Below are 72,089 nucleotides of genomic sequence, written 5' to 3'. Positions count from 1 at the left end.
TATCCCATCAAAGCAGTTGATGGTGGTGTCTCATGCCAAATTTGGGCAAATTTTGAGAAGTTTTTGTATCTTTGAAATTTTGAAATTCACAACACAGAAAATTTGTCCAGAAGCACTTCCTGAGGCATCCATTGGAGAAAAGGTTCAGATTTTTGGACTCAAAATTATGAGGACATGCACCCTAGAAATTTTCAGAAGTTTTAGAGCAGATCTGGTTCACCAAAAGGTCCAAAAACTCCCCAAAAATGACCTTTCTGCCTCTTTTTGGACACACAGAAGTAGCCTTGGGAGATTCCAGTTTTGAGGGGGAAAATGAGCTCCAAATTCAAAAATTCTAGGTGTTCCAGAAACTAGACTTGAATACCTTTCCAATGAGCTATCATGGGCTCAATTTGGCTAAGGGGAAGGCCTCCAAAATTAGGTGGAAAGTGGCACTGCGCTTAGGGCCATTTTGCTCAAGAAGCCAAAATTCGCCTGTTTTGACTATGAATTTGATTTCTCTCTCCTCATTGATGATTTCACTGATGTAATTTATGACATGGCATGTAAATGTAATGGTAAAATAGTTTTAGAGGGTAGATTCATTAGTTAGAGGTGGTTTTGAGGCAAATGAATCAGTTTCCCCTCTTTTAGAGGCAAGTTGTTTGACTGCCTATATTCCAGTTCTTTGTTGGGAAATGGTTGAAACAACCCCTCTTCTCATGGATTCGACCCCTGAAGGTCAGGATGAGTAGTTTAGATGTCTATATTATGTGTTTTCTTGGTCATTTGGTGAGGTTGGATTCAGCTGGATGCTCATGTACTGAACACTTATCATTTTGTAGCAGTTGTGGCAGGAAACTAATAAAGTTGCAGCTATTTTTATGGGATACTTATGGTATGGCCTTTAGCATGTGTTTCTTCTTCTGTTAATATGTTCTCATGTCATTTATTTATGCTTCTTTCATATAATTTCTTATGATTGGTTTTATTCAAGTCAGATAAGTGGAATACATTAGCTTTTAATGCTTTGCCTTGGGAAAACACCAGTATTTCATGTTTCTCCTCTGTTTAGGAAGGATTCTTGACTTGCTCAGACCCTTCTTAGCTCCTCACCAGTATATCCTTTCACCCCATCAAGCTTAAGGTGTTGAAGATAATACCTACCTTGCCCCATAGAATCCCCTGCAATTTTGATTTAGTTTCCCAAACCCAAATTGCCCAGCTCCTCTTGATCTGGCAAAAAACACCAACCAATTCAATCAAACCCCTGAGCTACTATACCTAGCATAAAATATTATCCCTGATCCAGTCATTTTGACTGAGATCCAAAGGAGAGATCCCTCTCCTGACCTACTAGGTCTAGCTACTAGGTTAATCTTGGTTTGTGGTTATCCTATATTTGCTTCCATTCAGCCTGAGGTCAATCTAGGCGATAACATAGTGGCGACGATACTGGGGATACGTAGTTTTATGTTACTCAACAAAATCAAGTTTAGATCTGATTGTTGATGGTGGATAACGATCAGACACCGTAAGGCTGAAATCATTCACCTGGCGACTCTAGTGTCGAAAAATCATTGCGCTGCTGGAGTTTTTGGTCCGGTGCTATGCTCCTAGGAAGTGGTGCTGCGCTTAGAGCCAAGCTCTGCTCTTAGAGACGTTTTGCATAGTTCAGATTATAACGGGCATTGTGCTTAGAGGATGGCGTTGCGCTCCTGGGTGGTGGCATTACGCTTAGGCCAGCCAAGCCAAAAAATGCTCCCAGCTTCCGATTTATGCCAAATTTCCTCCTATTAAACACTTGGCAAGTAAGTATCATTGTTCCTCTTTCTATCTAGTTTCCATATGTGAAGAATTTCATGGTTTTTCACTCTCAAATATAAAACCCTAATCTCCACTATAAAACCCTAGTTCTTTGATTCTCCCTACCACTCACATCATAAACTAAACCCTTATCCCCACCACTATTATCACCTTCTACCACCCATTTATTACTCCCTAAATCCTCTCCCTCTCATGTTTTTCTCATAGCTTCACTTACATCCATTCCTCCAAGCCATTGAACATACCACCCATCCCATACATTTTCAAAACTGTGCAAACTAAGAGAGTCAGCTAAATCATGGACAAAGGTAGTGATTTTGAGTACGAGGAGGAGACAACCAGTGACAGTTCTGTAGAGAGACACAGGCAGAGAAAGCCTCACAAGGGAGGAAAAATCATAAGAGAAGAGCCCACCAACTTAAGATAATTGCAAGCTTGCCCATTTGCAATCTCTTGTTTCAGACACCCTGGATGTTTTGAATTCTGTGAATTAGTGGAAAGAAATTAGTTTCATCATGAGTTGGCCAGCCTTTTTGTGGCTCATTTTCATAACTATGAGGTGACACTTGCTGGAGTAACCTTCACAATATCACCAGCTGTCATTTCATAGGCCACTAGAATTCCTAATGTTGGTGAGAAATGGTACAAGGGTCAGGAGCTTGATGAGCATTACTATGAGCCTTACATCAAGTCTCAGTACAGAAAACAGGTGAAAAGGCTTTTCCCCTTTAAATTTTTGGAGAACAGGTATGTTCCTCTAATGAGGATTATCATCAAATATTTCACTTGTGAAGGTAGATTCTCCCGGTTGTATGCTTATCATATCAGAATCCTCAAGCACTTCACCAGGGCAAAGATGATGAATCTCCCATATTTCTTGTTTAGAAACATTGAGAAAATAGCTTACCTTGTGCAGAAGAAGCCATACCCTCAGCATTTGAACAGCATATATCATTATTCTTTGATTAAAATCATTGTTCTTCACCATCTTAGTCTTCTCAACATTCCTTGGGAGACTTTCATTGCTCATGAGACGTTCAAAGGTCCACAGATCCCTTCATCAGTGCATCAAGAAAAAGGTGGGCCTTCTAGCCATGGGGAGACAAGGAAAGAGGTCAAGGAAAGCAAAACTGATGAGGTGCCAGTGTACTTGACATATCAGAGAGGCACAAGAAAACTTTTTGTAGCTGCTAGGCAAGTGTTTGCTCCATGGGATGTGGAAGGGACCTTTCCTTCTTCAACAGTCCACAGGAAAATGTTATCTCCACGAGGTGTGGAAGGGGCTTTGACTTCTACATCGACAAAACAGGTACAGGTTGAGTAGTTGAGCAAAGGCAAGAAAAATGCATAGGAGGATGACTTGGATGATGAGCAAGAAAGGGAATTTTAGTTGTAGGAGAACGATGTGAGACGGAGCAGCACTATACCCATCAGGGAGTGGAGATTATTGATTTAGAAAACCAAGATGAAATTCCAGCCCAAAACGTGCTTATGATGGAAAAGTATGCACACATTCAAATGTTGATGGACAAATTGGCAAGGGCTAGATATATCATTACATACTTGGATCAGGAAAACAAACAATTGGGTGATAAGCAAGTCCTCATGGAACTTGAGCTACTGAAAACAAAGAGGGAAAGTGACAAAGAGGCTCATGTCACTTTGACTCCTATCGAGCAAGAAATCGAACAAGATAGGGAAACTTGGCTTGAAAGAGTCAACCTAAATCTTGAAGGGTTCATTGACAAGGCCAACATGCACAAGAAAATGCTCAGACATGGCATACCATTACATGACCCGCAACAAAATTTGTTACATGAGGATTAGAAAATTAAAGGTTAGGCTAAGTAGAGCTTTGGAAAGCAAAAAGAAGTAAGATAGATTGAAGATGTTGGCTGAAGCCTCCCTATCCCATCAAATCAGTTGATGGTGGCGTCTCATGCCAAATTTGGGAAAATTTTGAGAAGTTTTTGTATTTTTGAAATTTTGAAATTCACAACACAGAAAATTTGTCCAGAAGCTTTCTCCAATGGATGCCTCAGGAAAAAGCGCAGCGCCGCCCTTTTTCCTGAGGCATCCATTGGAGAAAAGGTTGACATTTTTGGATTCATAATGATGAGGACATGCACCCTAGAAATTTTCAGAAGTTTTGGAGCAGATCTGGTTCACCAAAAGGTCCAAAAACTCCCCAAAAATGACCTTTCTACCTCTTTTTGGACACACAAAAGCAGCGTTAGGTGATTCCAGTTTTTAGGGGGAAAATGAGCTCCAAATTCAACAATTCCAAGTGTTCCAGAAACTAGACTTGAAGGCCTTTCCAATTAGCTATCATGGGCTCAATTTGGCTAAGGGGGAGGCCTCCAAAATCAGGTGGAAAGCAGCGCTGCGCTTAGGACAATTTTGCTCAGGAAGCCAAAATTCGCCTATTTTGACTATGAATTTGATTTCTCTCTCCTCATTGATGATTTCACTGATGTAATTGATGACATGGCATGTAAATTTAATGGTAAAATAGTTTTAGAGGGTAGATTCATTAGTTAGAGGTGGTTTTGAGGCAAATGAATCAGTTTCCCCTCTTTTAGAGGCAAGTTGTTTGACAGCCTATATTCCAGTTCTTTGTTGGGCAATGGTTGAAACAGCCCCTCTTCTAATGGATTCGACCCCTGAAGGTGAAGATGAGTAGTTTAGATGTCTATCTTATGTGTTTTCTTGGTCGTTTCGTGAGGTTGGATTCAGCTGGATGCTCATGTACTGAACCCTTATCATTTTGTAGCAGTTATGGCAGGAAACTAATAAAGTTGTAGCTATTTTTATGGGATACCTATGGTATGGCCTTTAGCATGTGTTTATTCTTTTGTTAATATGTTCTCATGTCATTTATTTATGCTTTTTTTATCTAATTGCTTCTGATTGGTTTTTTTCAAGTCAGATAGGTGGAATACATTAGGTTTTAATGCTCTACCTTGGGAAAACACCAGTATTTCATGTTTCCTCCTCTGTTTAGGATGGATTCTTGACTTGCTCAGGCCCTTCTTAGCTCCTCACCAGTCTATAATTTCACCCCATCATGCTTAAGGTGTTGAAGATCATACCTACCTTGCCCTATAGAATCCCCTGCAATTTTGATTTAGTTTCCCAGACCCAAATTTCCCAGCTCCTCCTGATCTGGCAAAAAACACCAACCAATTCAATCAAACCCCTGAGCTACTATACCTAGCATAAAATCTTATCCCTGATCTAGTCATTTTGACTGAGATCCATAAGGAGAGAGCCCTCTCCCGACCTGGTAGGGCTAGATACCAGGTTAAGCTTGGTTTGTGGTTACCCTAGATTTGCTTCCATTCATCGTGAGGTCAATCTAGGCGATAACAGACACACCTTGAAGTTGATTTTTCTTCATCTTCTCACATTGTATTTGACAATGGGGGAATTGATGGTCATCTACAAGCTTCAAAGATAAATCAAGCTCCCCTTAGCCACAACATGAGCATGTTGCTTGAGCCTAGATCCAGAATTATCCATACCCAAATTTAGAGTTGTAGTCAGAGACAGAGCAATGCCTCATGAGTATTCTTATGGTTGGTGGCATTCCTTTAAACACCTACATATTTTTCTTTCATCTTCAAACCGATATCATGGAGCACTTCCACTAGCATAAGATTTCATATTCTTGCCAAATTCACAATTGTTCTAGGAACTTCACTAATCATTCCAGGTTGAGATCTCAACGGTCTCCCTTTTCTCAACAAGAGGGAGAACTTCCTCTAGTAGAAGACTTCAACTTCTAGCTAGAATTTGACTTTTTATAATAATTGCACTAAGCGTTTCGGTGTTGGCGGTCATCATTAAATCACCATTGACTGAGACCTCAAGTTATCCCACCTTATAGCATCATTTCAGAGAGCACATTCGGCCAATTACTGTTACACTAAAAAATGTCACCTTGACTACTTACAGTTAGTATGGCTCAAATCAACAGTCATGCTACCCTCTTAGGCAAGTCTATGCCTCTGTTATCCATCTCAAACTCAAAGAAGAGAGAAAGTCTTGTAAAAACTATGTTTATCTCTGGGGTCGCAGGTTCTCTCTAGTCTTACCTGCGGGGACGCTGACCATGTTCACAAAAGCTGTGTCCATGGACACTCTGTATGTAAAGGGACAGGTGCGTCCTTCTGTAAAAGGCAAAATGCGCAAGTTTTATCTTGAAAAAGTTACTTGTGGTTACTTCTAGAACATTCTAGAGGTCGGTTTGATGAAATGGATGCGCCTCCAGTTGGTTCATGTATCTCTATTAAGAGGGAACTTATCCCATCAATAAGGGAGCTATCCCACCCAAAGAGGGGGATGATCCCATTGATGGTGGACCTGAATAACCTCTTTACAGCACTATAAATAAAGACATTGAGCCAGAAGGAGGAGAGGTTGGAGCTATACATTTTCTTTGGGTAAATGCTGCAGGATTTAGGTCTTCCATTAGAACCTTTGTGAGGAGAGATTGTCTTTACATGATTCTACTTGGAAGTGGGTGAGCTTTGTCAAAGTAGAGGAAAACCCTTGATGGACCCTGGGAGGAACTTGCACAACACCAAGGCCAGGTTGTAAGAGTTTCTTTGTTTCGTTATTAATACAAACTGGTTTATTTTTCTCAATAGCTTGTGTTAATGAGTTATTTCATGTGTTCCTTGGTCTGCATGTTGAATATATGTTTTATTATATGAAATACAAGTGCTCGGTAATTGTTTGATTGTTTGTGGTTGCAGGAATTGACATGAAGGAGGAGCTCATCCGGATCGTCAAGAACGGACTTCAACAACAGCGTTTTGGAATAAGGTAAGCCTAAACACTTGTAGTTTTCATGTTGTAAAAGGTGTATTTAGAGAAAGATCACTCCATTTTGTCTTGTTTGTCATTAGAATGTCTTAGACTTCTAGGAAGGTCAGCCGTGTCCGCACCTTTGACCAATTCCGTGTGACAAATTGGCGACTCCGCTGGGGAATCCATTAATGAGAGAGTCTTTTCCTTTATATGAACTTTGCTTTGAGAAAATCATTTTTATTTTCTGGTTTTTGACTGTGAGAATTAGTATTTGGGTGGCTTAGCTTTAGATTTAGTTAGATTTGGTTTTTCTTCCTTTTTCCAGAAGGACGCACCCTCTGAGTACTGCACAGTGCGTCTTTGGACGCGCTGTTGCCGTTTGCACAGAGCGGGCCCGCACCTGTGATAACGGGTGGCCTGCGTCTTCCTGTAAAACTTAAGAAAATTCCATTTTTGCTTTAAATTGCTTTTAGATTTTGTTTTTCCTTAGTGTTTTCTGCCCAGATCCTTTAGTACCCTGTCAAGAATTTTCACCTGAACTTGTTTTGTGAGCTTTGAGTGTTTTAGTGGATTTCGACGAAGTTTATCCCTAGGGTTTGATTTTTTGCATAGGCTTTGTAGTGACTTTGATAGTAGAAAGTTGTCCAGCCTTAGATCTCTCTGGTTAGTCAACCTTCTTAGAAGTCGGGCCTGTCGTAAAGTCTCCTTGTATGAGCAACTTGCCATTTAAGTTGTTTTGGGTCAAATTTCGAATTGCTTGTTTATAAAGTGTTGATTTCCATTTTACAAAAAGAACAAAAAGATTAGAGTTTTGTTTTGGCTAGTTTTTGGTTCTGCAATAAGCTAGTCCTTGATTTGATTGTGATCAAGTAAAACACCTTAGAATAATCATTGTTAGTTTTGGCCTCGTTAAAATTGCTTAGAATAAATTTGCCTTTAGTTTGCTTATGAGTGGATTTTCATAGATTTTAATAGTTGTTAAGATTGATTTTTGGTTATATTAGATTTATTTGCTTTATTAAAAGAAAAATACAAAAACATCTTCTTTAAAAAGTCTTGTTTCAAGTAGCTTTTTGTTTTGAAAGAAGAAAAGAGTTTTTTCGTGCATGTAAAGAGAAGTTATGTTTTTATGCTTGGAAAAGAAAAACGAATTGTTTCTTTGATTGTCTTCAATTAAGAAGTTGCTTTTATAAAGATTGCATTCTCTCAACTTTTTAGTTAAAACAATTCATCGAAAAAGTAAAGTAGTGGATAAATCATCCTAGGTGCATTTTGTAGTGGTTTCGAGTCGAGTCAACACACCACTAGTTTCACTTCCATCACCTTTTGACTTAAGAAACAACCTTAAAAGTAACGCTTAAATTAAAATCAATCTAGTAATTTTTATTTTTTAGGGCTCTGAAGCACCAACATAGCTTAGGCTAGGGTCTTGGAGTAGGTGAGTACTTAACTCTCCAAGACTACAAAACCAAACAGATAGTCTATCTTGAGTAGAACAAATCCAATTGTTTCAGTTACATTCTGGGAAAGCTCCTCTTAAAGGAGAAGCACGAGCTCGTGTCCAAACCAGTGAGGGGATCATTCCTCCCTCGTTGGGAACGACGCCAGACAGTACGTATTACAAACGGTAAACCTCGGATTAACCATTGTCGAGGAGCCAGGGGTCACTTATCGGTAAACCTTGGATTACTGTCAAGGAGCCGGTAAGGGGATTGAGCTTGTTACTCTGCCCTTGCGTGCTGTCGGAGTTTAGACTGTTCCCCCAGGTGTAATTGTTGTGATTGGTAACCTTAGTGGCCATAATATCTAGGATTCTACCCAAGGTGACGGTGGAGGGAAGGTCCCACTGTACCTGGAGCAGACGTCGGCTATACTCACTTGGATTTTCTGGGGGGTTCGCTTCACTTCGAGACGGTTAAAGTGGAGGAACTTGGTCCAGTCTATTCATTAAGCAGGTTGTCGGCGTAACTGTTCCACCCGCCATTTCTGTACTGAATCCTGCGAGGTTGGACCTAATCACCAACTAGCGCTTTTGGTCCGGAAGATACTGTTTGTGTGTGCTTTGACGCTCTAGATTCTTTAGGCGTGTGCTTCAAATTTGTTTGGTTCTTTAGAAGACTTTAGGTGGTTTGATTTGAAATTTTTTACTTTGTTTTCGTGTGTTGTAGTTAAAAATCATTAATTGTGGCGGAATTACCGAGACGGTCCCGTCGAATTGGGGGCCAGTCTCCTGAGATTGTCACCGGACTAGATTTGTTAAGAAAACTCCGTCAATCGCGGGGTGAATCTTCTGAAGATATTCCGGGTAATTTAGAAGGTTTAAAGGTCCTTGTAACTCCTCCTAGTGGCAGTAGAGTAGGTTCACCTGAAGAAGGAGAATCTTCCTTGGTAGTCCATCCAGATTACCAAAGTTTAGAAACAGGTTACAATCCCGAAGCTGTTACAGTTTCCGAGCTTGCTGGTAGTTTTTCATCTGCCAGTGAAACAGGCGAAGAACCTGAAATTTCCGAACCTGTTACTCCAACTCCTAGTGTTCCTGATTCACCAAGAATAGAAAGAATTATCACCGAAAATCTTCCTGTTGGATTAATTGCTATAGAAGAACTTGTTCCAGAGGAAGAAATAGGCGTTTCTGATTCTGAAGATCTAATTACCCTTGATCTAAGGGAGCGTGAATCCATCTTTTACAGTCCTCCTAGAAGTGAACCTTGGTACCTTGCATTAACCAATTTTTTAGACAACTCAGTAGGTTTTTCTACACCTCGTACTCCTTTTCCACCGGAGGAATTCATAATCCTGTAAATATGTCTGGTCAGTCATCTGTGTTTACGCAAAGTCCTGAATCATTTTTACATGGCGGTCCTTCTGTTCCTACTGGGTATCAATCACTTTCTGGTACCTTTGCGGGAGCATCTCCTCAACCCATTGATCATGGGTTATTAGTTGGAAACAGTGGTAATGTACCATTGAGTATAGGTGATGTTTATATGATGTCAGGTTCAACTCCCGTTAACCAACCTCAAGGTGGCCAATTACCGCCTGGGGGGCAACCTTCGTTAATGCCTGGGGGGCAACCTCAAGGTACTTCATTCGTGTCTGGGGGGCAACCTCAAGGGTATCAACCCCAAGGGTATCAACCCCAGCCTCAATATGTACCCCAAAGTCAACCTCAGTATCAATATCAACCTCAAGGATGGCAACCTCAAGGATGGCAACCCCAAGGGTATCAACCCCAAGGGTATCAACCTCAAGGATACCAACCCCAAGGTCAAGGTCAACCCCAGTACTCGTATTTACCTCAAGGTTATCAACCTACGGGTCAATACCCTGGTCAAAGTTATCAACCACCTCAAGGGCAATCATATGGGACTGCACCTTACAGTTATCAACCCTATCCTCAATACGGCTATGGATCTCAGTATCCTCAACCTGTTACGAGTCAATACCCTGGAATGTTAACATGGGATCCGTCACAGGGTCAACAGATGTCGCAACCAAGTATACAGTCGGTACCTCAAGCAGGACAACCTGTAGTTCCTGGTCCACCCCAGCAACCACAACCTGTCCAGTCAAGTGTTCAGACCCCTGTAACTTCGGTAGTTACTCAGCCGCCAATTGCACCTGGTACTCCACCTCACACGGCTGCAGCAACTACCGCTTCATCTACCATGCTTACTTCTGGAGTATCGGCAGCTCCGGTTTCTACTGTCCCTGTAACCACTCCTCAGACATCTGTACCGTTGTCTGGATCTACGGTTCAAACCACAGTCCAGATGCCTGCAGGCCAACCTGGTACAAGTACGGTTGTTACTACTCAACCTCAATTTGTTCAACCTCCGTACCAGGGACAGTATCAACCTGGGCAAGCTGCCCAACAACCGGTTTACCAGTATCAACCGTATCCTGGGTACACTTATCAACAACCTCAGCAACCCCAGTACGGTCCGGTTAATCCTGGTTTTCCAGGAGGATATAATATCCCAAATGCGACTCCTGTTCCTAGTTATCCTGGATATCCTCCTCCTGGGGCTGGTATTGTGACTCAGAGTTTTAGAGATCCTAACCGGCAGTTACCGTTTATTGCGACTTTAGATTTACCCGACTTGACGCGCCTAACGAACGATCCAATTCAATATCTTCAGTTCTGGCCGCCAATGCCAAATAAGTTGCCCAGCGATATACCCAAGTTCGAAGGTAAGTCTGGAGAGGATCCGTCCAATCACGTGATGACTTACCACCTCTGGTGTGCATCAAATTCCATCTCAGATGATTCCATCCGCTTACGTCTTTTCCAGCGTACACTCATTGGTCTCGCGGCTAAGTGGTACATTGAGTTACCACGGGCCTCTTTTTACAACTTTAGCCAGTTAGCTACCTCGTTCTTAACTCATTTTCAGTTACCAGTCAGATACGATAATGGTACAGAATTATTAACTTCGCTAAAACAATCGACGTCCACGTACATTTCTGATCACATCCATGAGTGGAGACGTCGAAGAAGATTAGTGAAAGTTTTTATCCCGGACCAAATCTTAGCTGAATGGTTTGTCAAATCATTATTACCAAGAATTACTGAAGATGTAGCTAAGGCCGGAGTAGTTACTGAGGAGCAAGTCATTGCTCAGGCACAATACCTTGACTTAGTTTACACTCAGTCGGGTACGTTACACGAGAAAATTCCGGATCTTCCAAAGTCAAACCAAATCGCTGCTGCTCCTTCGGGATCTCATGCCGCTGATGGTATGATTGGTATCGTGACTACGAAGAGCAAGAAGAAGTCTTCCAAGGCTTCAACTACTCCAATTATCACTTTGCCTGATTCTCCGACAGGAGAGTCTTCTCCCGAACTCACCGCCGACATTCACGCCGTAGAGTCATCTACGGCCAAACCAAAAAACGGTGGAAAGAAGAAAGGAAAGAAGAAGGCCAAAGCAGACAAGGCTCCAAAGGAGAAAACGGAAAAGTCGGAAACCAATGACGAAAAGCGCAAACCTCGTTATCCTTGTCTCATTTGTGAAGAAGATCATTTTACGAGAGACTGCCCTCATCGGGCCGAGGTAGTGAAAATAGTCAAAGGTTCTCCCACTCCTGCTGTGTTAAAAAATCCATTTCCAGAGCAGGAGAATAAGATGATAGGTTCTTCTTCGAATGCCAGTGAAGAACCCATTTTGATGATGTCTCATGTCAGGATTGCGACTCGATCGCAAGATTATGGTAGTAAGGCTCCTGTTGATGGTAAGGAAGCAGAATCTTCTCACTCTAACCCATCAACCTCAGCTCCTGGTTCCGATCCACTACAGATCGAAAAACCTAACCCAGACTTAGTGATTAAGCCGCCCGCCAAGGGTGTACTTCGAAGGTCTGCTTTCAATCCACATGCGAGAGCAGCCCAGAATTACAACATTGTTGAAGACTTAGCTGTTTCACCTTCAGCAATGTCGGCACTCGAAGTGCTGCAATCATGTCCAGCGCAACGAAAATTGCTTTTGTCGGCTATTGGAGCTGTCGATGTTCAGGACCCGAACCTAATGATCTTTGATCTAGAAAATAGTACACCACGTCTCCCCCATCAAATGGCTTTCCAATTCCAGTGATAGTCAAAAACAGACCTATTCATCGGACTGTGATTGACGAGGGAGCTTCTACGTGTATTATGTCGATTCAATGTTGGAGATCGCTTGGTTCTCCTTTGTTGAACCAATCCCCCACCATCCTTAAGGCCTTTGATGGCCGTGGGTTCCGTCCGTTTGGTATTCTACAAGAATTGCCTATAGGGGTCGAAGGTAAAACCGTTAGTCTGGATGTGGAAGTGGTTGATGCCCCTCTAGACTACAACCTTCTTTTGGGTCGAAGTTGGTCATATGCTATGACAGCGGTCGTTTCATCGGTCTTCAGAGTCATTAAGTTTCCACATAACGGTAAGATCGTGACTATTGATCAGCTGACATACTTTTCATCCGACCCAACCTCTTCAGAAACTATCCAGCATGTTGGTAAAACGACAATCCCTTATAGGGACATTGGTGTAGGTTTAGTTAAGGATTCCGGTTTACTGGGAACTTTTCCTCTCCCTCCACTCAATGTAGATCCTTCGTTTGCAACGATTCATATGATCACGTCAGAAAACATTATTTATGATGATCCTTGGTATGTTCCCTCTGACTCTGAGCTAGATTCGTTCGGTGATGTTATGCCGTTGAGTCCGTATGAAATTGCTTATGAAGCTCTTATGTCTTTTACCGATTTTCATTCAACCGAAGCCGACCAAATGAATGTGGTCAGTGAAGAGTCACTTTTCACCTCACCCTTAGAACGGATAACGTTTCCCGAAGAAGTGTCATCTGACGAACAACTTCGCGAAATCCTAAGTGTAGATGATCTACCATGGGAAGATCTCCATCACAGATCTTCGTTTTTACCTAAGGACGATGCATTTGAAAATGATTTTTCATCTATCTTTACCGCTGAATATGTCAAAGACGCTCAGGATCCAACGAAACATTCTGATTCAGAGTTGAATTTAGGGAATATTTCTCGTACTATTCCCATTGATATTTCAGTGAAGCCCGGAATCGAGGAAAACATTCATATAGGTGCCGCATGTACTGAAGAAGAAATCCAAACTTACAAGGCCCTATTCCAAGAATTCCGCGACGTGTTTGCCTGGTCTTACGAGGAAATGCCAGGAATCGATCCTGCCATTGTTGTTCATGAAATCAAAACCTACCCGGATGCTAAACCCATTCGGCAACGGTTGCGTCAGATTCACCCTCGAAAAGCGGCTGCGATTAAAGCAGAAGTCGAAAAGCTGTTGAAAGCAGGTTTCATTTATCCGATCCCGTTAACGGATTGGGTATCGAATATTGTTCCCGTCAATAAAAAACAAGGAACAATAAGAATCTGTATCGACTATAGGGATATCAATCGAGCTTGTCCAAAAGACAACTATCCTACGCCTTATATCGATCAAATAATTGATGATTGTGCCGGAAGTGAGATGTTTTCCTTCATGGATGGTTTCTCAGGCTATAATCAAATCAATATTCTACCTGCCGATCAACCAAAAACGGCATTCATTTGTCCATGGGGGACATTTGCTTATTGCAAATTACCTTTTGGGCTTAAGAATGCCGGCGCTACTTTTCAACGGGCGATGTCTTATGCATTTCATGACATCAAGCACATTGTGCAACCCTATCTCGATGATTTGCCTGCTCATTCTTTACATCGAGCTGATCACCTTGTCCATTTACGAGCAATCTTTATGAGGTGTAGGCATTATCGAATTCGGTTGAATCCCCACAAGTGTGTTTTCTGTATAGAAACAGGTCGATTGCTGGGATTTGTTGTTTCAAAAGCCGGCATTCGCGTCGATCCCTCGAAAGTCGAGGCTATCATCAAATTGCCTCCTCCTTCGAGTTTGCGCCAACTCCAAAGTTTGCAAGGGAAAGCGAACTTTTTACGCCGATTCATCCCAAACTACGCCGAGGTCACTAAAGGTTTTACACGGTTGTTGAAACAGAACGTACAATTCTTTTGGGACGAGATTGCCCAACAATCTTTTGATGCATTAAAACACGCGTTGACCCATGCACCGTTATTGCATCCTCCCAACTACAACCAGGACTACTTTTTATACCTCGCAGCTTCGCATTCCACCATTGGAATGGTGTTAGTTCAAGAAGATGAATTCAAAGCAGAGCATGTGATATATTATCTTAGTAGAACCTTAAATCCCACTGAGTTAAAATATTCGCATGTGGAGAAATTGGCCCTGGCAGCCGTTCAAGCTGTCCAGCGTTTTCGTCACTACATTCTTCTTCGCAAAACTACGGTTATTTCGGATTGCAACCCTATGATTTATATCTTGACAAAACAACTGCTAGGGGGCAAGTACTCTAAATGGATTGTCATCCTGCAAGAGTTCGACTTGGAGTTCGAGAAGTCCAAGTCTAAGAAATCTTTAGTTTTTGCGGAATTGATGTGTGATTTCCCGAGTGCTGACACAGAGACTGTGGCAGAGGAGTCCATTGCGGACGAATCTTTGTTTCTTATTAGCACTTTAGATCCGTGGTATGGGGATATAATCATCTATCTCCAAACCCAAACCTTTCGGCCTGAAGCTTCCAAGGAAGACCGTCGAAAAATTCGGTTTCGATCCCAGCAATACAGAATTATTGGAGATACACTTTATCGCCGGGGGGCAGACTTAGTTTTTCGACGTTGTTTAACTCACGACGAGGCTGAGAGAGTTTTGAATGATTGTCACTCTGGAGCATGTGGCGGTCATATGTCTGGGTATGCCACAGCTCAGAAGGTGTTGCGCGCTGGCTATTTCTGGCCGTCTATGTTTAAAGATTGTATCCTTGCCGTCAGAAAATGCCACAACTGTCAAGTGTTTGATCGAAAGATGCGCGCTCCACCTGCTCCTCTCCACCCTATAATTGCCGCTGGTCCATTCGCCAAATGGGGTATTGACTTTATTACTTGTAACCCTCACTCGGCCGGGGGGCATGCGTATATCATCCTCGCGGTTGATTATTTTACTAAATGGGCCGAGGCGATGCCTACATTCGACGCAAGCGGCAAGACAGCTGCAGTTTTCGTATTCAATCATATCATAACTAGGTTTGGTGTCCCACAAGCAATCATTACTGACCATGGAAGCCATTTTCGAAACGTCATGATGACTGAACTTACAAGCCAGCTTGGTTTGCGCCACGATAGCTCTACTCCTTATTATCCGCAAGCCAACGGTTTGGTTGAGTCAATCAACAAAGTTCTAGTCATCATGATTCGACGGATCATTGGTATCCATCGAACGAATTGGCATAACATGTTATTTTCGGCGCTATGGGCATATCGAACTTCAGTGAAAAATTCAACAGGTTTCACCCCTTTCCAGCTAGTTTATGGCTTAGAAGCTGTGTTACCTATTGAATGCGAAATCCCATCACTTCAAATGGCTGTCGAATTACTTCCAGCTACTTCCGAAGAGGAGAAACGGTTATTATACTTGGCTAAATTAGATGAGACTCGACGTGACGCTACTTTAGCTATCGAGACTCACGCGAAACGAATGAAAGCTCAGTACGATAAAAATGTAACCCCTCGAAGTTTTTCGGAAGGAGACCTAGTACTATTATATGATCAAGCTAACGATAAGCTAGGTGCCGGAAAATTCGTTCCCATGTGGCATGGGCCCTACATTGTAAAGCGAAAGCTAGCAAAAGGGGCTTATGAGTTAGTTGATTTTGATGGGGACTCTTTGGGTAAACCCAGAAATGGACTTTACCTAAAGAGGTATTATGCTTAAAATGATGGGTATGGAGAAATTTTTAGATAGGTTAGATTTTCTTTCTAGCTAGCAAGTGTGTTAGTTTAGTCAGTGTGCTTAGCTTAGCGAGTGTGGTTTTTCGTCATTATTCTGGCTTATCTTGGTTTTACTCTTGATATTTTAGATGTCGACGCCTCTCCAAACATACATTGGATTTGCCGATGGTGCTTGTCGTAGTACACGGAATATCTCTTCCGCAGCTTGGGTTATCTATTCGCCCTCTGACGAGTTAGTTTCTATGCATGGGGTAAGCCTCGGTCAAACAACGAATAACATTGCAGAATACAGTGCAGTGGTTGAATTATTATCCGAATCTATTTCATTTGGAATTCGACGTTTGATAGTGAGGTTAGATTCTGAACTTGTTGTATTACAGCTTAATAGAGTTTATGCCATTAGAAATCCTGTGTTATTAAGGTTGTTTTTGAGAGTGCGTCTCTTGGAACGTGAATTTGATTACATTGAATATCAACATATTCCAAGGTCCTTGAATACATTAGCAGATGCAATTGCTTCTCGAGTGTTGGACAGACATTTATAATAATCATGCAAGTAAATTTAAGAACATTTCATCATACATGTTAAACAAGATAAGCCGGTAATAGTGATATATATAGATAGAAGTGTGTCAAAAAATATATACATCGTCTTCGATCATAGGTTGAGAACACCTTATGATCGGCAAAATGATAGTACAAAAAGTCAAAAATGTCACATGTGACTACAAAAGTGACTAGTCAATCACTGGTGGTGCTCTCTGTATGACACCACTGCGCGGGCTACTTTACGCAAAAATCTCCTAAACGGTCCAGGGACCGCGACTACAAAACGCTGAAGCCTGATAGGAATGTCGTCCATAGTAGTCTCAGGTATGTCTGCCGTGAGACGATCTAGGTCATGCTCCAACTCAGCTAGTACGTCTGCAGCCGCGTCCTGTGGGGCCGGTACCGGTGCAGCTGGATGTAATCTATCATAAGGCCGGAGGTTGGCTGGACGCTGTGGACCAACATCTGCATTTTGAAAAAGTTTTACTATTAGTTTTGAGACGATATATATAAAAAATACAAAAAATACATAATTAGGAAACTTGTGAAAATAAAAGTACCTCTGTCGTCCCATTGTTCTCCCTGTGGAAGAACCATGTCCGGATCACCTCTGAAATCCATTCCGGCATACGGAAAGTCCTGTATCACAAAAAGCTGGCCCTCTAACCAGTCAAAGTAACTGTCTGAGAATCGAACCACTGCCGCACCCTCGTCAGGATGCCGGGCCATCACCGCAACCCATCGAATCAGCTTTGGCTCCCGAGGACCCAAGTCATCAACAGTGAGTTGCTGAGGGATCAGCATTGGAACTCTCTCCAAGGCAAAGCTCACGACTATAGGCCCATATCCAAATGTCTTTAGTCGTCCGTTCTTTGCCTTGGTCAGTTGGCTCTTCATATGAGCCGACACAGCTTCACACCAGTTGAAGATGGTGCCTTGGTAACAGTCAATTGCCATCCGCATTTGGGATCCGGAAGCAATGTGCAAAGCGGCTGCGCCGCAAATTCTGGTGACCGTGAACGCAATAACTTTGAGTTCAGGCAGAGTGATGTGTTTTATCTCTATGCCTTTTGAATGGTGAGCCCCACGTGTGCACCAATCCTCGCGGAGACTATCAAGGGGTTGGCCACCCGGCCTAGTCCCCGCAAGATTGAGTTGCTCACCTCTGTTGGGCAAGCCAGTGAGAAAGTATACATCCGAGGGCTCTATCTCGAGCTGGTGCCCTCCTATGTAAAAGCATTGTTCCTGCACGTTCCATCGCTCAACCAGCCATTCCAAGAATCTTACCTGGCCCCTCATGCCCGGTATGGTCCAATACTTGTATAACCCGCATGCTCTTAGGGCATCCAGAGAAGGTTGATGATTTATTGCAGCTTCATCTTCCTCTACATGCTCTCTCTCTCTCCAGTCTAACATGATTAATGCCCTGCATAGCAAAAAAGACAATTAGAAATTGATTTGAAGATTTTTGGTGGTTTTTTGAGGGAGTTGGGGTTTTGAAATGCGCATTACTCGGAAGACGCACCCCAGCTTTGTAGCACAGGGCGTCCGGACGCAGCTGGCCTGAAGGCGGGCTGCGTCCCCCGACCGTTTTCCCGTATGAGAAAAAGTCGGGGGACGCAGGTCACCCGAAGGGCACCTGCGTCCGCCGAGAGGCGCATTATAAAACCCAAAACCCCCCAAAAAATGAAACTAAGACCTAAAACTTAATTCTAAACGGATAGAAATGCAGAGTAGGATGTGTAAAATACCTGGATGAAGCGGCGTTCGATTCCGACGGTCAGATTTTCCGCAGCGACCACGGGAAGTTTCTTGTCAAAAGCTCCTTTTTCAACCTCCAAAGTCAAACGGTAAAAATGACATGGTAAAAGGTCTTTTTATAGGTTTTTTGGGTGAATTAGTTCATTTTTTACCATGAAAAGATGTTTTTCGACGTATTTTTGCCTATTTTAAACAGGTATGAGTAATGTGTTGCTTTTGTACAGGACAAAAAGACTTCGAGGGAAATTGTCATTTTTCACAAATAGAAATATCAGAGTCATCTTTTAAGCCCTTTTCTGACTCCTAAAACATGAAAAGATCGCCGAGTGTTTCTTTTTCACTCGTTAAAACGGAATTAAAAGACGGTCCCCTTTTAGCTCTTTTCTGGCCGTAAAATCAAGAAAAGATTGCCGGGTTTTTGTCGTTTCAAACTCGATAAGGAAATAAAACGACGTGTCCTTGATCGCTTTTTACTTTTCAGGTCGACGACACTATTATGAAAGTACTCCTTGGTCGTAAGATCAAGCGGTTCCCCCAGGTATTATTTTATACTTTTTCGGGCTTGAGGGACACAAATTTACGAAAAAGTTCAACGTGGAGTTTCCTTTAGTTTTTTCAGACTCTCTAAAATTGAAAAACGCCGAGTTTCTCCTATACTGGGCTCGTTAAACTTTTACAGTAAGGGACCTGTTCAATTACAAACAGGAACGAACCACTCCTTCCTAGGGTTCGAATTTAAACTAGGTTGGACTCGTCCGAAGGATGAGCTTATAACCAAGCATATGTTATCCTCCTCAAGCTTGTTAAAAATAAAGAGGTACTTGCCAGAAATGGTGGGGGAAAAGAGAGAAGAATGAACCTATTTGTTACCTTTATCTCAAAAGAAACTTTATTACCACTCTTGAACACGACACTTTTGCATTCACCTGGGTTGGGAAATCTTTTACCTCACAGTTGACCAAATCACTTTGAAAGTCTTTAACCGGGTTCCAGGGGTTAACTTTGAGTTATTCGTCACCAAACCATCTGTCGTGTCGTTATGTGTTCAAGAGGTCTGCAAGCAAAACTTTCATCTGCAAAATACTTGTCATCCATTTGACCATCCCTGAGTCAGTCCTTACAGCAACATTTCTTCAACTTGAACAATGATTTCGTGTTGCAGGCTTGCCTGCAACAAGTCGCTTTCTATCGACATCGACACATTATCTAGAAAGATGACTTAGGAATCGACAGTACCTTGAAGTCTGCATGCATCAATGGCAGGTTTCTCGCCTTTGACGACATTTTACATCATTGACTTTCGATCAAAGGATTCCGTGAAGTGTTCGACATCAGAACATCTATTCACATTTCACGGGTTGTGCTTGGTACTTTGAGAACCATTGACATTACTGGTGGTCTCTCTCACGCTTGTTAACAGTTCACATCATCGACTGGTAATCAAGTGGTTTCTAACATGTTCGACATCAAATCATTTAATCACATGCTTAGAATCGTACCAATTCGGGAAGTAGAAGTGAAGACCCTGGATCTAGTTTCTACCATCCAGGCTGCGAGGAGTTTTGTATTCATTATCTATGTAGACTAATCATAAACAGATGGCTGCGTCCATACTGTGTCTACAAAAGTCTATAAAAATGATGTACTGCAAGATCATTCCTGTATCAGAATAGTTAGTCCATTAGTTAAAGTTTTGAATCTGAGTATGGGAATGCCTACCTCAGTGATGATATAATCTTATACATGTATTTTGTGTTGAAAATTGCAGGTTCCAACCAGGTCATCCACAAGACAATCCTTGAAATGATAAAGCACTTCACCCTTCCTAGAATTACAAAACCCTAATCTATTCCAGGCTTCGCACTTTAGGGGGCAATCTGTTACACTAAAAAATGTCACCTTGACTACTTACAGTTAGTATGGCTCAAATCAACAGTCATGCTACCCTCTTAGGCAAGTCTATGCCTCTGTTATCCATCTCAAACTCAAAGAAGAGAGAAAGTCTTGTAAAAACTATGTTTATCTCTGGGGTCGCAGGTTCTCTCTAGTCTTACCTGCGGGGACGCTGACCATGTTCACAAAAGCTGCGTCCATGGACGCTCTGTATGTAAAGGGACAGATGCGTCCTTCTGTAAAAGGCAAAATGCGCAAGTTTTATCTTGAAAAAGTTACTTGTGGTTACTTCTAGAACATTCTAGAGGTCGGTTTGATGAAATGGATGCGCCTCCAGTTGGTTCATGTATCTCTATTAAGAGGGAACTTATCCCATCAATAAGGGAGCTATCCCACCCAAAGAGGGGGATGATCCCATTGATGGTGGACCTGAATAACCTCTTTACAGCACTATAAATAAAGACATTGAGCCAGAAGGAGGAGAGGTTGGAGCTATACATTTTCTTTGGGTAAATGCTGCAGGATTTAGGTCTTCCATTAGAACCTTTGTGAGGAGAGATTGTCTTTACATGATTCTACTTGGAAGTGGGTGAGCTTTGTCAAAGTAGAGGAAAACCCTTGATGGAACCTGGGAGGAACTTGCACAACACCAAGGCCAGGTTGTAAGAGTTTCTTTGTTTCGTTATTAATACAAACTGGTTTATTTTTCTCAATAGCTTGTGTTAATGAGTTATTTCATGTGTTCCTTGGTCTGCATGTTGAATATATGTTTTATTATATGAAATACAAGTGCTCGGTAATTGTTTGATTGTTTGTGGTTGCAGGAATTGACATGAAGGAGGAGCTCATCCGGATCGTCAAGAACGGACTTCAACAACAGCGTTTTGGAATAAGGTAAGCCTAAACACTTGTAGTTTTCATGTTGTAAAAGGTGTATTTAGAGAAAGATCACTCCATTTTGTCTTGTTTGTCATTAGAATGTCTTAGACTTCTAGGAAGGTCAGCCGTGTCCGCACCTTTGACCAATTCCGTGTGACAATTACTACCATGGATTTTTTCATTTTTGTATTAGAGTTGTCTTCTTGGACACATATACACCCTTTTATATTAAGGGGGGAATGTTGGACACCTAATCTGCTAGGGGTTATGGTGTGGAAGGTAAACCATCAAGGGGGGTCTGACGAATTTAATGGTCACATAATGTATTTATGTGTACATCTTTTTAAATAATAATGCAATCTCATGCTTACCTTAATTTGTTCCTATTCATTTGTGAGTTTAACAAGAAGAAAATTCTTTAGATACTTGAAGAATGAGAGCGTGATTTTAAAGAAGAAAGCATTAGCCTAAAGACCTAGTTAGAAAAGGCTAGAAGAATTAAAGATGTGGTGAGAAGCCATCTAAAGGTAAGAGAGGAACAATGTGAAATATTATAAGTTGAGTTCATTTCAAGAAGAAATGAGATAGATAAAAAGAATAGATGATATGAAAATTTAGAGGAGGTTGTATCCATGATAAATAAGTCATAAAATAGTAGTAGCTCAAAGTTAGCCACAAAAGATAATAAAGCAACACCAAAACAACATATAGCAGAAAATGGCAGCAGTGTGATTAGCAAAGAAGCAAGCAAAAATGTACAACGCTACCAGCAACTAAGGAATGAAAAAGGAAAATTATTGTCATTAAGGATATGCTATGATGCTTTGAAATATGTCAATTGCTTCTCTTTCCATAGCCCTAGCCATGTAGAAGCTAATTGTAGGAGTAGTCAAATCGAGGTCCATCACTCAAAGATGTAGTAGACAAGGAAGTACCCTAAACCAAGAAATCAACGAAGATATCCCCCCCATGAATACCATCAAACATCAAGTACACAAATCCTTTGTATGACTATTGTTATTCATGCAATGCTTTTGGCCATAAGGATGCAAATGGCAAACCCTATGCAAAGAAGAGTAGAAGTGCATGGTATCCAAAGGGAAATTCATATGCGGGTAATCATATAAGAAGACACAAGTATTTTCCTCCTTTTCTTGGACACATAAGATTCTATATATGTGAAAATATTGGCCACATGACCAAAGATTTCAAGTTTCCTAGTTCTTTGATGCAAAACAGAAAAATGGAAGAGAACAATCAAAGCATTCTATACATGAAAGTAGAAGTTGATGCAAAAATCAGAAGGTAACCCACTAGAGCTTCGAAAAATAAGAAAGAGGAGCCAATAAATTCAATGAGAAATTGAAGTCATCATGGTCTCAGGAGGAGCTACTCAATGAAATGAAGGCAGTCATGAGCAAAGAAGAATCTAGTCAATGTTTTTTGGGCCTCATAAATACCATAATTCCCTTGCCCTATTTCTTAATTGTAATATTGGTTTTCTATATTTTTCCTATGCTTTGATATATCGATTTACATAATATAGTCTTTTGAATTAATTAATTTATGTCTATCATTTCATTTCGTTGATACATTGATTTAGTTATAAAAGCGCCTATTTTCTCACATCTAGATTGTTATTGAAAATAGGGACTCTACGACAACTAGAATTCGTTGTTGTTTCTTGACTGGTTCCCAACAGAATCAGACAACACGATGATGTCCATAATAATTTTAGCAACATCAGTGAAGCCTATTTCTATTTGTATGAGATCATTTGAGACGGGAACCTTGATTCTTTCATCCGGGCAATATTAAGCCCTTTTGTAACTGAAAAGATCATCCTAAGAACCTTTAGATTCTCAAGATTACTCTTTGTTGAGAAGAATTGTTGTTTTTTTCGTTTATGATTGTAGTATAAAGATGGGGACTTATGTCCCAAACAGAAGCTTAGTGAATGTAATTTTTGTGATATATACATTGAAAAATGCATTCAGTGTTGTAATTGTTCTCTTCTAAATAGAATGCAAGTTTTCTTCATCAAAAGTTAGCTTTTTGCTCTGATCTCTTTTTAAAGTCAGTCTGATTCCAGTGGTTTAGGCCCACTTTTGGAAGAGGCTCTGCCTTTAGTTGTATCATTAGTTTTGAGGTTTTCTATTGACGTTATTTTCCTTTTAGATTAATTATGAAATTGAATGTTTACTTGATAATCGTGATATTCTTTTATAGAGATAGTTTTTTGATAATTTAGTTTTCATTCATTGTCACTTTCTTGTTGTTCCTTGCATCTTATTGTTATATCATTACTATTCTTGCAGTAGTATAATATCTTTTCATGTGATATGCTTTTTTCATTACGTAGATTATAGTTTCGTGGTGCTATTTCTTCAATTTAGAGATTGTTGTTCCTTAAGTATCCGCTTAGTATTAGATCAATTTATTTGTTGTTTCCTGTCATATAGTAATTAGAATTTAACATTTGCAGATAATTTCTAGGAAGTACTAGTGTCTTGCGAGTTAGATCCTTGAATGTTTGTTTTCAAAACTAATTCCTTTAATGTTGATCCTTTGGTTACTGCTTTAGTTAGCTAGCAACACTTCCTCTTGCATAGACTTTACAAACAACCTTGAAATAGCAAGATGAAACCTCAGGTTGACATTTTAATGCGTTGTAGTTAGTTTCTCTCAATTAATTGTCCCAACATTTTGGCATCGTTTCTAGGGAGCTTGTCAAAGAGAGTGTCATTGCATCTTGTTGCATACTTGATTTTTTTAGGGTTGGATATTTAAGACGTAAATTAAGAACCTACACACACACCCTAGTAAATAAACTCGTGGTGGTGTCTTCCCTTAGCTGATATACTTAGGCTCTTGTAGTGTGCATGACTAGGAAAAATACTTAAGCTAGGAAAGAAGTAGAAATAGACCAAAAACCCACCCCAAAGAGTACTAAAATCCAAGGTCACGCTGGCCTTGGGCGAGCGACCTTCATAGATGAAATCATTCAAAAAGAAGAATCTTAGACCTTGGTAGGACAACGAACAGTATCTGGAAAAGGCTCTACTATTATTTCCCCGCCAGTTGCAGAATCTTCTGATGCAGCTAATGTTGAGATTCATGATATAACTTTAGGGTCAAAGTAGAGCTTTCAAGATCTATCAAATAGGCACCTTGATCCTTTCAGCAAGAGAGATGGGCACTCTTGCAATTTAAAGGAAGGAGGATGTGAGACAAGTGATCTATATTTTCTAGCTCCTGAGTAGGAATCTCTTGTGACACCCATTGCAAAGGAATAAACTAAAATTCTTGACTTGAGTAGTGTTGTAAGGCCTAGACTAGGTTTAGGGTCTCGAAATTTTGTTGGTCCTTTTTAGTTAGTACCTCCTAATTTCGGTGTTCCTGCATGGTATTGGCATATTTTTAACCAAATGGCAGGGAAAGTATCAAGTACACAAACCTCAACTCTAGAATACCCCATTATCAATCCATAAGCTAATGAACCTATGAAGGTCATCCACTTCATAATCTTACATGTTTTCATGGAATTCCCTCTGAAGACCCAAATGCATTTCTATTTGAATTTGATGTTGTATGTTGGGGATATGATTACACTAATAACTCCCAAAAACTAAATTTATTCCCTTCCACTCTGAAGGAAATAACATTACGTTGGTTTATGGCATTGGGGGGCGATACCATTTATTCAAAGGACAAGATGAAACAAGCCTTCCTCACTAAATACCAAGAATATTTTTGATCCCAGGACTTAAGGAAGAAATATTTAAAATGACATATAAGGATTCAGATGAAATTTTAGAATAATACATTGAGAGATTCCAATACAACTTGCAGAGATCACCTTACACTACTCTACCTAAGGAAGTATTGAAAACTGCTCTAATTAGGGGAATGAAGGATGAATGGATATAAACACTCAACCTAATGGGGTAGGGTGATATGTCTAAAGAATATTATGATGACATCATGAAATTGTGTATCAGGTGCTCACATGGTAGTACACAAACCAAGCTTGGTATTTGTGATCCTCTTAGTAGAACCAGGGGGACTGCAAGAGGAGGATTCACGCGTGTAGAAATTGGTAATTCATTAGAAAATTTTAAAACTAATATATTAAGTACATTGAATACACAATTGGATGTCTTGTAGGTAAAACAAAAGTAGCCTGAAGTAGAACATGCATTAGCAATCCTCTATCCTTGATTTCGACGAAAGCATGGCCATAAAGAATGCCCATTGGATACAATTGAAATTTGTATTATTTTCACAAAGGATCATGCGACTCATTGTTTTCCCTCTCTCCTTGGGTTAAAGTTCATGTTTAAGGAATTCAAGGAAGAGCCAGAGCCTGCATTATTCATGGCACAACAACGACAATGGAAAAATTGCTCTACAGGTAAGACTCAGGACCCCTCCATGTTTTTTCCTGAATAGTATAATCAACAGCAATTTCTCGGTCTAAACTGGAAAGGTCAGAAACATTCTTGGAAGCCCCAGACATATCCTCCATCACCATGGCCAAACCCACTATTTCCTGCACCTTCATGGCCAAATCAACAATACTCTTCACCTTCATGGAAAAATCTGCAGGGTAATCTCTATCCTTTGTAATGGTCAAACCAACCCGCCCAGGGATCAACATGGTCCCAAAAAAGGTAGCATCCTATAGGACTTTTTGATCAATCAGTAGGAATGTTGTCACAATCACATACATTTCTACAAGAATTACCACCTCCACTATAGTTACCCCCGAACGCCCCACATCTATTACACCCCTAGCTACCTGCACAACCAAATCCAAACCCAAACAATAGGCATGAGAAATTTTTAAAAATACTCAAAACTTCTAATTGTTCCCCTGCATCTCTAGAATGTAATAAACTCCATCTAAGATATGGGAAGACCATTTTTCTAAAGGACCCTTTAACAAATTTAGAACATCCAGAAGATGAGAATTATGCTAAAGAGAAGCATCAATCAGAAAGGCCTTCCTCTAATGTAATTATAACCGAGACAGAATCAGCTAGTGGACCTATTACGAACTAAGAGCCTCAAAAAATTCCATATGTTTCGCCCCCATTTCTAGAAAAACTGGCCATAGTAAGGCCACCCACATATCCCGAATTCAATCTTGTATGGGAACTAGATAATTTGTGTATTAAAATTCCCCTTTTGCAAGTTATCAAATATATATCAACTTATGTTAAGACCATCAAAGAAATATGTGTTAAGAATCCCAGAAGGAAACCAAGAGATTTTCCTATAGTCCATGTCCTTGGGAAACTCTTTGATATTATTCTAGGAAAGAAGATACACATTAAATATGATGATCCTAGAAATCTAGTAGTCATCGTTCATATTCATGGACTTAGCTTTCCAAATACCTTAGTGGACTTAGAAGTTGCTATAAATATCATAATACTTGACACTTGTGTCCTCCTTGGAATAACCATGTTAAAGCCAACTCCTTCCATGTTGGAGCTAGCCGACATATCAATGGTAAAATCAGAAGGAACACTTGATGGCATTATCATATATTTCGACTCTTGGGAATACCCAGCAGATTTTTTAGTTCTTAATCCCATAAATAAACTCGAAGGACACCCTCTTATACTAGGCAAACCATGGCTTGACATTGCATATGCATACATTGGGTGTCGGACTGGAAGTATGACCATTTCTAAAGTAACTTCCATTAACAACCCCATTCTATACCCACCTAATAAACCTAGCAAATCATCTGATAATATTATGTGGATTCCTCCCAAGTACGAATAAGTTAGGCTACGATCTACCCTTACCATTGAAAAAACCTTTATCTTTAAGAGACATACTGAGGATGATACAATCAATGGGTTCATTAACCAGCCTTCTACTGTAGCCTATCCCACATGTCAGATGCTAAAGGCAGTACTCGACAACGAAGCCCAGTGTGACCAATTGGAGTCAAATAGTGATCATATACCTACAAATGTAGTCCATAACAACATTCCTGTTGATATTGAACCAGGAAAAACATTGGACATTAATTCCAACCTTAAAGATCTCCAACATAAAAAAAAATTATTCAATTTCTTCATAAATATAAACAAGCTTTTTCCTAGGATTATGCATGTGTGAAAGGCATTGGTCCATAATTGTGTACACACCATATTTACAATGAAAAGGATGCCCGATCAATTCATCAACATCAAAGGAGACTAAATCCACATCTTAGGGGCATAGTGAAACAAGAACTACAAAAATTACTTGATGTCAATTTGATATACCCTATATCTGACAACCAGTGGGTTTCATCATTGATGGTAGCCCCTAAAAATAATGGGAAATGGAGGATTTGTATAGATTACAAAGAACTAAACAAGGCCACACAGAAAGATCATTTCCCTCTTCCATTCATCGACCAAGTCCTTGATACACTCACTGGGAAGAAATACTTTTCTTCCATGGATGGGTTTAGTGGATACAATCAAATTCATATTTCTCCTGAAGATCAAGATAAAACAACATTCACCTATCCTTGGGGAACAATTTAATATAGAGTTTTACCATTTGGACTATGCAATGCACCAACCACTTTTTAGAGAGAAATTGTGATTATAGTCTCTGACCTAATTAATGACGGGTTGAACTTTACATGGATGATTTCACTCCTTATGGTAATGAATTTGATGAAGCTTTGGATAACATGAAAAAGGTTATTGCATGATCTATAGCCACTAGACTATGCCTTAGCAATGATTAATGCCATATGTTGATGACAGAGGGTGTAGTCTTGGGACACTTCATTTCCTGCTATAGGCATTCAAGTGGACCCCACTAAAATCGAGGTAATTCTTAAACTCCTTGTTCCATGGACACCAACAGAGGTACGCTTCCTTGGTTATGTTGGGTATTTTCGTTGTTTTATAGCTCGTTTCTCCAAAATTACAGCACCCTTATATGCATTAGCTGGGCATGTGGAATTTGAGTGGACTAAAAAGTGTGATATTGCTTTTGTAGAATTGAAGAATATGGTTTCAGCAACTCCTGTGCTAAAGGGACCAGAGTGGAGCCTTCCATTCCACATATCCTCAAACACATCGGGCACAATGATAGGGGCAGTTATGGGATAGGAGATGATAAGAAACTCTATGCAATTTATTATATCAGCAAAAATCTAACACCTACATAATTAAATTATACTTTCACAGAGAAATAATTTTTGGTTTTTTTCTATGCTATAAACAAATTTCTACATTATATAATAGGTTATCCGGTTTTCCCATATGGCGATCATTATGTTATTCAATATTTAGCTAATAAACTTGTTATCAATGGCAGAGTAACTCGTTGGTTATTGTTGTTATAGGAATTTGATATCACTATAAAGGAATAGCCAAGGAAGGAGAGCCACGTTGTAGATTTCCTATCAATAATGCCGCCTATAGTTGATTCTTCACCAGTGGAATACCTATTCCTAGATGAACACTTGTTTGTTGTGGCTCTTGAAACATCATGGTATGTTGATGTTGCAAATTATCTAGCGGCTAGAAAACTACCATCACACCTCTCACCATGGGAAAAGAAGCACATTATTCAACGTAGTGCTTGATTCTCATGGATAGATGGTTACCTCTTCCATATGGGAGTAGATCTCCAAGTCCGTAGATGCACCAGGGAGGATTACATTTACGATATCCTCAAGGCATGCCACGACGAATCTTGTGGGGGACATTTTTTCGACTGCATAACTGAGCAAAAAGTATTACATATTGGCTATTTTTGGCCCACGATATTCAAAGACACCAAAAAATATGTTCAGAACTACAATAGTTTTCAATATATGGGTCATGCCATTCAAGCTAACAAAATGCCTCTCCAACCATAGTTAGTATTAGAACCATTTCAGAGATCGGAAATGGATTTTGCAAGTCCTATTAGTCCTCCTTCAAATTGAAAATTGTACATATTATTTTTCACATACTATGTAACAAAATGGATGGAGGCAGTAGCAGTTGCAAGGGACACAGAGGATGTAACCATCGACTTCCTATTTGAATTATTTGTTTGATATGGCTTGCCTCGAGAACTTGTAACTGATGGAGGACCATAGTCTACTTCCTTGAAAATATCTTCCACCTTGAAAAAATATCATATCAATCATAGAATCACCTCCCCTTACCATCTGCAAGCAAATGGACAGATGGAAAGCACAAAAAGAGTCTTGTAAGGCATCCTAACCAAGACAGTATCTACAAACCATCAAGATTGGGCCTCCAAACCCTCTGAATATTTGTAGGATTATAGGACAACTTGGCACAATACTACTGGTTTTTCACCTTATTAGCTTGTCTTTGGTAATGAGCCCATTTTTCCGATCAAATTTGAAGTTAAGACTCTCATGACCACTCAGGAAGTCGGTCTTAACCTTTCAGAAGCATAGAAGCAGTGCTTTCAACAACTCAATTAAATCGAAAAAATACCCCTTATTTCCCTTCAATTCACAAAAATAATTCAACAACAAAGAGCTAAGTGGCATGATCATTTGATTAAAAAGAAGACCTTTCAGAAATGTGACTGGCCGTTTTTATATGATTCTAGATTCCAGGACTTCCCAGGTAAGCTCCAAACGATATGGTTGGGCCCTTATGGAATTAGTGAAGTCTATGAAACTACTACATTTAGGCAGAAATTCCAACAGCGGAATCCAACGGAATGGATAAAATCGGGAAAAAATTCGAAAGTTAAATGAATTTTTTTGTTTTTTTAAATCCTGACTATTATCGCATATCTGACGGAAACTATTTACCAGTTGAATATTCGACGATTATCCTATCATGTTGATTATCCGGCGGTTTCCTATAATCTCTCCTATCATCAAATATCTCATGTGTGTTCTTTTACTATCGGATGTCTCACGATGTATCCAATATGAAAATGTATTGTCTAATTTCCTACAAACGGTAAATAACCGTTGCATAACGTTCAATTCCACCATTAATGGATTTTTGCACTGACAATGTCTAATAGGGGACCAGTTTGACTAATTAAAATAAATATAGCATTAATATTATAATTAAATATGATATTGTCTGCTTGGGGTAGCTCAATTGGCAATGGTCGTGGAAATGAAATTCTCACCGAACCGGAAGTCTTGGGTTCAAATCTTGTGCTATTCCCCCTGATCGAGGTGAGAAGTTAGACATGATGAAGATGTAGTCTTGTCAAGCTTACAAAATATATATATATATATATATATATATATATATATATATATATATATATATATATATATAGATATATATATATATATATTATTAATATATATATTCATATTAATATCTATAATATATTATAATATTAAGATTAAGATTAAGATTATATTATATGATTAGAATATAAATTATATATATAAATTTTATTATTATAATTATAATAAATATAAATATTTGTGTGTCTTTGTTTGTGTGTGTGCGTGTGTGTGTAGGCCCTAACATCATATAACTTTGACATAATTGCTATATGTATTAGTTGTGACTGTTTTGAAAGGTTGTAGGCTTAGTTTGAGGTTAATTTTTGAACAAAATCATCATTGAACATTTGGTGACAAAAAATGTCACATAACACTCTTCAAGGAGACCAAGGATATGTGGGATCGGCATCGAGGGCTTATGAGGATGGAAAATGCTATTTCCCTTGTAGAAAATGCAATGGCTTGAGGCCAAGGAGAATTCTTATAAAATCAGCTAAAAATCATTGTAGAGACTATAGACACACTGAAGGTGGACATGAATATCATCCATTTGTAAGTTATTTATTATATGTATTTGTATTGTAGATTGTTTTTGTAGATGTTTATATATACATTGTATTTTTAGATTGTATATCTTTATATTGTAAATTGTATTATCTTATAATATTATCTTATAAATGTATTTTATAATATTATTTTGGGAGGATTTTGAACTATGTTGTCATCTTGGTGTGGACTAGAAATATTATTTTATTATTTTCATTAGGGTCATTTAAGGGGTTAGGTCAAGTTAGGGGTTAATTAATTTATGGGCCTAGGGATAAGGGGTTATTTTTTAATGGTTTATAGGTTAGGGGTTAAGGGCTTAGGGGAATGGGTTAATGTATATTTTTTAGGGGGTTATTTTGGACCTAGAGGATTTAGACGTTAGTCATCTGTTTTTATGGAGCATTATTAATAATATTTTAAAGTATATTATGAAAAATATGAAATTAAGAAAGAATATTACATTATAATGATGAATGAAAAATAAGATCAATATGTTTTTTATTATGGTCATGACTATATATATCTCAGAAAGTGTCTCACTTCCTACATTTCAAGAAAAGTAACATCTTTCTTCTATTTTTTCAACATATTATTAAATATCTTGATAAATTGCACAAGCATCGTCGTTGATTTGTTATCTTTGTTTCTTGGTCTCACCTAAGTTTTCTTTCTCTTTGCCTCTGTTGTCTTTGTTTTCCTTATATATTAGATTTGTAAATTGTTCTTATATAAACGTTTCAATATTTTCTATATATACTAATATTACTTTATTTATTGTAATTGTATAATATTGGCCCCCTAGGGCATTGCTTGATGATGAAGAGGTGGTTGTGGTACAAGCACCTATTCAATAACATGGAGTGATTAATATTGCGGATCAAGCTAATGATCCTATGGAAGAAGATAATGATGTTGATAACATAGTTGAAGAATATGGGAAAAATAGATTGATCCAGGAAACATTTAATAATGTTGGGATGGATGATGATGGCAACCAATATGATGACCATAATTTTGATTCACCCATACTTGAGATGGAAACTAAACCTCTTTATGAAGGTTCAAAAACATCTCTTCTCTCTACTCTATTGTTGTTGGTAAACTTAAAGGTGGTGAATGGCTTGTCAAACACATGTGTGGCACAACTCCTAAGGTATGTAATATATTTTGTGACATTCAATACTATATACATGATAAAGAAATTATTTTTTCCATTGTTTTTAATATTAGTACATTGATCTGCATCATTTCATCAATTTATAACATTTGGATGAAATATGTACGATAAATATTGTTTAGTACATTAACCAATGCTATTTTTTTTATGTTGTATATTACTAGGTGAATTTTTGTTACCACCGTCAATTGTTTTACCTTGTACTTACCGATATTTACATGTCATTATGAAAGACATTGGAATGGAGTATCAAGCTATTCATGCATGCCCTAACGATGATATTCTCTACTATAAAGAACATGTGTTGAAAGACAAATTCCGAAAATATGATGAGAGTAGATATCAAACTAATAAAGTAAAAAAAAAAGGTTCCTCACAAGTTTCTTCATTATATTCCCATAATTCCAGGTTCTTCATTACATTCCCAAGGCTAACACATTTTTGTGGTATGTTATAATGTTACCCTGCACTTTAATAATGTTTAATTTTGTGAAGTTTATTTCAAGTATGTTTTTAAAATAGTTCGAACTTCATTGTACGTACTTAAAATAGTTCAATATAAAAATTATTCCATTTCTTGTAGGTCTTCAAACAAAGGGTAAATTTTCTTGTTCACTTTCTGGTCCTGAGATTAAATCTCATCATTCAAGAAGCTTAGGAAAGGAGGTGTTTGATGAGAATAGGTGCTTCCTTTCTAATAACCATAGGTACTAAAGTACTAAAACTATATTTTGATGCAGGAGCATCCGAGCACTCATAATTAAAGGAGGAATCTAAAGCGGAGCAAGGAGGAAGTGGACCATCGGAGTTGAACAGGGGACAAATATGTTCAAAATAGACTAAATGATGGAATGGATAAAGTCTCTCAAAGACTTATTAAATCTAATCTGCCACGTATGTATGCATGTAGAAAGATTGGGGAGTTGTTGAGTGATTCATGGAGAGGATTTGATTAGATCCTTTTAGTGATCCGATCCAATATTTCTCTCTCTCTATAGATATATATATATATATATATATATACGAGCCTACGTGTTCAAAAGGGGGAGACAGAGAATATAAAGTGAGATATAGAGATTTGTAAGACAGAGATAGATAAAATGTAGTCGAGAGGAGAACTTGTTACTAAGGCTGAAATTCCTTAAATCTGTAATCATATCATGTGTAATATGAAATAGTGTGTTTTCAGTGTTGAATTGTGCACATGTGTGTGTTCATAGATAGTCTATGTGTTCAAATATTACAGGTTTGATCAACCATCGATCACTTAAGGATCGATGGTGATCCAATATTAAACGAAATACATATGAAGTGATAACCTTGCTGTAACAGAGAAATGGAAGAGGAACTGTATTAAGTGTAGAATCCACCAAATGGCGGATGGCAGGTATTCTCCATGCTACATGTCCACACGAATTCATTGTAGACCATTGGATCTACTAAGTGTAGATCAATGGCGAAGGACTGTCAGGCGACTTTGCATCGGGAAAGGATATCGACCGTTGGATATAGAACCTGATCAACGGTCGTGATCTAATCACAAATCGCATTAGACAGAGGTCAAAGGCTGGTGGACTATGAAATTCCGATGCGCCGATAGTGATAAAGCATTGATCGACGATCGAAGGTTTCGGAGATCGGAGGTATCGAGATCGGCGGAGTGTTGTGGAAAGGTCTGAAGGAGCGGATCCAACGATTTATAGTGGGGGTTTTAATTATTTTGAGATCCAGCCCAAGGGTTCATAGCAGGGTTTTCCCTTCATTCTTGTGTATTCCAATAAATGTGTTGCCCCAGGTTTTTATAACTAGAGCACATATTAACGCTCCTGATAGTTTAAGTGGCTCCGGTTTTTAGGCTTAAGTGCTATAAAAACACTTCCGATAAGTTAGTGGGCCATAACCCACAGGCCTTAGGATCGAAATTTGTACATGAAAGGGGATTTTGCCTTACCCCCAAAATCTCCTTTCATCAAGTGGTATCAGAGCAAGGAAAGGTTTCCTGCATAAAAGAGATTCCTGTAGAAGAGGGAGTGCAAGCAGAAAAGATAAGGAGGGACAGTTGTATTACAGTATGGAGAGTTTATGGTCTTACTGTCGTGCGGATAATGGCAATGGAAGTTGAGAAGACTTGCAGCAACCTAGAGCATGGAGTGCTCAAGTGATTCCAAAGAAGAGAGAACCAGAAGGATGCCAAAAGACTAAGCTCAGGAGAAAGCTTGGTGAGGTATCATGTAGTAGAGGAAGACTATTACTGCAGAGGTTGGTTGTAGCTCATAGAAGATCATGAAGGCAGTTCCACTGAAGAAGTGAAGTGAGTAGAATTGCTAACGGATAAGGAGAAGCATATGACCAAGAGGTCATAAATTTTTGTGCCTCGGGAGTCTGATGCAGGAGCATCCGAGCACTCATAGTTAAAGGAGGAATCCAAAGCGGAGCAAGGAGGAAGTGGACCATCAGAGCTGAATAGGGGATAAATTTGTTCAAAACGGAGTAAATGATGGAATGGATAAAGTCTCTCGAAGACTTATTAAATGTAATCTGCCACATATGTATGCATGTAGAAACATTAGGGAGTTGTTGAGTGATTCATGGAGAGGATTTGATCGGATCCTTTCAATGATCTAATCTAAAATTTCTATATATATATATATATATATAGTATGAGCCTGCATGTTCAAAAGGGGGAGACAGAGAATACAGAGTGAGATATAGAGATTTGTAAGACAGAGATAGATAAAATGTAGTCGAGAGGAGAACTTGTTCCTAAGGCTGAAATGCCTTAGATCTATAATCATATCGTGTGTAATATGAAATAGTGTGTTTTCAGTGTTGAATTGTGCGCATGTGTGTGTTCATAGATAGTCTATGTGTTCAAATGTTGAAGGTTTGATCGACCATCAATAACTTAAGGATCGATGGCAATCCAATATTAAATGAATTATGTATCAAGTGATAACCGTGTTGTAACAAAGAAATGGAAGAGGAACTGTATTAAGCGCAGAATCCATCAAATGGCAGACGACTGACAAAATGCACAGGAGCCGTTGGATCGATATGATCAACAGATAGGATTATATCGCTAAGGATAGAGAATTGGCGGATTTATACACAAAAGCGGTATTTCGAGCGGGTATTCTCCGTGCTACATTTCCACCTGAATTCATTATAGATCGTTGGATCTTCTAAGTGTAGATCAACGGCGGAGGACTGTCGGGCGACTTTGCATCGGGAAAGGATATCGACCATTGGATCGAGAACCTGATCAATGGTCGTGATCTAATCGCAAATCGCATTAGATAGAGGTCAAAGGCTAGTGGATTGTGAAATGCCAATGCGCCGATAACGATAAAGCATTGATCGGAAATCGAAGGTTTTGGAGATCAGAGGTATCAAAGATCGACGGAGCGCTATGGAAAGGTCTAAAGGAGTGGACCCGATGATTTATTGTGGGGGTTTTAATTATTTTGAGATCCGTCCCAAGGGTTCGTAGTGGGGATTTCCCTTCATTCCTGTGTATTCCGTTAATTGTGTTGCCCCGGGTTTTTATAACTAGAGTGCATATTAACGCTCCTGATAGTTTAAGTGGTTCCGATTTTGAGGCTTAAGTGCTATAAGAAAGCTTTTGATAAGTTAGTGGGACATAACCCACAGGCCTTAGGATCGAAATTTGTACATGAAAGGGGATTTTGCCTTACCCCCAAAATCTCTTTTCATCATATTTTCAATGGGAAAGAAGAGAATGAAGTAATACCACAGAGAATAACACCTCATCCATGGAAGTTGTAATATAATAGAGTCTCTCAAGATATGGATTGAATTGTATATGTATAAAGATATGTTATATGTTTGGATTATTTTATATTTTTATGGGATTTTCTTTGTTGTACTAATTGACACGTTATATTTTTGTTATAATATCTTTATCTATGATTCACGTTGTAGGTCATGAAGGCATTAATAATAGGCAACTTCCATGAGGAATGAAAATTTATCCTGAGCAATTCAATAAACTCCCCTACTATGAGCACCTAGAAATTGTTCATTTGTTTGATACAATTCACATCAGGAAGAATGTAACAGAGAACTTATGATGAACCTTAGATGGAAGGAAAGCTAAAGAAAAAAATTTCAATATTTGTAATGACATTAAGGAGGCCAACCATGCATTTCAAAGTGTAATTCATTCAAATAGTGATGGAGACGAACAAAATATAAGCACCCTTCCATGGTTATTGACAGAGCAGCAATGCAAGCATGTTAACAAGGTTATTGAAAAAAATAAATTTCCAACTAGATTTTCTTCAAACATAAAGAATATCCTAACAAATAAAGGTGAATTACGTGGGGTAAAAACTCATGATTGGAATATGTTAATTAAAGTAACTATACTGGTCTATATATATTTTATACATTGGTGAATCTTGTTAATTAGTGTTTTTTTTTCTATTAATTTGGGAAAAAATAATGATCGGTCATTATTTTTGTTACAATATGTTCTACCTTATCTCTCCCATAAAACTTTGACAACGATTTCAAACAAGTTTTATATGATCTTGGAAAATACATGAGGTAAGTGGAGATTTATGTGCAAAGTGTAATTTGTTCAATAAGTTTTTGTGTCACATATTTTCATTGCATGTGTTTTGCTTGTCATCATGTACTATATTATTCTCTTTTTGTTGAAAAATGTGATTTTCTTGATTCATTTGTAGATGGTTGTCATCTAAAGAAATCAATAAATAATATATAAAGTATTGGAGAAAACAAATTCCTCATCTAATGTGTTAAATTCAAAGGTATCTACCTTTGGCATTTTTCAATGCATAAGAACACTACCTTGTTGATTAGTGGTTGTCATTGATGTCAACCCAAGCAGTACCAGGGGCTACCCCGATCTTGCATGGGAATTTTGACTTGACAACTTACTCTATTCTAAGTCAATGATCTTCTAGATGGATTCTACTCGTCAAGATGTTTCTGTTGATATATGGTACGCCATGTAATTCTTCATGGTTTGAGATATATTCATGTTTGAAGTTAGTAACACCAGTTAGTGGGCATATTCATGTTTGAAGTTAGTAACACCAGTTAGTGGGCTAAAACCCTATGGGGTTTTCGCATGGCACTCATAATTGGTTGTGGTCATTGAATAGTAAATAATTAATAATGTTTTTTTTTTTCTAAAATCCCTCCAACGTTCATTTATTGAGGACCCTCTCAACTCAAGACATTCATATAAATAGTGACCCTCATATCCTCCTCTAGTAGGGATTTTTTGGCTTCAAACATGTCATCTTGTAATTTTCACTATAAAAAATCTTTTGAAAAGCTTCAGAAGCTGAGAGTAAAACCCGTTTGAGCCAAAATCTTGATGAACCTCTTGACCAAAATTCAGATCTTGGTGCACTATATTTTCAAAGATATGATCTAAGGAAGTTAGGGTTATTGTAGGCTCCCGAATTCCATGTCAGATAGGGCCTGTTACACTAAAAAATGTCACCATGGCTATTTACAGTTGGTATGGCTCTATCAACAGTCATACTACCCTCTTAAGCAAGTCTTATGCCTCTGCTATCCATGTCAAACTCCAAGAAAGAGAGAAAGTCTTTATAAATATGTTTATCTCTGGGTACGTAGGTTCTCTCAAACCTTGCCTGCGGGTACGCACCTATTGTTCATAAGGTCTGCGTCCAAGGACGCTCTGTATCTAAAGGGGCAGGTGCGTCCCTCTGAAAAGGTTAAAATGCGCAGGTTTTATCTTTAAAAACTTACTTGTGGTCATTTCTAGAGCATTCTAGAAGGTTGTTTGACGTGTATTGAGCGCCTCCAGATGGTTCATGCACTCCTACCAAAGAGGAACTTATCCCATCAATAAGGGAGTGATCCCATCCAAAGAGGGGACTATCCCATTTATGGTGGACCTGATTAACTTCCTCTTGAGCACTATAAATACAGGCATTGGGCCAGAAGGAGGGAGGTTGAAAGCTATACATTTCTAAGGGTAAATGCTGCAGGAATTAGGACTCCCATTTAGAAGCTTGTGAGGAGAGATTGCCATCTTTACTTGTTCTATTTGGAAGTGGGTGAGCTTTGTCAAAGTAGAGGAAGATTCTTGTGGACCCTGGAAGGAGCTTGCACAACACCAAGGCTCAGGTTGTAATGGTTCCTTTTGATTACCTTTAATGCAAATTGGTCCATTCTTCTCAATAACTTGTTGTTTATGAGTTATTTCATGTACTCCTTGGTCTATATGTTGAATATGCTTTGTTTTATGTTATAATCAGGTGCTATTTAATTGTTTGACTGTTGGTGATTGCAGGTTTTGGAGAAAAAGAGGAGCTCATCCAGATCAACAAAGCTTGGACTTCTACAACAGCGTTTGGACAAAGGTAAGAACGAAACACTTTATTTCTCATATCATAATGCATGTTTAGAGAAGGATAGCTCCAGTTTGTTTTGTTTGTCATTAGAATGTCTTAGACTTCTAGGAAGGTCGGTTGTGTCCGCACTCTTGACTGATTCCGTGTGACAGGGCCAAAGGTCGCAACAGTGAAACATGGCACTTCGTACAAATTCTCTCTACTGAACCATTATATAATCAGGTCATCGTGGGAAATTGGGAATAACTATTTATTGAAGAATCCAATTTTGATCAGACCTGTGGGGTTGGAAAGAGGACCCAGATGGCTACCACAGGACGAAATTTCAGACCTTGAAGATCTGAAATTACATAGATACAACATATTCAATATCGATCTCCTAGAAGGCAAGAAAAATCATGCATTCAAGGATCACTACAGTAAGGACCACACGTCTATAGTCAAGGGTAAGTCTCCTATAACAAGGTATGTATGATTAGTGTTTACATTTGAATTTTGAGTATCATCTCTGACATATGTTTTTGCAGGACAAAGTAAGTATATACAGGGTCTCGATTATATATCTATGTCTCTATATGTCATAGTTAGTTTTTCGGATGTCCTATTCTTGATACTACACATTTGATGCTACAGATTCTTGATGCTACACCAAGTTTTCTAAATCTATATGATGTTGTAAGTTCATGTTACTTACCTTGTCATAATTGATAGAATGGTCTCTATTGTTGTACTCAGAACTTGGTCCATCACAAGTCTAGAGTTTGTCATCAGTTTTTATTATATATATCTTTAGGTCAGTTTTGGATATAGTCTTGCATAGAGTCCATGCCTATATCAAGAGTGAGAGTCTTTGTCTACTATTGCAACAAGTCAACAACAAAAGTGAGAAGCACACTTCAAGTACACATTGTAATTCTAATTTGTATTTATTCATTATTATGCACTTATATGTGTTTTGCAGGTAGAGGTAAGTTGAAGGGTATTTTTTTTTTTTTGGGATTGGTTTCACCGGGCAAATTTTGCATGCAGGTAGAAGAAGATTCAAGTAAAACATCAAGAAAAAATTCAAGAGCAAAAGTATCAAATCAGAGGAAGCATTGCAGCGAGACATACTTGAAGACATGATAGCCATCCAAATATCGTGAAGTATTGTTAAGGCTAAGAGTCATCATTGTAAAGTTGTGAAAGATTCATTTGTAAAAGATCCATCATTGTAAAGTTGTAAAAGATTCATCATTGTAAACTTGTAAAAGAGTCATCATTGTAAATATTGTAAAAGAGTCATTTGTGAAAGAGTCATTACGCCTAGAGTCGAAGAGGCAGTGTTAGGAGGTATAGGAGTCACTGTTGGGATGATGTCATGGTTGGGTTCCAGGTCATAGATTGATTGCGTATTTGGTCAAGTACATGAAAATCATTGTACATCTTATTATATCGTGGATTGTTGTCCCTGGTTTGGGAATCCACAGTCTTGTATTATTTTAGTCATTATAGGGTGGCAGGGAGGTGCTAGGCAAGTGTATGAAGTCACCTACAGGTTGGGGCCTGTGAACACTTCATGGTGGTAGGGTGGTGCTAGGGAAAGTTGTGGCTCGCTAGGGTGTTGGGGCATCCATTCAGTTGATTACTGAATAAACCAGGGCATTGGGGTGTCCTTCTAGTGGGAGTTGGAGAAGAATTCTTTTCTAGAATTCTAGGAAGTTGTTTCTTTCATTTCACTTGGGGATGAATATTAAATAATTTATTAGAAACCGTTCAGTGATTTTTGACCCATATTGGGTTTTTTACCTAAAATTCTTGTGCATATTGTGTTCTTTTATTTACTGTTATTACTGCATAAACATTAATAATAATTGAAGATTAACTAATGCTCTGAAAAGATTTAAAAGTGATAATTGTTAAAGAACATTGATTCACCCCCCTCTCAGTTTTTCCAACATACCTCATACACAAAGTCTAGGAGATTGAAAAGTGTGGACCTATACACACAAGACCAATGTGGATGGTTGAGAGGCACTTGAAATAACTGAAGGCTTTGGTCAGACAAAGAGCACATCCTGAGGTTTCTAAGGTAGAAGGATATATGGTATATCAAAACATGGCTTATATTAATCAAATTGGGGAAAGGTAGAATGAGAAAAGTTAGATGCAAGTAGATAATGGAGATTTATGGCACATTTGACTCATTTGTTTTTATGTATATCGTACTTATTTAATTTTTAGTCTTCTTGCATAATCCATTATTATGAAGGTATAACATGGTAACTAATATAATATATGTGAATTGTTTTATTTTAATACAGTTGTTCGAGAGTGGGATGCAATACATTTATACATTGTGAACAATAAAGATTGGATGAAGGTATGGATTGAACAATGCAAACAAGCTAATAATGGTAGGTTATCATGGTATGGTGTGTCTTCATTGGTCAAAGAAGCTCAACGTAGTGGAGATACCAATATTACACAGAGGGAAATTGATTTAGCATATGGTTTAAAATATTATCAGGCAAGCATATTCACCCATACTACTTGGTTTTTTACAATTATATTGATGCATATGGCGTGTTTTTTCTTAATTTTCGAAATTTACAAGTATAAATATGCATGATTATCAATTGACAGTGAATTTTTTATGTGTTTTATGTATAATACTTAAAACACTACAACAAAATATGATGCAATGGCTGCAAATTTCACATCAAAAGGTTGGACGAAAAGATGAAAACTTATGATAGAGGGATAACTGCAGTATTTCAAGTTATCAATGTTTCCTCTAGAGGTGACAGACATCCAGAACTCTCTGAGAATCGATATTATGGGTATCTGCCTGATATACTTGAGTGTGACTTTTAATCCTTAAAAATAATTATGTTCAATGTCAAAGGGATTAGGCTATGAATCCATGAACATGACCCTAATAGAACTACTATTGAGCATGCTAATGGATTTACAATGGTTGATACAAGGAATCGTGAGCCAGGTCAGAACGATATGTTCTTCTAAGCCAATGTGAACATGTATTATATGTAGATGTTCCAGGTAAAGCAGGATGGTCATATGTTGTTAGATATGATCCCAGAGGAAGGCTCGTAAAGTATAATGTAGCGGAAGAAGATGAAATTGAAGAATAAGATTATGTAGAGGAGCAAGGGATTCATGTAGTGTCAGAAAAAGATGTCGAAGAAGTTCAAGGAATATATATTAATCGAGACAATGCTAATTTGGATGAACTATATGATATTGACATTGTGTCAGATGAAGAGCTTGAAGAATTTGAACCAAATATAGAAGAGCATGTTCCAGATAATGATAGAGACGATGATGATAATGATGATGTTGATGTTGATATGATAAATCCTTTGTACATGAATTTTGAACTAGATGATATAGATAATGAGATGGATGAGGACGAATATTAATGATATCAAAATGTTGAAAAGTACGATATATGTATTTATATGTTTTTAGTTGGTTTGTTCTCTTTCGTTCACCTTAAACTTTTATTTTCCTAGTTTTTATGTTTGAATGTTATTGTGTTTCTTTCAAATGTATTATAATATATAGATTGGATATGGGGAATTGAGAGTGATGTGGGGGGGAGGGGCCATATGAGCTTATACCTTCATGTGGTTGGCCTTGTTAAGTTGAGAATATACTATTCTTGAAATGAAGAGAAGCTCATTTATGTTTATACCATAATTTCCATTTTCACTTTAACGGTTTGTTAAGCAAAGGTATCGGACGAGTTGGGCAACGGGTGAACCATGAGACACGATGGTTGGAAAGACATAAGAAGTAAGATTGGAACATGACTACCCATGAATTGAGTTCCCACCAGGGTGTCTCAAAATGATTCTTATAAAATTGACTAAATTAATGTTTAGGTGTTAAAAGTCAGTTTATAATTGATTGATTATACAACATGGATGTACTAACAAAGGATAATATTTTTCATTGATGAGCTAATGATTTGTATTGACTGATTTTCAAAGTAGGGTGAATGCACCCTAGACGCACCTACACGAAGGCGAAGTGCCTGGGTGTCGCTTGCCAGACACGCCAGGATTTCCACCTGATAGGGACGCCCGTGTGATGAGTTGGTGGGTCAATGCGACTTGCCAATGGGATCCCACATAAAATAAGTAAGATTGGTCCATGACTTCCCATGAACAGAGTTACCACCAACATATCTCATAATGATTTTTAGTAAATTTACTAAATTAATTTATGGGTGTTAAAATTTAATTTATAATTGATTGGTTATGCAACATGGTACTGAAAAATTATAATATTTTATTGTCATTGATGAGTGAAGGAAGGCATGGCACCCATGGGGGCGTCGTATATTGGGCATGCCAAGGCTCTTAGTGACCATGGGGGTGTCGTGTGTTGGGAATGCTAGGGCGCCTGACACCCATGGCGATGTCACGTGTTGGGCACGTCAGGGCACCTGACACCCATGGGAATGTCACATGCTAGGCATGCCAGGGCACCCGACGCCCATGGGGGCTTCACATGCTTGGCATGCCAGGGCGCCCATATGACAAGTTAGTGGTTCTTCCCGACTTGGAAAGGGGTGCCCACACAAAATAAGTATTGTCAGCCCATGACTGCCCATGAACAGAGTTCCCACAAGGGGGTCTCATAATGATTTTTAGAAAATTAAGTAAATTAATGTTTCGAATTTAAGTCTGTATATGTCTCTTTTATGCTCTTAGTGTCAAGATTATTGTTACTTGTTGTGGGCCTACCCCTAAGTATCAATCTACCACTTAATATTTACCAATTAGTTGAAATTATGCTTTAATTAACTAACACCACTCAGATTGACCTGTGAAAGGGACCAACATTGAAATTTTTTTAGCTTGTGCATGTATGCATTGAAATTTGACATGGTTATAGTAGATACATGCATTGGAACTATGGGAGGGTTTGAAGACTCATATAGGAATATGGGAGGGTTTGGAAAAGTGTATAAATTAGTAATATGTTTTGAATTATTATTATTTTCTAAACCTAGTTTTGAATTATTATTTTCTAATATGTTTTGAATTATTATTATCGCCCTAGCCTGAGCCCACCTCTGCCCACCTTCGAGCTACAATAGGAAATATCGCCTCAGCCATTGCCCTAGCCTGAGCCCACCTCAGCTCACCTTCAAGCTGCAAGAGAAAAGTTATAATAGATAGTATTGCTCCATATTATGCTATAATAGATAGTACAGCAAGGAGGCTGGGAGTTTTCTAGAAAACAAGTGTGGTAGAGTACCACCCATAGGTTTCAACACATGTCAGGCATTGTATTTTCTTCCAAGCTCTTTGAAACATTGAATATTTCCTACCCTAGGTATGTATTGTACCTCTGTCATTTGAACCCTTCTCTATTGGTTCACCTTGCAACATATACTTTTGTGGAATTCCCTATTGTGGAACTTATGATTAGACACTATGAGTGCTCCATTTGAACTATGAATGTGCCAAAATAGGTTGACATATGATGTATCCTTCCCCTAGAATTGGAAATTAGAACGAAAAATTTCCCATAGTTCTGATTAATAACGCATAAGTTGCCACATTTTTATGGGTAAATACTATTTCCCTAGAAATGATTGTATGGTTTGCATAAATGTATGCACTAATTACTAGACTGGAACATCATGTACATCATTTAGTGGTTTTGACAACCAGCCAGAAGTATGAGTGGGTCAGAAGTTCCACTAAACTATAGAAAACATGACTATTGCTACTACAGATACTAGTCATAACAAGTGATCCATTTTACTGGTAAAATACATGAGGGGGATCATCTCACCCACCAGTTTCCACTCATTGATGACATACACAAGTACTTAGCTCAATGAGTTTCCACATCGCATGAACATATTATTCTAAAAATATTGTTTCCTCCACTGTAGCAACAAATTTTGGTAGCTAATCCCCCACCCCCACAAGGGGGGAATGTGGAAATATCTCAAAATGGGAGTTTTTCCTCAAGTGCATCTCTTTATTTATGTGACAAAGACACTAATTCGCAAAATCAAGCTTGCAATTATGATGCATTGGGAAAGATTTTTTTTACAAATTATCCATTGACTTCTCAAACTAGTTCCCTCTCCACATAGAGAAGCCACATGTTGACCATAGTCCATGTGTCCCGCATGTATTTTTAATAATTCCTCTAAAATTTCCTTTTACGAAGGAAGGCATTGTTGAATGCAATTAGTGGCATCAACATATCTGACACATTCCATTCGAATTGGACCAAGAAAGACTTAGGATTCATTCGAATAAAAATTTATCATTGTGTGGATGACGAAGGAGCCTCTATTTGTGTCATGTATTCATTTTATTGGAAATATTTGTGTTCTTCTTCTTTGGTTTCCTCATGCACCTTGTTGAAGGCGCTTGATAGCCATTCATTTCAGCCAAAGGGAGTTATATCAATGTTCCCCTTTGAGTTAGGAGGAAAATCTATCAATGTAGAAGTAGAGATTGTGGATTCACCTTTGGATTACAACCTTCTATTGGGAGGAAATTGGACCTATTCCATGGCTATAGTAGTCTCATCGTGCTGATAAAACCAAAATTTATGGGCAAGTTTGTGCCTTTATTACACTATGTCTTAGCTAAATTAAATATAAAAATTAGAAATAAATAAATATAAATAATTATTTCATCTGTATTTAAATAGGAATGCAAAAAATTATAGATATGACCATAAATACAGAGATGCGATAGAAATAATACTTCATTTCATTGATGTAAAATATTGAAATATGCTTACAAACAGAAATGGAAATAAACTAGCTCGGGAAATGGTAGCTTATATCTCAGAAGAGATGCGGCGACTACATGCCTCTGAACTATATTACAATGAGGCTCGAAGGCCTATTTATTGTTTAGAAACAATGGAAAACCCTAAAATCCAAAAACCTAACCCTAGGAGATGAAGTGCCAAACTATGGGCATTGTTTTGGGTAAATTGGTACATCAACTTCCCAGGGTCGTAACTTTAGCATACGATCTTCGTTTGACGCACACAATACCTCGTTAGAAATATCTATCTGAGGACTACAAATTTGGGATGATAAACATGGACCATGGACTCATGTTTCTCCCATTTGTCCCAAAAAACTTCGTTTAGGGCCTCAAAACGACTCCGAAGTTGAGGATCCGAAAAACAGCCAAAAATAGTAAATTGTGCTACAAATAAGGAAATTAAAAAACTAAAAGAAACAATGGTGGAGGTCCAAGTGGAATAGGCGGGTGGCCACCAATATCCACCTAGATCATTCCTCCCCCCTTAGGAAGCAATGGTCCCCATTTCATTAAGTTCCTCCATGAGATGAGGAATCTTCTGCTGAACTTGGTCCCTGTTGAGCCACTTGCCCAGGTGAAGGAGTTGGCCTAGTTTGACAATTCGATATAGTTGGATCCTTTGCTGTCAGTTGTTCTTTCTCTATGTGTCCATGATGCGTTCAGTTGTGGTGTGTTCCATGCAATCTGGATTTAACTCTATAGGTGTGAGTTGTTCTGCAATGTCTGATGTGTCTAGCAATGGTGATAAGTATGGCCGAAGGCAGTCCAAATTGAACACTAGGTGTAGGCCAAGGAATGGGGGAATGTTGAGCTCAAATGCATTGTCTCCCATAGCCTTGGAAATGGTGTACGGACCATATCAGAGTGATATGAGTTTCCGATAGGCTCCGATAAGGCATTCCTTTTGCAAATGCAACCAGACTTTGTCGCCCACCTGAAACTTGTGTGGCACCCGATGCTGATCATGTCGCTGCTTGTATTTGGAATTTGATTTCTCTAGAATGTCATGTACTTGTTGGCAGATATGTTGGATGTTCTTAATGAAGTTTTTTGCCTTATCGATTCAGACTAGACATGAGACGAATGTTCCTGTGTAGCTACAAATGGCATGGCCACATCAATGGGACATAGTGGTTGCAATCCCAAGCCCACCTGAAAGGGGCTCTAGCCAGTCGAGCTGTGGAGAGCCCAGTTATAGTTGTGCTGGACATAGGGGGGGTTCTCATCCCATGTGTGTGGATGCTTTGAGTTGTACATGTGCAGAATGTGTATGATCATTTTGTTGACGACCTATGCCTGGCCATCAGTTTGGAGATGGAAAGTTGTGGACTTAGTGAGCTTGGTGTCCAGCATCGACCAAAGACTGGACCAAAATGCACTAAGGAACCTTTTTTCCCGATCTGAGATGATAGATTGTGGGATCCCAAAGTGTACCCACACTTGTTCAAAGAAGAGTTTAGCCGTGGCTTCTGTTGTGATATTCTTCTTGCAAGCTGCCATAATGGCCATCTTTGAGAATCTGTCGATGACCAAAAACACAAAGTCATTGACATGCTTAGTAGAAGGAAGGCCTGACATGTAATCCATGGAGATGGATTCGCAAGGTCGACTAGGGGTAGGCAGCGAAGTATAGAGGCCTTACTTCTTGATAGTTGGTTTGGCAATGGCACAGGCAGTGCAGGATCTAATGTGCTTCCCAACATCCTGTTGAAGATTCGACCAATAGAAATACTTCTGCAGTATTGCCACTATTTTCTCAACCTTGACATGCCCAGCAGCCTGATTATAATGCACTTCCCAAATCATCTTGGCACGCTCGCTTGAAGGAACACAAAGGTGACCCAAGTGGCATAACAAGGCATCCTAGAGGTGAAAATCTGGAACATGTTGACCCTCCAAGAGCGCCTGGTATGTGTGGTTGAATTCTGGTTCGCTTTTGTAGAGAAGTGGCCAATCAGAAGTCTCATCGCCACAAGAGTTGAGCATGGTGGTTAATGCCATGATCGGTGGTCGGCTGAGGCAATCTGCAACATTATTGGTGATGCCCTTCTTATACTTGATATTCAAATGGAACTGTTGCAGGTATGTGGACCACTTCTGATGGCGATCATTCTGCAACTTCCCTTTCATCTGTATGAACTACAGGGGTCGGTGGTTTGTGTGGATGATTGTTTCCTTCCCCAAAATGTAATGCTTCCATTGTCGGCAGGCCTGCACAATGGGATACATCTCTTTGTCATAAGTGGAATACTTCTGAACTATGTTTGAAAGTGTCTCACTATGATATGCCACTAGATGCCCATGTTGAGTAAGGACTACCCCAATAGCATAGCGGTGAGCACCAAAATTTCAACAAGAATGCTACAACTCTTGGGCTACCTACTTTACTCTTATCAACCCAGTAGTTTGTAACAAACTTGGAAGCGTCGGTGATGTGTGCACAAGTACTAGTTCTCACTGCAGGTTGTCACTTGGTCAGCCAGCGCAAGATAACTAAGAGCTCAAGCCAAATTCTATTGATTTTAGAAGAAGCTCTATGTGTGATGAAAGGAAAGAAATATTACTCTACAGATGCTATTCTAACTGCAGAAAGGAGAAAGACTAGAAAGTAAAGCAAAACCCAGTAAACCCTAATTAACCAGCTAATTCTACTTTTGCAAAAAGCACTATGAAAATCTTGAAAGGAATGCCATTACCTACTCAAGGAAGTAAAAAAACATCTAACCATGCTATTTCTGGAAGTAAATAAGAAAAAAAAAAAAATTGGTTTTTTATGTGTTTTTATGTGAATTTAACATGCATCTAATTTATTGGGTGTGAGTGTGGCAGCGAACAGGTGACGTTGAAGGGAGGTTTTGGAGCTTGAGAGGATATAGGATGGTGTGGATGGGTCCTAGGAAGCCTTAGGTGGCCTTCTGGAGGCTTTTCCCACACTCGGCCTTCAAAAGAAAGCCTACAGGAAAAACTACAGGATGAAAATAGGGAAACTACATGAGGCCTACAAGAGGAGGCCGAGAGCAATTTCCACTATTTTGAGGGTGTGAGAGTGGGTGAAAGAGGTGGATGAATGTTAGAATGAGGTGTTAAGGTGCCTAAGTTCTACCATGAATCATCAACAGAGAGAAAGATGATTGGGTTTGCTCAAGGAGAGAGGAAGAAGTTCTATGAAAAAATGAAGGAAACTAGGGCAGAATTGAGGTGAGATTTGGGAGACCTATAGGGCATGGATCAGATGGATGGGGTGATTACTGGTAATCTGGCCTACTATTGGAAGATATCTGCTGCATAGAAACTGACAGTCAACCAAGGAAATCAAGCAACAAGTGAAATGAGTGCATTTGGGAAAAATAGAGTTTTGCATAAAAATGGTCTAAACTATGATCTATGAAAGGAAATGCTGAGAAATGCTGCAAGAAAGGAAAGCATGGAAGAGGACTATTGCAAATCAGGAAGTGAGCATGATGAAGGAGATCTAAAGCAAAGAAAAACTGGACTATTAACCTACTAAAGAGCTACAAACACTAGAAGTCCTATGAATGAGGAAAATCTGTGTTTTTGGGGCAGCAAGAGAGTCTTTGCCTCAAATCATGGTCCCAGAGGGAGGAAGAGAGGCCAAGGAACTGTTGCTAGCCTTTTGAATCTTCTCTTGATCACTACTTAACCTGCTACAGAAATCACAAATGGAAGCAAACTACTAAATCATCAAAAGCAACCTATTCTTAACCATAAAAGAAATACATCTAACAGCAAACTAATCTACAATTGTAGAAAAGCATACAAATACAAGTAAAGAGGAGCTTGGCTGCTTGGATTAGGCCCTAACCCAAGAGCTTCGGCCCTCTAAGATAACTCAGTGCTAGCTCAAAAAGGATTCCATCTTCATTATCAAAAAATAGCAAGATTACATGAAATTGTCACAAAGTAATAAGCTCGAAATTTGAGCAGACTTTACATAAGCAAAACAAATCTGACCCTAGTGAGGCCCTAGGCCTCTCTACTTATACATCTGAAGCTACCAATAGCTTCCTTAAAATCAGGGAGGCTTGGCTCCCAAAACGTGAGATAACTATCAGTCATCCTCCACTCGCGCGGTTGCCTTCTAGTGCATGATTCGGCTACTTTTACTCCGAGCTGAATGAAGGGGAATTCGAAGTGAGGAGTAATAAATGAGGGGGATTCCCTCCTATAAGTCCTCTCCTCTATCTAATTTGAGTTATTGATGCCATTTGACCACTGGATCCTTTATTTTGACCTCGAAATCCATCAATAATCTGCATTAAACACATGTTAGACCACATGGCATAATAACTAACTCAACTCACTCTATAAGCATAAATATAATCAGAAAATCATACAATAAGCTAATAGAATGGTTGATTTGACTAGGTTAGGAGGTAAAATGAGCCCATATAATTACCCATTTATGAGGCTCATCATCAACCCCCTACTGAAGGTGTTGCCCATCCTCTGAGAAACCTTGTCAATCTCCTCATCTTTTATGGCCCTGGTGGCCTCCCTAGCATCCCAGGATTCTAATGTGGTCTGCTCTTGTTTGCCATAGAATCCTGCCTTTCTATCCATTTCCTTCCCTTGCTCCTCCTCTTCTTCTTCTCTTCTGCCTTCCAGCATGCCTAATAGGAGTGGGGGACTCAGTTTGAGGCCAATCCAATTGACCTTCAGCCTTTGCATGGAGTTCTTGTACATTGGCACTCTTTTCAATGCCTCCTTCAGCCCTACAAACTATGAGGTAAGGTGTTCCATCTTCTAATGCATGCATGCAGATAGTCATCCCCAAGTAGTCTTTGCATATCTTCAAAGTGTCCAATGGCTTGTACCTGATTGGTTAGATATTTAGGGGCAATCTGAGGGTCATTGGCAAGCAGGTTGTGTGTGTTGATGAGTGCCATAGGATCTGATGGCTCAGCTCTTATCATTAATGGATCATTCTGCTCTTTTATCATCAATCTTTTCATTTTTGTTGCCCTCAATTATTCACGGTTCATCCATGAGGCTATGGCCATTAGTTGCAGGTCCCCTAGCTTGGCATTAGGGTCCCACATATTCATACCTGTGAGGGCCATGTTGTGTAGGTAGAATTCTGCCATATTTGCCTTATCCTCTGAGGTGCTTTGGTCACACAACTCCATGAACTGCATGTAGTCTTGGAAAGGCAATGTGCCTCTTTGTGCCAAAGTATTTATTTGGAATTGAAGCCATTTGTCCTTCAGATAGAGGCCATAAGATTTGGCTGGTGTTCTGCATTGCAATGCCTCCATGGATAAGCTAGCCATGTATGCCAGTTGAGTCTCTTTCTCTTGCAGCTGCCTCCTTAGTAATTCATTTTCAGTTTCAAGGTGGCTTCTTGTAATGGCTTCCCTGTCTCTGAGAGCACTCAACTCTCTGCCCATTTCCCTAAGTTTGTTTTCCATATGGCCAACATCCTCAACTCCTTTGGATTTGGCTATTTGCATCCACCTATGTGTTCTCACTCTTTCTTTCTCCAATTCAAAAAATAGTGGAATTGCAAATTTTTGTGGGATTATCCTGCCTCCCTCAAGTAGATCATAATAGGAGGAAATACTAGGTTGGGGGTCAGGTTCTTATAGCTCTTGTGCTTCCTCTTTCACCTGTGGCTATCCTTCTATCCTTTTCTCAAGCTTTTGGGTCTCCTGTAGTTTGGACAGTGTCTCCTGTAGAGCTGCCTGAGCCTCCTGTAGGTCTGGTTTTGGGTTCTATAGTACTGCCTTTTCCTTCCATGTAGAAGATCTAGGAGTCCCCCTTTCATATGTTATAGGTGTCTTGGAAGGATATTCTTTCCCTTTGGCAGAGGGTGAATCTTCAATGGTAATGAGAAATTTTGAAGAGGGCTGAGGTTTGCCTGTTTTAATTTGTGTGCTCTTCCTTGCCCTGAAATACATGGAGGTCTGTCTTTTCCTCTTTTGCTTTGGCTTGACTGGTGTATTGTGGGCAGTGAGGGCAGTTGTTGCCTCTCTTTCCAGAGTCTCAGGGGACTCTTCTCCTTGTTCTGCCTTCTCTACCTCTTTTCCTCCTTCTTCTGTCTCTTTTTCTGTCTCTTCCTGCTTTGTTTCTTCAACTCTCCCCTCTTCTATTTCATTTTCTTCCTCCTTCCTCTCTTTTTCTGCTATGTCACCACTAGCTCCACCTTTTCCCCCTTGTCGTTCTTCCTCCTCACTGCCAGTAGGACTGACATGATAGGTTAATGCCTTTATGCCATCCTCAACTGTCATATTTCAGAAAACTTCCCATGCTATAGGGAGTGTAAAGGTATGGAGGGCTTCCTCTACTAGCATTTTGATTAAGCCATGGTGAGCTAGCTACTCTGAATTTCCTGCTTGTACCTTGGTGCTGGAGTCAATGAGGGACTGAAGGAGGAAGTAAGAGATACTAAGCTTTTGAGTTGCTGGAGTATCCATGCCATATCTTAATTCTTGGAGGATTCTAAAGTGATATCCATTGACAATGTTGTACCTCCCCTCACAAGAAATGTATTTGATTATTTGGTAGCTAATCTCATCCTAGGGATATGGTATACTAGCCCTTCTAATTCCATTCTTACCTTCAACAGGGGTTTCATTATTTTGGAAAAAATTCTTCTTGGCAGCCTGGCCAATTGCTTTCTCATCTTTACTCCAAGGCAGCCCAAGAGGAAGGGTAGTGACCCTACTGATGAATTCAGGGGTTATCTCCATGGAGAGGCCTCTAATGGTCACAGTAGCATGAGTTCTTGTGTGAGGGACCAGAGAGAGAGAAAACTCTTGGGAAATTTCATCATCAAACCCTTGAAATTTCTCAAATAAATTCATCTAGTTTGCCCTTGTGAATATGTCCACCACTTAAGGATGTGCATGGAGCCTAGTGGAGTTGGTGGGCTCCTTTCCCATAAACCCTCCTGTCATGTTGTCTATACTCTTTTGGAAAACCAAATATGGAGGTGGATACAAAGAATTTTGAGAAAACCAGAGAAACAGAGGAGACCGTTTTTTTAAATAAACAAAAAAAAAATTATGTATTTTCTGCCCTTCTAAAGACCTATTTCATCCTCAAATTAAGACCACTTATTTCATATATTGGTATTAAACAGGGGGCATGCATGAACCCTACCTCTTCAGACAAAATGTTTTGCTAAAAATGATGTTTTCTCCCTTCAAAATGACTCACTTCCCCTCCTGTAGAAGCCCGATGTTCCTCCTGTAGATTCCTGTAGGTGCTCCTGTAGATTTCCTGTAGGTGCTCCTGTAGAAAATGCCGATAGCAAGAATATGGAAGAAATCGATGGAGGACGGTGGTTACGAGGCTGTGGGGGTACAAGAAGACTGTTGTGGCTGAGTTACAAGGAGAGAATGAAGAAAAGGTGGTGAGAATGCTCGAGGAGGAGTGCTCATTACCCTTTATGGATATTTTCAGTTATGAGTGTTGAGTTGGCAAGGTGTATGTTGGCCATATTCAGACCGTTGGTCCCCACCTACTTGGTCATCATGGCCCCTCCTCGCAATCATCCCTCATAATTGCATCGGAGTTCACACTTCCTCCACTACCTGTCCTTGATATATTATGTTGTAGTTGACTGCGCACATGTGGGTGACATCTCGGATGAGTGGAGTCAACTAAATGAAGGTAGCCAAGTTAAGTAGCCACGTTTCCTTCGTTCAATCTCAAACATCTCGTTGCCTTCGTATGACTCCTAATTACACAAATGCAAATAAAGGAGTGACTTAGTTACTTACCTGTGATCCAAGTGTGGTTGTGTGCTTGTGTAGGTTCTTCTCTGGCTGGAGCTAAGCTTCATGTGCCTTTTCAACCTTCATGTGTGCACTCTCTTGTTGCTGGTATTGGACTTCTATGGGATCAGTTGCTACAGGAATTCTTATAGGAGCTCCTGTAGCTGCTTCTCCCCTTGAAACTTAAGCTTATTCCTATGCTTGGAGCTTGAGAATGATGCCAGACATGTAGATAAAGATGGAGGGATAGTAGGTAGGCTTCAGGTGAAGTTGATGGTGCCTTTTCTCCTTTTATTTTTTGTTTTTTTTCAAAACTGAAAAACAGTTTTTCTGTGTTTTTCTTGGTCAAGGAAAAAAATAATGATGCTTGGGGTGTGATGCAGGCTTGGAAATGATGGCAAGGAGGTTTGAAGGTGGTAAGAGGGATTATAGGTTCCTCATGAATCTTCTTTTTCCCTCAAAATTCCTTCTGTAGCCACTTTTGGCACTCTGTAATTCCTACAGGAGCCTCCTGTAGAAAGCACAGAGCCTCCTGTAGAAAACACAGTTTTGGAAGAAAAAGGTACATTGGGGTGAAAGAGATGCCAAAAATGATGGAGGAAGATGTGGAGAAGATGAGATGGGTGCTGGTATGAATGTCAGGGTTCCATTGGCACCTTCTTATGCTCCCTGTAGTCCTCCTGCAAACCTGCAATGAAAATAAAATTCATTTTTTTCTTTTTCTTTATTTATTTGTTTGTTTGTTTATTTTGAAAACAACTAGGGCACCTTAGAGAGGTTTTCACCCTAATTGCCTGCCCTGGGCGCCTCCAAGGGAGTTTTCACCAGGGATCTTATTCTTTTGTCCTTTTTTTTTTACAGCACTGGGATGCTTCAGAAGAGGTTTTCAACCCAATGATGGGACTCAAGCGCCTCCTAGAGATTTTCACTTGAGTCCTTATTTTTTTATTTTTCTTTTCTTCAGTGAGTGGGTGAAGTGGAAGCTAAGACATGCTCCACAACCATCACTGTTTTATTCAAATATTCAATAAACTCTCGCTTCGAGAGGGGTTTCTTGTATACTTTCAACTGATGTCCATTGACAAGCATGGGTATGGCTTCATCATCAATGGTTCTAATCAGAATTGAACCATTGTCATTGCATTTCTCCACAGTGTAGGGTCCCAGCCATCTTGTCCTCAGCTTGCCTTTGAAATCTTTGTATCTTGAATCATAGAGTAGTGCCCAATCTCTCTCTTGGAATTGCTTCTCCTTGATATTTTTGTCATGCCATATCTTTTTCTGAAGCTGAACTACCTCTGTATGGAGAAGGGCTTGCAATATGTATTCATCCAATCCATTGAATTGAAGTAATCTATCCTTCTGTGCATGGCTGAGGTCTAGGTCTAGTTGACCTGCCATCCTTAGGGTATTGAATTCAAACTCTATTGACAGCAAAGCCTTCTTCCCGTAGACCAGTTCATAGGGTGTGAACCTGTTGGTGGTCTTCCATGTTTTGTTGTAGGCCCAAGTGGCCTCAACTAATCTATCTGCCCAATCTTTTATGTTGTTGCTCACTACCTTGGTCAGGATCCCTTCCAATGCTTTGTTAGTGACCTCCACTTTCCCATTGGCTTGTGGATGGTAAGGGGTGGAAGTCATGTGCTTGATCTTATGATGTGTGAGTAGGTCTTCAATCAAGCTAGAAGTGAACTGACTTCCTTGGTCTGTGACCAAATCTCTCGGATACCCGAACTTGTAGAATATGTTTTCCCTCAAAAACTCAGCTACTTTCTCTTTTGTTGCTACTTTGATTGCTTTTGTCTCTACCCATTTTGTCAGGTAGTCAGTGCACACAATGATGTATTGTTTCTGCTTTCAAGGAGGGATGATAGGCCCCACAAAGTCCATGCCCCACTTCTCAAATGGCTCAAAGGTCACTTGAGGTTGCATGGGCATTTCATCCTTTGGAGTGGGTTTCCACATCCTCTGACACTTATCACACTGGCTTGTGTATCTCCTCACATCCTGATGACAGGTCAGGAGGATGTCAAAGACTTCCTCCTCCCTGACACATCTTCTCAAGATCTAATATGGGCCAAGTTTGAAGAGATTTCCTCCAATCTAGGTGAAAGGGGCGCTTTTTCTCACTATCTTGCTCTTCTCTTTTGAGGATAGGTGTGGTGGGAACTGTGCTGAAACCAACTAGTTTGCTATATCAGTAAACCATGGAGAGAGTACTAATATAGCAAACAGATGTTCATCTGGCATTTGGTCATCCACCATTCCTTCTTCGCCTGTAGGCAAATTTACTCTAGACAAAAAGTCAACAACAACATTCTCTTTACCAGGCTTATCAATAATGGTTAAATCAAACTGCTGCAGTAAAAGCAACCATCCAATAATGCGAGCATTTACATCTAGTTTTTTCATTAAATATCTAATTGCAGCATGATCAGTGTGCACAAAGGTTTGATATCCTATGATATAATGTCTGAATTTGTTTAAGGAATGCACGACATCTAGGAGTTCCTTCTCGGTCACTATATAGTTTAACTCTGCCTTTGACAAGTTTTTGCTTATAAAGTATATGGCATAAGATAACTTTTCATCAATTTGTCCTAAGGTTGCCCCTATTCTTTTTTCGAAGCATATGTGTGAATGTGGAAAGGTAGGGCCCAGTTTGGGCCTTTGAGAATTGGGGCAGTCACTAACTTGCTCTTCAAGGTATCTAAGGCTTATTGACAATTTTCTGACCATATGAACTCAACATATTTTCCTAAGAGGCCAAACAAAGGAGAGGCTAGCTTGCTGAAGTATTTAATGAATCTCATGTAATATCCAGCTAAGCCTAGGAAACTTCTGACATATATCACCTTTTGAGGAGGTGGGAACCTTTGGATGATGACAATTTTGTTGGGGTCCACCTGCAGTCCTTGCTGGGATATTGCATGACCTAGCACGGTCCCTTCAGTCATCAAAATTTCACATTTTTCCGGACTAAGGGATAGGTTCATCTCAATACACTTATCTAGAACTTTTCCTAGGTTAGATAAAGCTTCCTGAAAGTTAGAACCATAAGGAGTAAAATCATCCATGTATATTTCTACTGCATCATGAATCCGTTCAGAAAATATACTCAATACCGCTCTTTGGAAAGTGGTTGGAGTGTTGCACAAACCAAAAGGAAGGACCCGGTATGCAAAGGTACCCCAAGGACAAGTGAAAGTGGTCTTATCTTGGTCTTCCGGGCTGATTTGAATCTGATTGTACCCGTTAAACCCATCTAGGAAGGAGAAAATCTTTTTCCCTACCAGGCCGTCTAACACTTGATCTATGAAAGGTAAAGGAAAATGGTTATTTTTAGTGGCTTTGTTCAATTCCCGGTAGTCGACACAGATTATCCACTTACCATTTTTCTTTGGCACTAGCACCAAAGGAGAGACCCATTCAGTGTCAGAGATGGGATAGATGAATACCCGCATCAAGCAATTTCTGCAGTTCTTCCTTGACAATATCTTTAAGTGTTGGGTTCATCCTCCTTTGAGGCTGCCTGACTGGCTTGCAATCTTCCTTGATGTATATATGATGAGTACATACTGAAGGGTGCACTCCCTTCATCTCCTTATAACTCCAGGAAAAGGCATCTAGATGTTTTCTCAGTATGCTGCATAACTCCTTCTCCTGGGAGGTAGATAGGGATGGATTGATTTTCAATGTTCTTTCTGGGCCGAACTCTATATTTTTAACATGGAAAGAAGTGGAGTCGGCCGCACAGAGATTAGTTAAGGGGTTGTTTTGGGTTTCTCTTACTATGTCCTCTAATGGTGATACATTGGGAGGTGGATTCTGAATCAAATTTTCAATCATATCATCCTCATCTTGTCGTTTTCCCCCCATGGAAATTTCTAATGCACAAATCGGTGCAGAATAAACTTCATCCTCATCCTCCTCCTCCAACGAAAGAGGTAGATCATGTTCTAGCAAGGGTTGGGTAGGAGGGTATAGGGTTAACTGCTTGGACATGTGCTCGTTCTTTATGGTCATGTTCCCAACTCGACAGTTGATGTAGGCATCGACTGTAGCCAGCCAGGGTCTTCCCAGAATGAGAGGATACCCAGTGAGCTTTTCCTTTGGCTATAGAACTAATAAATTAGTAGGGTACTCCCAAGAATCAATGGAGACCATCACATCTTCCAAAATCCCCTCAGGGGTCACAATGGAGTGATCTGCTAGTTGTAGCACTGTCGTGGTCTTCCTCAAGGAGCCCTGGAGGTTAAGTTTGAGCATTGTGTCCTTTGTCATCACACTAATGGCAGCTCCCATATCAATCAAGGTATGCGAGATCATTTTGCCATTGATGTGGACATCAACTACTGGGATTCCAGGGTCCAGATATTTTGGACATATTACCTGCCCCAACATCAAGTCGGACAGTTGTCATATGACATTGATGGTTGGCGCATCTCTCTTGTGCCTTCTTAGATGCCTAAATCACTTCTCTTTGATCAACCTATTGTAGATAGGCACATCTTTTATGGCTTGGAGAAGTGGTATCTTCACACATAAATGTTTCAATTCTCCCATGATTTCAGTCTCTTCTGGGGTAGGCTAGATTGTCATGGATAGTCTCTCAGGAAAGGGTGGATTTGCTTTAGGTTCGCTTTCCTCTTTATCTTCCTCAACCTCCATGGGTGGAGGTTGGCTATCTAGGAGAACTTTCCCAGATCGCAAGTTAATTTCTTGAATCTCCACATCATAAGTTGGGCATGATGGTTCCCCACTATACACTTGTTGAGCCTGTCTGTTGTTTGGGTTCAGAATTGGCTGGGCAGGCATTTGGGGTTGCTTTGGTGGAGCAGAAGGTAATGGTTGTGGTTGGGCATGTGGTGGAGGAAAAAGAGCGAGAAGAGAGTTGTATTGGGGCCTCCACCCCTGATGAGATGCATTCCACTGAGGTTGTGGCTGAGCATAGGATTGAAATGAATGGGTAGCTGGTTGGGCATGATATTGAGATGTGAAGGTCCAAGGAGGAGTCATGGACCAGGAAGGATGAGCAGGGGGCCCCAAGAAGGTATGGAGGTGACTTGGTTGGGGTTGTAGTATGCTTGAGATGTCCCTTACATCCCCTGCTAGTATGGTCTAGGTCCAGTGACTCCTTCGGCCCCTTGGTATACAGCTTTAAGTCCGGGAAAGGAAGGGAAATTATTTGTAGAATGATTTTCTTCACAGACTGAACAAAACTCTATAGAGTTCAATGGGCATTCGTTCCTAGGATGCCTCCTGGTGCATCTAGGGCAAAAAATGGTCAAAGCCCTCTCTGCTTCCTCTTGTTTTCTTTTGATATGTAAGGTATCCATTTTCATGGAAAGAGTCTGCAGCATCTCACTCTTGAAGTCTTCCAACATGGCTCCAATTACACCTTTAATGGATGAATTGGAAGAAGAGGTATTGGCTATGTGTTGACTCCCCCTACCCTTCTTTCTGGCTGCTCTAGAATGGTTTCTAAAAACAGTCTTTATGTCCTCATAGGATAGTTGGTAGATATCTCCCCCGGCCAGTAGATGGAGGGTGTCTAAAAGGTCTTCCCCAATTCCCCTGAGCAGGACCAACATCAAAGACTCAGTGTCAAGTGTACACCCGGCCCTTTTGTAACTGAGTTGGAACCTCTCTTCATAGTCTACTTTTGCTGAAATAAACTATTAGCAGAATGTTGCAATAGGAAATAGAAGAAAGCAGTAATCACAAAATACTTTGATGCTTCCCCGGCAATGGTGCCAAAAAGCAGTGAGCACTAGTATTGCAACAAGAATGCTGCAACTCTTGGGTTGCCTACTTTACTCTTATCAACCTAGTAGTTTGTAACAAACTTGGAAGTGTCGGTGTTGTATGCACAAGTACTAGTTCTCACTGTAGGTTGTCACTTGGTCAGCCGGTGCAAGATCACTAGGAGCTCAATCCAATTCTATGGATTTCAGAAGAAGCTCTATGTGTGATGAAAGGAAAGAAATATTACTCTACAGATGCTATTCTAACTACAGAAAGGAGAAAGACTAGAATTTAAAGCAAAACCTAGTAAACCCTAATTAACCAGCTAATTCTACTTTTGCAAAAAGCACTATGAAAATCATGAAAGGAATGCCATTAACTACTCAAGGAAGTAAACAACATCTAACCATGCTATTTCTGGAAGTAAATAAGAAAAAAACATATTTTTGGATTTTTATGTGTTTTTATGTGAATTTAACATGCATCTAATTTTTTGGGTGTGAGTGTGGCAGCGAACAGGTGGCGTTGAAGGGCGGTTTTGGAGCTTGAGAGGATGTAGGATGGTGTGAATGGGTACTATGAAGTCTCAGGTGGCCTTCTGGAGGCTTTTCCCACACTCAGCCTTCAAAAGTAAGCCTACAGGAAACACTACAGGAGGAAAACAGGGAAACTACAGGAGGCCTACAGGAGGAGGCCGAGAGCGATTTCCGCTATTTTGAGGGTGTGAGAGTGGGTAAAAATGGTGGATGAAGGTTATAATGAAGTTTTAGGGTGCCTAAGGTCTCCCATGAATCACCAAGAGAGAGAAAGATGATTGGGTTTGCTCAAGGAGAGAGGAAGAAGTTCTATGAAAAAATGAAGGAAACTAGGGCAGAATTGAGGTGAGATTTGGGAGACCTATAGGGCATGGATCAGATGGAGGGGGTGAATGCTGGTAAACTAGCCTACTGCTGGAAGATATCTACTACATAGAAACTGACAGTCAACCAAGGAAATCAAGCAACAAGTGAAATGAGTGCATTTGGGAAAAATAGAGTTTTGCATAAAAATGGTCTAAACTATGATCTATGAAAGGAAATGCTGAGAAATGCTGCAAGAAAGGAAAGCATGAAAGAGGCCTATTGCAAATTAGGAAGTGAGCATGATGAAGGAGATCTAAAGCAAAGCAAAACTGGACTATTAACCTACTAAAGAGCTGCAAACACTAGAAGTCCTATGAATGAGGAAAATCTGTGTTTTTGGGGCAGCAAGAGAGTCTTTGCCTCAAATCATGGTCCCAGAGGGAGGAAGAGAGGCCAAGGCACCATTTCTAGCCTTTTGAATCTTCTCTTGATCACTGCTGAACTTGCTACAGAAAGCACAAATGGAAGCAAACTACTAAATCATCAAAAGCAACCTATTCTTAACCATAAAAGAAATACATCTAACAGCAAACTAATCTACAATTGTAGCAAAGCATAAAAATACAAGTAAAGAGGAGCTTGGATGCTTGGATTGGGCCATAACCCAAGATATTTAACCCTCTAAGGTAACTCAGTGCTAGCTCAAAAAGGATTCCATCTTCATTATCAAAAAATAGCAAGATTACATGAAACTGTCACAAAGTAATAAGCTCGAAATTTGAGCAGAGTTTACATAGGCAAAAAAAATATGACCCTAGTGAGGCCCTAGGCCTCTCTACTTATACATATGAAGCTACCAATAGCTTCCTTAAAATCAGGGAGGCTTGGCTACCAAAACTCGAGATAACTATCAGTCATCCTCCACTGGCTCGGCTACCTTCTAATGCATGATTTGGCTGCTTGTACTCTGAGTTGAATGAAGGGGAATTCGAAGTGAGGAGTAATAAATGAGAGTTATTACCTCCTATAAGTCCTCTCCTTTGTCTACTTCGAGTTATTGCTACCATTTGACCACTGGACCCTTGATTTTGACCTCGAAATCCATCAATAATCTGCATTAAATACATGTTATACCACATGGCATAATAACTAACTTAACTCACTCTATAATCATATATATAATTAGAAAATCATACAATAAGCTAAGAGAATGGTTGATTTGACTAGGTTAGGAGGTAAAATGAGCTCATATAATTACCCATTTATGAGGCTCATCACATAGTCAAAGGCATTTGTCTCGACCTCAAATCGCTGTTTCAAATCTAGTAATGCGAGCACTAGTGCCGAGCAGAGGCGATGTTTCAACTCTGTGAATGCCTTCTGTTGAGATTCAGACCAAAATAATTTTTATTTCACTCCTCCCTTGGTGACTTGACTCAAGGGCCAAGTGATATGAGAGAATCCCAACACGAACCTACAGTAGAAATTGGCAAGACCCAGAAATCTGCGGAGCTCTGTTAGAGTGGTTAGAGCTGGCCAATCTCGAATGAATTGGATCTTGGTTGGATCCACGTGCACCCCCCATTCATCAATAATGTATCCCAAATACTAAACTTGGGTCATGCCAAAAGTGAATTTCTCCAAATTAGCACATAGCTTGTGTTGTCGTAGTGTTTGGAGAACCTTTCGGATGTGATGCAGGTGCTCTTCCAACCTCTGGTTGAAGATGAGGATGTCATCCAAGTATACCACTACAAATCTATTGGTAAATGGCCGCAAGATGCCATCTGTCAACCTCATGAAGGTTGCAGGAAAATTTTTCAACCCAAAAGGCATAACCAACCATTCGAAAAGGACCTCCTTGGCTTTGAAGGCAGTCTTCCACACATCGGAGGGTTTGATTGGTACCTGGTGATATTCTGACTTCAAGTCAATCATGCTGAAATATTTTTCCCCCTTCATTTGGTTCAGAAGGTCATCAATTCGTGGGATCGGGTACCTATTCTAGACAGTGATCTTGTTCAACGCCCGATAGTCAATACGGAGTCTCCAAGTCCCATCCTTCTTCTATACCAACACGATCAGGCTCCCACAGGGTGATGAACTCAGTGAGACATGACCTTTCTACAATAGTTCCTAAATCTACCTCCTGATTTCATCGTTCTACATAATGAAGTGCTGATATATTGGTCCATTGGGCAGTGGTGCACCTGGGGTCAAATCGATGGAGTGCTTGACCTGGTAGTGCAGAGGAATCCCCGCAGGGAAGGTGAAGATGTCCTCATACACCTCCATGACCTTGTTCATATGTTGTTTTTATGTAGAGAGGCCCTATCTGGAGGTCATGGCCACCATCTTCTTCTTTCCTTGAGGGTGTATCATCAGGAAAAAAAATTTCATGGTTTTGGAAATAAGCTTACTACATTTTTTTGCAGTAACCAAAGAGATGATGGTAGGCGGTGCTACCTCCGGTATCCTATACAACTTATTTCCCAAAGTAACAATAACAGAACGAGGCCTGGACTCATACACAGCATGTCACTTCCACAAGTATGGTTGGCCTAATAATACGTCACAAACATCAAGGGGAGAAATGTCACACAATAACTCATATGTGAAGGGCTTGATTTTGTATGGAAAGCAACACTACTGGCTCATGCGAAGATCCCATCCTTGGTGAAGCTACCCAATGGTGTACAGTTGTGGATGTGTTGTGGGTGGTAAGCCCAACTCCTTCATGACCTCTGTAGAAATGAGGTTCTTTTGGATCCCAATGTCGACAATGAACTATAGCGGGGAACCCTTTACCCACATATATAAGTGGAAGAGGCGCTCCTCCTCCTCTGGGTCTTCAGGTTCCTCCTTCTAAATCTTTGTGGTGGAAATGGTGGCGTTGGGCTCCACATCGATAATCTGCTTCCCTTTGTCATTCCCCTTATCAGGTTCTGACTCAGAGTCAGAACATGCATCTGGTTCTGAAAACTTTAGCTTGGCCACCAGTGACTGCTTGGCCCGACACTCACTTGTGTTGTGAGTGGAGCTCTTATGGAACTCACACCACTTTCCCGTGTCCTTCTTTGGCTTCACGATGTTTTTCTTTGCTTACATCTTTGGTGAGTTGTCCTGGGCCACCCCACCTTGGCCTTGTCCTTTGTTCAGCGGTTTGGGGGCACCTTTCCCTTGCTTTGGATTTGCAGATCCAAAGTCTCACATCTTTTGTTTAAACTTCTTCTCAATCTTGACAGTATATCGGTATGTCGTGCCGAGCAAGGAGATGTCTGGGAACTCCGTCTCGTCTTAGATGTACCAATGTAGGAAGCCACGGTATTTGAGTACCAAATGCAGCTCAGAATCCTTGATACCCAACTTTGTGCGAAAGGTATGAAAAATATTGGTAAACTTCGGCACATATTGGTCCTTTCCCTACCGCAGTGTGGTCCACTTTATGTATTTATCCTCATAGCTTTTGACAAGGTAGTACTACTCCTTGATGGCATTCCAAAATGAGTTCCAAGTGGGTGTGGTTGAAAATAGTGATGTCATACTTTCATCCTTCTGCTCGCGGTAGGTTTCCCACCAGTCCTTGATGTGGGGGGCAGCTTTGAGAAGAGCGAAAGTAATCTTTTCCCGGCGGGAAAAATAATGGATAGAAAAATACCCTTCTAGCATATTTAACCATTTATATACAACTTCTACATCTATTTGACCCTCAAATATGGGAATGTCAAAGTTAACTTCTACCTAAGTTAAGGGGTGTGGTGATTCCAGAGTAGCTTTTGGAAGTAGATGTGTCGCTCCTGGGTAGCCGCTGAAGGATTTGGGCAAATTTTCCATCGTTGCATTCCTTTGTCGCTCAAGGGCCTCTTCAAGAAAGATTTTGATAGGATCTCCTACCCCCTCGTCTTTCTTTTCATCCACCTTGGGAGGCCGTCGGGATTTGTGAGGGTGGTCTTGCAGAGGTTTGACCAGTTCAATCCCTAACTCCTTATACCCCGCCCTCGTTGGAGGCATGCAAAGAAAAATAGAGAAAGAGCATACCACTCTGATACCACTAATCCAGATTTAAACAGGAACGCAACAAATTACATATATGACCATAAATACAGAGATGCGACATAAATAATACTTCATTTCATTGATGTAAAATACTGAAATACGCTTACAAACAGAAATGGAAATAAACTAGCTTGGGCGATGGTAGCTCATCTTTGAGAAGAGATGTGGTGGCTAGAGGCCTCCTAACTATCTTACAATGAGGCTTTAAGGCCTATTTATTTTTGAGAAACAATGGAAAACCCTAAACATCCAAAAACCTAACCCTAGGAGATGAAGCGGCAAACTATGGACCTCGTTTTGGGTAAATTGGTACATCAACATCTCGGGGTCGTAACTTTGGCATATGATCTTCGTTTGACACGCACAATACCTTGTTAAAAAGATCTATCTGAGGACTACAACTTTGGGATGAACAACATCAGTCCATCGACACATGTTGCTCCCATTTTTCCCAAAAAACATCGTTTAGGGCCTCAAAACGGCTCTGGAAGTTCAGGACCCGAAAAACTGCCAAAAATAGTAAATTGTGCTACAAATAAGGAAACTGAAAAAATGAAAGAGACAATGGTGGAGGTCCAAGTGTGTAGAATTTCCTGCAAATTCTCTACAAATCTACCTCTGAGATCTATGTAGAAAATATGATTGTAGATTAACCTGATAATGCAATATACCAAATCAAAATACTATAATCTACTTCTACCATCAAACTTGCGGAAGCTTAAAGATCGAGCTGAATTAGAGCTAAACACATATAACTAGAAGAAGAAGAATCATTGCACATGAAACACGGAAAATACTCAGGGTAAAGGCTCAGCTAAAAACCCCACTACTTGTATTATCATACAAGGTGGAAATATCTCAGAATTACACAAAGCCTTAGCTCTCACAGCTAGCCAGCTCTCAGTACAATCCTTCTGAATGCTCACAAGCAATCAAAGCTTCTCACAAGCCTTCTCCTCTACCCTCCAAGCTTCCTATTTCCTTGCGTTGTTTCTCTTGAGTGATCCTCCTGTTACCAAGTGGAAGACTCATCACTCACACTGATCTCACACCCTATAAAACTGCGCAATCCTTAAGGAACCTTACCTTGACTGCATGGATGAGTTTCCTTTATAGGAAAACACATGCAACTAATAGTAACCTGTCCTTGACATTTAGCTCAACTGGATCTTTCTCTGAATAGACATGCATGAGTTTCCGATGAGGGAATCTTCAGTTATCTGGAGTACACTAGTTGAGTGCATGCATGCATCAACTAACTGATAACTCACAATTAGTTCCTCAAATAGTTTGGAACTAATTTAACTGGACTTAACTCAGTAAACTAAGTTAACTAATTACAACTCAAATATAAATCAATCTTATCTCCTTAATTAAGGGATAATCTCCTTAATTTAAGGGGTAACTATTGCATGACTTTAGAAAGACTTCTAACTTGAATTTCTCCAACTAATTAATCCATAATGAATTAATTAATTATTTCCAAACAGTTGGTGAGACTAAATTAGAATTTAATTCACAATTTTAATTCAAGGACAAATTAAAATTGGAATATTTTGGATTCTGTTTTTATCATTTCTTGTTGCTATTTTCAACACTCCCTCTCAACAATAAATGAATTCAACTAGATCCCAATCCTGAAACTTTGGAATGTTCTGCATGCAACACTTCTCTCAAGTGTTGTTGCTCTAGAAACTCCAGAAACAAAAAAACATCCAACCTGAATCAGTATGATGCATCTTTCATCAAAGTCTCTGACTACTATTGCCTCTGTCAACTGAAAACTTTGTGCTTCTGTTGACTCGGCCTTTCTTCATTGTTGTCAATCCTTCTCTACGCTCTTCAGTATATGACTGCTCTAGCCTCTATCACTTTGATCTCTAACTGCATCAATCCCATTGATTCCTCCCGCTACTCTGTACTTTGGGCTCCCATAGCAAGGTATGATCCATGAGATAAAACCCCTCAATGGACCCTGCCCAATTTTAGCCTTCTTGGTACTATCACTTCACATTGCTCCACCTCACACCTGCAGGTATGGCTACATGTCATCCCTCTACCCACTTCTCCAACTGTGGCTCCTCCACAATTGTTTGAGACTTCTTCTGGGACTGCATGTTGAGAGGTAATTTACTCTCCCTCTCAAACACCAAGTCTCTAACATTTTCCTTGCTCCTCAAGGCTTTGCATGCATCTTGAACCTCAAGAGCATACAGGTTCTTGACTTTTGAACCAATTTTCTTCACCTGTCTCATGGTGATGTGTCTAAGTCAAACCTTTCCCTTACTAAAAACTACATCGTAGCCTCTATCCTCCAACATCGCGACCAATACCAAGTTCTTCTTCAGTCCAGGCACATACTTCACATTGGTCAGGGTGATAGGAGCTCCATTCTCCCTCTGAAAAGCAACCGTGCCCACTCCTGAAACACTATACCTTTCGTCATCACCCATCTCTATGCGCATCTTGAGGTCTTTCTCCTCCAAGGCACTAAATAAAATTTGATCACTGGTCATGTGGAATGAGGCTCCACTGTCAAGATACCAACCACAACTCATCATCGATGACACCATGCATGCGATGAGAGTAAAGTCCATTTCGAACTGAGAGGCTAATGCCTCACCTTCCGATCCATCCGAGGATCCCTTCTTGGACTTCTTTGATGGGAAATTAGTCACATAATGACCCATCTTGTGACAATTAAAGCATCTCACTTTAGACTCGTCACCCTTCTCCCCTCCATGAGAAGAATTCGATTCGGAATGGGATTCCTTCCCCTTCCCTTTCCTTGCCTTACTTGCTAAGGCCATATTTTCTTCATCATCATCCTTGGATGAAGAACAATCTCGAGTGCTCCTCCTGATCTCCTCCTACATGAGATTCGACCACAGTCGTTCCCAATCCGACAATTTCTCCCTTCCATTCATAGATTCCTAGTAGCTATTCCAACTCTTTGGAAGGCCAAGGCGAGCGAGGCTCACCATATCATCATCAGCAGTAGTTATTCCCACACTACTAAGCTCATATGTGCAAGTGGTGAGCTTGTTCAAGTATGTGGAAATAGTATCGTCGTTCTCCATATTGATTCTTCAAAGCTTATCCTTGAGCGCCAATTTCCTCTAGTCGCTACTATTCTGGTAGAGGTCCTTCAATGTCTTCCACATTGAATATGGAGTATCCTTCCTATGGAGACTCGAGAAAATATGGTCTCAAACTCCCTCAAGGATGATTTGTCTCGCCCTCGCAACACACTTCTTCCACTCAACCAACTCTTGTGCATTAGTTGAACCTGGCTTTGGGGTTTCTTGATCAATGAAATCCTTCAAGACATTGTCTTCTAATATAGCCTCCATGCGATCTTTCCATTCTATGTAATTTGAGTTGCCTTCCAAGGCATACTCGAGTCTCAAGCCAAAGAACGCCATTGGCCAAAGTTGAAGTATGATATGAATTCGATTTTCACCTGCAACCCCGAACTTCAAACTTCGAATTATCTTCTCCGTATACTATTCACAGCTCCAATAAACTCAACTCTGATACCATGTAGAATTTCCTGCAAATTCTATAAAAATCTACCTCTGAGATCTATGTAGAAAATCTAACTGTAGATTAACCTGATAATAAAATATACCAAAGAAAAATACTATAATCTACTTCTACCATCAAACTTGCGGAAGCTTAAAGATCGAGCTAAATCAGAGCTGAACACATATAACCAGAAGAAGAAGAATCAATACACATGAAACACAGAAAATACTCAGGGGAAAGCCTCAACTAAAAACCCCACTTTCTGTATTATCATACAAGGTGGAAATATCTCAGAATTACACAAAGCCTTAGCTCTCATAGCTAGCCAGCTCTCAATACAATCCTCCTGGATGCTCACAGGCAATCAAAGCTTCTCACAAGCCTTCTCCTCTGCCCTCCAAGCTTCCAATTTCCTTGCGATGTTTCTCCTAGTTGATCCTCCTATTACCAAGTGGAACACTGATCACTCACACTAATCTCACACCTTGTAAAACTGTGCAATCCTTAAGGAACCTTACGTTGACTGCATGGATTAGTTTCCTTTATAGGAAAACACATGCAACGATAGTAACCTATCCTTGACATTTAGCTCAAATGGGTCTTTCTCTTAATAGACATGCATGAGTTTCTAATGAGGGAATCTTCAATTATCTGGAGTACACTGGTTGAGTGCATGCATGCATCAACTGACTGATAACCCACAATTAGTTCCTCAAACAATTTGGAACTAATTTAACTAGACTTAACTCAGTAAACTGAGCCAACTAATTACAACTCAAATATAACTCAATCTTATCTCCTTAATTAAGGGATAATCTCCTTAATTTAAGGGATAACTGTTGCATGACTTCAGAAATACTTCTAACTTGAATTTCTCCAACTAATTAATCCATAATCAATTAATTAATTATTTCCAAGCAGCTGGTGAGACTAAATTTGAATTTAATTCACAATTTTAATTCAAGGACAAATTAAAATTGGAATATTATGGATTCTATTTTATTTATTGTTGGTATTTTCAACAAAGTGGAATATTCGGGTGGCTGCCAATATCCACCTGGATCATTCCTCCCCCCTTAGGAAGCAATGGTCCCCATTGCATTGAGTTCCTCCATGAGATGAGGAAATATCTGTTGAACTTGGTCGTTGATGAGCTGTGGAAATTTTGAATAATAAACACTTACTCAACAGAGATTATCCTGATTATACACTATTGAGGAATACATGCATAATACATAAGCTCCTCTACGTTGATCATCAATTTAGCAGCAGCAAAAACAACGAAACATCAACCGCATGCAGACATTAACACAGTATGTAACCCGAGGAAAGAATATAGTTGAAAACCCCACACTATCTGTATATTATAATGATTGAGAACATGTAACAATACATAGTACAATACTCCTCACAAGTACTCAGTACTATGTCCACCTGTTACACACAAAACTAGCTCAGATCCGAACAAGTCACAGGTTCAAATCTCCTCCGCTGCTTTGCCTGCCTCCAATGCACAATGCTGCAAGAAATCAATCACACTGGAAATCACATGAGCAGAGGCTATATTTCACTTGGTATTGGCCAATTCTCATTGGCATAACTCAATCCCATTGATTGTGCAAGATCTCATGCACAACTATAGTCACAACGGATAGCAATCTCAATCTCTAACACCTGTCTCCACTGAACTGTACATGCACTGAGTTAACTGATGTATTCTTCAGTTGCATTATGAGTTAATAATTAATTCATACAACTCATCATTAGTCTATTTGCAGTTAAACTAATTACAACTAGTTTAACCAAGTCAAAATGAACACAACTCCACATCCAACTCCACAGAACTCACATGCATGAGTTCTAACTGATGTCATGCATGCAATAGCTCAACTAACTCATAAGAAAAGCGTATTTCCTTCTGACAGTTGCATGTGCCACATCTGTAGCTCAAACTAAAGTGCTCCAAGAGAATAAGATAATGTTTATAGTCTAAATATTATTATGAGACAATAATATTTGACTTTTCTATTTTTTACTAGTAGTCTAAAAATAGACTCTAATCACTCCTGCTGTGATCCAAAAATGGAAATCCATCTATTTTTCCCAACATTACCAATCATCCATAAACAACATTCTGTACCTCATAGACCATGATCCATATGTCTAAAAATAGACTTTGTGCCATAATTTGTTTGCGGGCCCACTTAGTGAAGGTGACTCATTTCCACTAAGCTCCATCATCTTGTTGCATTCTCAACACTCCCTCTCAACAAGATATGGATTATCAGCAACCCCTATCCTGCCTCGGTGGTATTCGAATTTGCTCCTGGTGAGCACCTTCGTCAAGATATCAACATCCTGATCCTCCGTTGGAATGTATGAAAGTAACATGACTCTCCGCTGCACACAATCTCTGATATGATGGTACCTGATTTCAATATGCTTAGATCTATCATAAAATACAGGATTAGCCAAGAGTTTAATGCAACTCTAGCTATCACAGTAAATCACAGTAGGCTCTAAGTGAGAACCGAACAACCCGACCAGGATCTTCCTCATCCATATAGCCTCACATGCAGCCAAACTTGCTACCATATACTTGGCATCTACTGAATTGAGTGCCACGGATCTCTGCTTCCTGCTGTACCAAGAAACTGCTGTCGACCCGATACAGAAGACCCCTCCTAATGTGCTCTTTCTGTCCGTTGGGCTCCCTACCCAATCTGCATCCGTGAAGCCACATAGATTCACCTCATCCTCTTGTCTGTACCACAAACCATATCTTGACGTGCCTCTCAAATAACGCAATACATGCTTGCCTGCCTTCCAGAAGAGCTTGGTAGGCTTAACCATAGATTTTGAAAGCTGGTTAACAGCATAGCATATATCTGGTCGTGTATTGACCAGATACATAAGCGACCCCACCAACTGTCGATAAACAGTGGCATCCACTTCTTCTGCTGAAGTGGTATCCTCCTTCCTCCAACCTCCAACCTCCAGAAAGAGGAGTATCAACAGGCTTGCAGCCATGCATGTTGAACTTCTCCAGTATCTCCCGAGCATACTTACCCTGAGAAACAAATAGTCCATCACTGCGCTACCAAATTTCCAATCCCAGGAAATAATGAAGGAGGCCCAAGTCCTTCATCTCAAACTCCTTAGCAAGATCATCCTTGCATGAAAGTATCAACAGCTCATCACTCGTTAGAATCAAATCATCTACATAAAGTACAATGATAAGCAACTTACCCTCCACCACAATCTCGTATAGGTTAGGATCCGCCTCACTCTTGGAGAATCCAAGTCTGATGAAATAACTGTCTATCTATGTGTACCAAGCACGTGGTGCTTGTTTCAACCCATACAACGCTCTCTTGAGCTTGCACACATGCGACTCACTGTTGAAGATCTCGAAACCTTCGGGCTGCTCTGTGTACACCTCCTCCTTAATGACTCCATTGAGGAATGCAGTCTTCACATCCATCTGATGAATGTGCCATCCCATCTGCGCTGAGAGAGCAAGAATCATTCGTATGTAAGAATACCTTGTGACAGGTGCAAAGGTCTTCTCATAATCGATCCCCTCTATATGTGAAAAGCCCCAGGCAAAAAATATTACCTTGTACTTCTCCACACTCCTGTCAGCTGCCTGCTTAAATTTGTAGATCCATCTCGAACCCACTACTAATTTCCCTTCCGGTCTTGGGACAATCTCCCATGCACTGTTTCTGACAATCGAATCATACTCTTCCACCATGGCGTCTACCCATGCAAGATCCTCCACAACTTCCTCGAAAGAGGATGGCTCAATCACAACACATTTGCTCACAAGAGCCATGTATCCAGTGTACCGATCCGATGACTATCTCTGTCTACGTTGAGCTGTAGGTGGTCCTAAAACCTTCTCTGCATCTTGAGCCAGTCACTCAGCTTCTGTCAAGCGCTTTCGCCCTCTGATGGTTGGCGCTGCATGAGTGGTCTCTTCCACTCCATGAACTTCATCCTGTGGCTGATCCACATCTTGAAGCTCATTTTTAGGAACTAATAGCTCCTCATCTGCATGCAAGTGTGGCTCCCTCTCAAGCGAACACTTCATGGCTTTCTCCTCCTGAAATTTTATATCCCGTCGCACAACAGTCTTGCCACTGTCTGGCAAATACACACAATAGTTGTGGGGCGCATCAGTGTACCCCAAAAATATCCCAACCGCTGCGGTCGGCTCTAGCTTCTTTATGGCATCCTTCGTCACATGCATGTAAACATTAGAACCAAAAATCCTCAAATGAGAAATATTAGGTATCTTACCAGAATAAGCCTCCTCGGGTGTACTCATGCCAAGTATCATGTGAGGACAACGGTTCTGCACATATACTGCAGTATTGCATGCTTCCGCCCACAAGTGAAGGGGTAGGCTCTGATCATGCAACATGACCCGTGCAGCACCCATGATCGTTCTGTTCTTCCACTCAGAAACCCTATTCTGCTGTGGGTTATGGGGAGCTATGAGCTCTCTTCGAATCCCTTCTACACTACAGAAATCCTTGAACTCACCAGAGATGTATTCACCACCATTATCACTCCTAAGAGCCTTCACATTCTTCCTCGACTCCTTCTCGACCTGTGCTTTGAACTCACAAAACTTTGAGTATGTCTTACTCTTCTTCTGCATGAAGAAGATCCAACACTTTCTAGAGAAATCATCAACAAAAATCACATAATACATGTGTTTTGTTGTCGAAGCTACTGAAAAAGGTCCACACACATCTGTGTGAATTCTCTCAAGGATCGTCGTGGCACAACTATCCTTCTCGTGAAAGGTGGCTTTCACAAACTTTCCCAAAGTACACCCCTTGCACTGATCTGACTGTGTAAGAGTGCCTTTAGGAAGCCCTGTAGTGATCTGCTGCAATATCTTCAAGGCTCCATGGTGAAGGTGGCCCAATCTCCTGTGCCACAGCTC

The sequence above is a fragment of the Pinus tabuliformis genome, chromosome Q (assembly GCF_031772625.1).
Source record: "Pinus tabuliformis cultivar Carrire ecotype Pingquan chromosome Q, CPIR1, whole genome shotgun sequence".
Taxonomy (NCBI): domain Eukaryota; kingdom Viridiplantae; phylum Streptophyta; class Pinopsida; order Pinales; family Pinaceae; genus Pinus; species Pinus tabuliformis.
The sequence above is the reverse complement of the archived record's forward strand: the minus strand, read 5'-3'. Positions refer to the sequence as shown.